The sequence below is a fragment of the Netta rufina genome (genome assembly GCF_964035555.1).
Source record: "Netta rufina genome assembly, chromosome: 11".
Classification (NCBI taxonomy): Eukaryota; Metazoa; Chordata; class Aves; order Anseriformes; family Anatidae; genus Netta; species Netta rufina.
The window spans coordinates 4,493,090-4,565,178 of record NC_140134.1 but is presented as its reverse complement, the minus strand read 5'-3'; the positions used below and the strand labels follow the sequence as shown (position 1 = coordinate 4,565,178).

General features: G+C 36.8%; 1 protein-coding gene across 3 annotated transcripts; it reads left to right on the top strand.

The window, feature by feature from the left end:
* Positions 1–11,510: 11,510 nt before the first annotated feature.
* ZNF280D (zinc finger protein 280D) lies at positions 11,511–63,135 on the top strand. Of its 3 annotated transcripts, XM_084293351.1 has the most exons (17): positions 11,511–11,643; positions 17,149–17,294; positions 21,110–21,175; positions 21,291–21,661; positions 27,152–27,269; positions 34,056–34,165; positions 35,375–35,604; positions 37,457–37,614; positions 38,063–38,163; positions 38,280–38,426; positions 38,995–39,129; positions 39,845–40,083; positions 41,242–41,382; positions 42,380–42,442; positions 42,986–43,104; positions 43,266–43,302; positions 58,737–63,135. In XM_084293351.1, exons 2-17 carry the CDS (start codon positions 17,156–17,158, stop codon positions 59,371–59,373), a joined length of 2,811 nt encoding a protein of 936 aa, XP_084149477.1. In that variant the 5' UTR covers positions 11,511–11,643; positions 17,149–17,155; the 3' UTR covers positions 59,374–63,135. The 3 variants fall into 3 exon arrangements, with proteins under 3 accessions (XP_084149477.1, XP_084149478.1, XP_084149479.1); XM_084293352.1 differs by lacking the exon at positions 21,110–21,175; XM_084293353.1 differs by lacking the exons at positions 11,511–11,643; positions 17,149–17,294 and adding an exon at positions 18,646–20,289.
* The last annotated feature ends 8,954 nt before the right edge of the window (positions 63,136–72,089 follow it).

The window sequence follows — 72,089 nt, the reverse complement described above, 5'->3', positions numbered from 1 at the left end:
GGATTGATACTCAAAAAAATTTGAGTGCAAATGTTACAAAAATATGTAAGAAATACTGGGCGAGAGGAAAAAAGTTAGAAAAGTAGTAGTTTTTCCACTGTGGAAAAAATTTCTGTATGGAATAGAACACTAACTCAATGCTGATATCATCAGCAATACTGCTATTCTGAATCTGCCTTATTTCTAGTTGCTTAATTTAGTTGTTTCTCTTCTTGAGTCAGGATTTTAATTTGTGACCTGGTATAATTTTCTTGGTAAATTCTAAAATTCAAATTTAAAGGAAAAATTAGAGTTTGAATTTGGAAAACAGATTTCTACAATAGATGTCTAAAAAGAGCAGAGCGCAAACAGTCATTTTATCATGTGGTTCATATACCTGCAGGTACTAGGAATATAAACTTCAAGATATGAATATGCAGGGCTACTTTTTAAACTCTGTATTGCTAATGCAGACACTGGCAGACAGTCTGTCCCTCCACGTAGAAAACACTCCCGTTAAAAGCTCTATGGTAAAGGGGATGAATAAGCATGGAGGGTTAGGCTTAGAACTAATTTTCTTCAATCAGATCAACATTTGTTTTAAAAAATATATATATACAGATTGTCCATTAAGCATGGTTTTTTATTAACACTATATAATCTTTAATTTTAGATTTTTTAAATTGTTGAGACAGAAGCTACTAAAAGAGAAAAATTACCAGTCTTAATATGTTTTTCTTCCAAGCTATGTTTTTTCAGCCTTACATACCTCCTGAAACTATATAACTGGAATATAACTGTTTTGCTTTTGGGCAGAATCCCAGATTATCTTCTCAGAACAAGTCACTCTTTACATTTGTCTTACATTCCAGCTCCCAGTTCTCCCACAAAAAGATGAGGACTATATTCTAACAAACTAGGACTTGGATATTTTGGAATGCCTAATTTTAAAAGAATTGCATCTTCTCTTGTATTCTGATCTAAGGCCTATGTTTCTATCAGAGCCTTAGCAACCCACCCACAAGGAAAAAAGCCTGGGAAAGTGTAGGAATGCAAGAATTTCCCTTTTACATTTACATAGTTGTTTTTTTTTTTCTAGGTCTGGATTCTCATATATTGCAGTTCTATAGCTGTAGTCCTTTCATTTCCAAAACATTCTTCACTACTCCCAAAAAGTACAAGAAGATGAAGATCCTGATTGGTACTTTAGCCAAACTGAAAATACTCTAAATGAATTCAATGAATATGTGATTCTGTGGAAGCAGGATCTCATCCCCTATTGTAGATCATTAAGTGGTTAACAATGTGGATGAACATGGCTGCTTTGGCAAATCATTTCCAGTTAGCAGTTGAAACAGAGAACTTATCTGACAAACTGCTCCTGAAATTATTTCACGTTTCCCAAATGAGTACTTTGCTGTTGAACTAAAAGAGCAGTCCTGTAGCTTGAGCTACCAGAGACTGTTTATAATTAATGCCTAATTTTTCACAGGTGCATTTATTACCTATTTTGTTGGGGTACTGATATCTTACAGCTAATGCATATTTTGCCAAATGAAATTGCAGTACTAGTATGCACACCATATCTTGACAGAAACAAAGTGTGTTGTTAAATCCATAAGTCCGTCCCACTTGGTTAACTTCCAGAAGGTATTTTGTTTAAGAATTAACTTTCTGTATGTGCCAGTTGCCTCAGTTGCAGCGCTATGTGAAAGTTCTCCAGCACCATGGTTCTGAACGGAAAGCTGCCTTTAAGTATCACTTCTCCATACATGCCACAGCTTCCTGATGTTTCATCCTTATCTTTCCTGAAAAGTAAAATATTAGCCTGTCTCAAACCTTCAAAGGGATGAGCTGTTTTTCACTGACTTGTACATGGCCTTTTAAAAAACTAATTTTGGGGATTGGCAGATCTGGTGAGTAATCCTGGCTTTTAGTAAAGGATATGCACGGTGTTCACATTAGTTTAGAAAACATGAAAAAAAATTTTTGAATCCTGTCACATGCAGATAGGCATCTGCTTATTGTGTAAGTTTAATATCTGTATTCCACCTGTCTAAATAAAAGCAAGAGCAGTTGACTGATTCATTGTTCATGTTTCCCAGTGAAACCATATACCAGAAGCGGTATGCTAGAGAAAACTACTAGTCTGACATTGTTTGTAACAATGAAATTAATTACAAACCACAAATTGTTTAGGCCTTCAGCGTTTTGCTAGATACTGACGGTCTGGAAAAATAACTTTGTACTGCACATAGATTTGCATTAACATGTCAGGACAGTTAAAGAAATTCTCCTGAAAATGTCTGTTGCAGGCACATTTAAGAAACAGAAACCCCTTGATTGAGAAATCTGTGGGCTACAGAATGTTATGATCAAGATTTTTCACAGAATTTTGTGCAGCCTCAGCTTATCCATATTGTTTTCTAGGATAGATATTATTGTCATAGCATTGCCATACTGCTTGTTAATATAATCTATTTTTAACTGCTGTGGCACCCAGATCACGTTTCTGTTGACCTAAGCCACAGTAATTTTCAGCTGATACCAATGCAATGCTATTAATTGTAATGTCATATGAAAATTCCCGTTTCTCTTGGTACATCAGTCAAGGATCAAAAAGCATGCATCTAACTTCACTCTACAATAACTGTCTATTATTTACAACTCAGTTTTACAGTGCTACTTTGTTCTCCACTGTTAGCCATTAATGTGGGTCCACATTATAGAACTATCATCTTTACTGTAGCTGGCATGAAAAGTAACATTGGCCAGACAGAATCTGAAGAGGAAAATGAAAGTATGTTTTCACTAGTTTTATGCATTTATGCAACACTGGCAGCTGGGGTAAAGTAATAGCAGAGCATAGCGAGAAGAAACAGCGCTGTGGGGCTCAAGAGGAAAAGGAACAACAAGATACCAACTTTCAGTGAGGTTAGTACAGAAATGGCATTTTACCTCCCCCTTCCTTACAATGTGTAAGGCAAGAAAGCTGTAGGTTCCAGTTTGAGACTTGAGATTATTATCTTGTTACGAATCCCTGTAGCATGCAGAAAAGTAACACAAGTCAGCAAGAATAATTGTTTGCGATAAACAGCTAGTAAATGTTAGAGGTGATAAAATGACACAGGCTTTCCCTTAGACTCTGCTGGTTGTGCTTTGGGAGCCACCTCAGACACCAAATGCTCATATGCATCCATGCCTTCATTGTTCAAGAGTTATTGGGATAATAATGGTGCTTTTTCATTCTTAACTCAGCTCTGTGAAATCGCAAGAAATTAAATCTGACTCGTTTGCAAACTTGGGTGGAAGCCACAGTTGTGGCATTTCTCTAATCTCTCTCCTATATAGAATGAGCATCTATTCATTCTAACTTTGGGTATGGGTACTCTTTACCTACCAGTTATTTTTACAAACATCTGAAGTTCTAAATTACTTTAAAGGTATCTATCCTTTTATCAAATTTGTCTCAAATCAGCCTATGTGCTCAAAACCTATTAAAGGTACACAGAGCACACATGCTATGACAGCATAAATCTCCTTTCCTTAATAATGTGGGCTAAGTACCTCTAAGAAGCCAAATGAAAGTTTAATCTTTAAGTAATGATGTTTACAAAAAAAAAATCCACTTCGTATGGAAGTCCCTACCAAATTTCATGTCATTTTAATATTGCTATTCAAATGTACAGGAATAAACTCATATTCTTTGTCAGAATTCTTGACCCCTCCTCCACATTTCTATGTCAAAAACATAATTTTCAGTCAAGCCATTTAGAACACTTTCACCTGAAATGTTACCCAGCAAACAGTTACCTTGTCTGCTTCAGAGCTAAGTCAATATTAACGCCAATGAAGTATGCATTACCATGGTATTCGGGTGGACTTTGCATTTTGATTAGAGTACAAACATATCAGGGCTGCCAGACATGTGCAGTCCAGGTAGGCAGTATACCTGGTAGGCTATAAACATTCTGTTTTGTAATTTGGTGGGGAACCATGAACTGGCTAAATTTTAGTCAACCAAACATTCAAGAATCTGGAGATGACGGAGAGCCCAAACAATATTAACTCTGTTTTAGACTTACTACTCACAGCTTGGTTTCTTAAGTTTTCTTCAAGCAGTAGGGTAATTCCAGCTGAGAATGTTGCACACCCAACATGCAGGAGCCTGAAGGAAAGATAAACAAGTCAACTCTGCTGAATATTCAAAGAGGAAACAGCTGTGTAGATATGAGGGTCGTTGGCCAGTTTCAATCTTTATAAATAGCAGTCAGTGGATCAGAGAAAAATTCCTAAGTCATTTTAAAATAAGTTCTAATTCTTTTAAGCAAGGTATTTATAATGCTATAATGGTATTGTTTTTAAGTTACTGTTTGTTCATATGCTACAGATGAACTTTGTAAAACCAAGGAGAGAATGATCTCAATAGGATGTGGAAAAACGCAATTAAAGGGAAGGCAATGACATGGTATTTGCATGAAATTAAATTTTAGAGAGGCCAATGCTTGACAGTTTTTGAACTTCACAGAGCAGTGTAAATGCAAAATTCTACAACTTGACTGGCTAGATCTGTAGGAAAGGGGAGTGATGGCCGCTTTCACCCAAAAGTGCAAGTACTAGTGCTTTCACTGGGGATACAGGCCACCTCTGCCTATTTCCCTCTACTGTTTGAGAAGATCTGCTCACCCAGACTAGAAGGAATTTTGGAAAAAACACTTTTGTTTCACAGAAGTGTTCACTGAGTCAGAATGACTCAAGCCTGATGTGCAAACCAGGAATTGAGGAGGTGGGGCATCCTGGGCTTTTAATTCCTGCTCATGTGGACATTTAAACTTCTTAAAGTGGAATGGCTAAATCAGAAAAGCACCCCAAATATCCTCTACAGTGCTGATTAGATCACACCTGTGGAAAGTGTCGCTTCTAGGACTACTAAGGCATGTCTCCTTATTGACTGTAACCTAATTGGCTAGTAGATAAGGCAATCCCTGTTTTTTATTTTTTGTTACTCTGGTACTTTTTTCCTTTCAGTTTAACAGCCAACCTGATTAAAAAAAAATCAGCTTTGTCACAGATTTTTTCATAATTCATGGACATGTACTGCAGATGTGGTGACAATAGCAAGAAAGCAGTTCCAGTTCTAGTTTACGAACAGCAACTGCCATGCAAATAAAATTTGTTGTAAAGAACATAAAGAAATCTAACAACTTAAAATAGTGCCGCATTCTCCATTTTCTTACCGTGATTTGTCAGCAGTGCTGATACTTCAGCAGAAATTCTGAGTAACATTATACTAAAACAAATGTTACATATAACAGCTTTTCTTCCTTTATTTCTGTGTTACTAGTTCCTTACTTTCAGATTATAAGAGTGCTTACCACTTAGGAGTTGCTATGTTCCTTCATTTATTCTTCAGCTATTGTTAAAATCTTCCCAATAGCACCTCATTGTGATGCAATGTAAGTTATGGTATCAAAGACGATGCATGATTTATCACCTCCCAGCACTATCTGCTGTAGTTTAAAAAGCTGCACTAGAGTATTGCATTTCTACTAGTTTTAACTCACGTTTTTCTCTTTTGGAATGAATTTATCCTTTTTTTGTCTGCCTACAACAATGTGGTTTGCTCTTGAGATCCTATGGCTAATATTTTGCATAATAAGTTAGCTTTTACAAATAATGGAAAAGGAAGCATCAGAGGGGGGAAAAAATCAAACTAACACACATGCCTCTGAATATGTTCACAATATTCTAATGAAGCCGGATACCTTGGCAAAGCAATGCACTTTTCTCTAAGGAAGGCTGTAAGAACAAGTGAGAGGGAGAGAAACTGATCAAGTAATAGCACTCCTGCATTTCATGTCAGTATGACCTGGCAATTGCTGTCAACAGACAACTTCTGTAATACGTTGACATCAGTCTCACACACCTTTTTTTTTCTTGAGCAGAAAATATGCCTATAAAATTTACCCGGTAGTGTCATTTTTCAACAAGAGTCTCTAGGGCATATGTTGAATTAAGCCACTTTTCATGCTATTTAAGGCTTCTGCCAAGTATTGCAACAATTTCGTCTGGCATCAACACAATGGAACAATGTTCTTTACTACTGAATTACTTAATTGAATAGAAATGGATTGAAAGGTTAAGCCAAATAGTTATCTACCTGGATTTCCTTACTATGTGGAGTATACTCAGTAGCAAACATCCAGGCTTGAATTTGAGGTAAATGATAAAAATGAATCAGACAAGGTGTACGTTCTGTCTCTGATGTGAGAGCTGGACAAGCAGTTGCAATAGATAAACAGGCGTATGTAGTATTCATTTTCTAAATTCAATTTCTTTAAAAAATAAAAGGCTTACTTCATAATGTTCATCTATTAACTCTGTTTTGTTAACCTACTAACTTCGTTTTAACCTCGGTTCACTATGAAAAACATCTGGAAGCTGAACGTTTTCTTTAAGAAATATTCCTTGGACCAGATGATGTTGGAGGTCTTTTCCAACCCTAATGATTCTATGACACTATAGCTCTTTTCCATCCAAATAAACAGAGCAGACTTGTAATAGCAATGGTTCTGTTAGCAGACATTTTTACTGTAATAGAGTTCAGCTGATTCCAACATTTCTTGTAATCTCAGGCAGTTTAGAATGTGTTCTGGCCTGATGAGTTTGAGTAATGTTGACAGGAGAATTACCTGTGCACTAAAGGGACAGTGACTTTCCTAGATGATATATATATTTTTAATCCTGCGTGATGGTGTGTTGAATGTCTTAAAACTATAATTTGTTTTGGATTGGTTCCTTTTTTGTTCATTTAAACTTTTTTCTTCAGGGTTGCATGTCAGACTTTTCATATTGTCTCAAAAAGGAAAAAACAAACAAGTTACATATGCCTAACAAACATTATAAAATCATGTTATAAACAGATCACCCCTTAGTGTTTATACTTGTGCCAAATTCCTGAAGGTATGATACTGTAACAACAAACCACAGCCAGCTAAATGCAACCAACTATACAAGCATACCTTATGGAACACTTGAGTAAATCACACGTGTTGAATAGTGCTTGTTTTGTAGATGTTTCTGTTTGTGCATTCCTAGTTAAAGGCTTCCCGTCTGAACTTATCCATTCTAATAAAATTTTGGCAGCAGCTCCAATAACATCATCATGTGGATTGGTACTTGCTGTATGTGTGCAGTGCCTCTAAGAATAACAAATAATATTGAACAAACCCGTAACTTGAATGCTAATGAGTAAGACTTCCTCAATTTTCTACACTACTTTGCCTACATATAATTGCAACTAGGCGATTGCGCCTGGATTCCCCGACTGCATTCGAACAGTGACAGCAGACACAACATGGACTCCTCACTCAGTAAGTTTTTGTTTTTACAAAAGTTGTCATTAAGTATTGTTTGACAGTAGTTAAGCAGCACTTAATGTACCAAGTCTGCTTCTGACATGCTGAAACTTGATCTAAAAATCTTCAGTGTTGGGGACCTCGCATTCTCCTTAGTGTACTCCATCAAAGTGAACTTTGATGATGTTAATAACAAGGCACGATTATATGTGGCTTGAATTTAACATACATTTTTTTCAGGATTCTGGTCTTCTCGGAACATACTATAAACTTATTCACTCTTCAGTCATTCTCACCAAATGTTGGTTTTGTTCACTAAACTGACAGTGAAGAAAGTATTTGGGCTCATTTTAAAATATGAACCTGAAGCTGACAATTACATAAGAGGTATTTCAGTATCAGCAGAAGGGATGCAAGTGTCTGATGGATGTACTATTGAAGTTCTAATTTTTAAAAGTTCTGTTTTCCTAAGATGGATAAACTTAAGCTCTCCTAGTGCTCTGCTCATATTTCTATGCAGGCAAATTCAGGATCCTTAGTTAAATTCCCTGTAACTTTCTTTGTATGTTGCACTTCAACTGGTAACCTTAAATATTGTTGCTGGTGCTGTGATATTGACCTCTGAGTTCTAGGAAGAGTTATTTGAGTGCTGGTGGTAGTTTAACTGATGCCTGGGTTTATGTAATCTATAAACTTAGAAACTTGTAAGAAGCTTGCACAGTGGCAACTGCTGGCGCTTTAATTAAAAAAGAAATCTGAATTCCCTTTTCTGGATAGTCTCCCATTTACCTCCACTGTTTGTGGAGGGAGTTAGGGAAGTAGTCTCCTTCAGTCAAATGAAATTGGTTAGGTCATCCTAGTAACAAATTGGATTTTCCAGGATGAATATCAATAGCAATAGTTCTAGGAATTTCTTTATACAATCTTAATCCAAATATAATTTGGATTGTATATCTGATTTTGTGAATCTTACCAGCATGGTTAAAGGGTCTCAGAATCAGCCTGTAACTACAGAAGAATAAAAAACGAGCTTGCTTTATGAGTTCATGATAAGAGGTAAGGCTTATATGCCTTAAGCATACATTTTCGTATTCTTGCACAGCGAGGTTTCTAAAGTATCAACTGATATCCCTGTATCTAGCTCTTTGATCTGAGAATACAAAGCAGTTCAACCTAATTGTTTGTGTAGCTTAAAACCCTGATGGAGTCTGTGTGCCTTTTGGTTACATATGGATGGGACGGCTGTGGTTAAAAATTTAAAAAGTATGGTGCTGGAGTGACAAGCAATCATCAAGCTTTTACGCATGTTGATGCACTGTTTAAAGACATGCCAGTTGAAATAGAGTATGAGGATTTTTCCCCTATTTTTTTTTTTTTTTTTACCATAAAAGAAAAATGGATAACTTTCTTGGGAACTCTTATACGGGGCCTTTTGGCTACAGAAATCAATGGCACAGACATGTGCTGTCCCAGTGCTTTTCTAGTCTCTGTGAATCAATATGATGACTTTTTGTTTAACACTTCAGCTGAAGCAGTTGAAAGCGACTGCCACCTTATAAAGAATACCAGAGTAACTCTCTACATTTTTCAATGAGAATCCTATCTACTGTCCATGTCATTCCCCTTATAACCATAACCTGCAAGAAAATGTCTTCAGTTGTGTTTTTCCTAACGAAAAAAAAATGGGGTTGTGCTCCATCCCAGTACAATCATACAAGTTATCTAGTTTTTAATTACCCCTTGATAAGGAATGCTTTGGGCTCCCATTTGCTGCCTGCCTCCCTCCCTTGCAGAATCCTCACGGTTAGCTGATTGACACTCTGGCCTTGAAATTCCTGAACATGATAAGCAGCACTTCTTCATATTATTCTTATTTTGCTTGATAGGCAAAGTGAAGTTGTTAATTGTATTCATCATCTCTCACTTAGTGTACTCCTCCCTTCTATTACCTCCTCCAGCATAAGGTCAGAGGAGTAATAAAACAAGAATTAAGTTATACGCTCTGGTGCTGTTAATAATCCAGCTACCAGTTTCTGCTATTTCTTAACAAACTTGTGTGTGCCTTCTCGAAATGAGACTAACGTAAGGTCAGTGGCTGCTGAAAAGTGATGTGGGGGAACAGACCCCGGGACAGAACAGATGATAGTTTAGTTTACTGATGAACAGAAAGAACTGCAGAGTGGGAGAGGCAGACCGCACTAGCAACATAGGGAATCTACATTTAGGATGAACCTATGAAGCTTTTTTTTTTTTTTCCTGGGGGAAAAGTAAGAGAATGGCAGTGGCAAAGAGAAGTACAAATATCTAGCAGATTTTGGTTTTTGATAGAGCTTGTGGCTCTAACAGTTGCCACAGTTGACTGAATCAATGTCTCCACTTGCCTACATCTACAATACATGTTAGCAATGAAGTTTTTGGCTTTACAAATGCAACTCTATTTGGGGGGGGGAGGAGGGGTTGTTTGTTTTTTAACATGTACCTACCAAGCAACTGAAGCATTTTGGACCACTGAGGGATGTCATCAATTGATCTTTCCAGCACAAATACCTTTGAGACAAAACACAGAAACTGATACTACTGTCAGTAACTCTCAGCTGGGAAAGGAATGTCTCCTTAGTAATTTAGTTACAGGCCAATAGATCTCAGAGATAGTAATTCACAGTAGTTAGATTTCAACTTTACTACCATAGCCAACAGTGTACTGCCCAACTGCATGAAACACATTCACTCCCTGTAATCAGCTTCTGCAATATTTCTCTTTCTCTTCTCTATCATACGTTCACAGTTTTCTAACTTTTCAACCATAGTCCTGCTAAAACCTTGTGTTAGTTTACCAGTACCTCATTTTACATACCATGCAGCCTTCCTCCACAGTAGGTAATTTTGGCTGACATTTCCAGAACTTGCCATTTTTCGACTGTATTTGAAAATACTGAGTGTCTTCCATCATACTGGCTTTGGCAGGATAATACAGTTTAATTTTTTTAGTTACTGAACAGTGATAACCAAATGATTTAGTGACATAATTACTAAGCAGCAATTATTTAATTACTAGATATTGTATTGTTTTTTCTTCCGTTCTCTGAGGTTCCAAAGAACCTTGGAAACATCTCAAAGCTAAACGTAATACTGAAAATGAACACAGTATTTTCCAGGCTAAACACAGCAATTTGATCTTTTCTAGAGCTTAAGTTCACAAAGGACACAATTTTTTCTTCTGAAAAATACCTATAATTGAAAGAACTTACACTAAATGAAGTGGGCATGTCTGAAAGTAGCTATGGCAGAGGTCAGTAAGTTGAGGTAAGTGTGGACTGAAAAGGTTGAGAGATGCAGGTCACGTTTGGTTAAGTATTTTCCCATTATTTACCTTTATGCTTCAGCAGAAATGATTTAATATTTTTCTAAAAAAGAATTGTACTTTATTATTTTATTATTATTTTTTTAACTAAGGTAGAATGGACAGCAAAGCTTTGAGGCAAAAAAATCTAAACTCGGAAGTATTCTTAAAGAGATGTTGAGATTATCGGAACTAATACCTGAGCTGTCCAGGATAGAAGAGCTCTATTGACCAAAAAGCGTGAGGAAAAGCTGAATTTTAGTTACTTTGTGGTTGTGTTCTCCACAGGTAAGTGGTACTGACACGGCTCTTCCTGCACCACCTTCCCAGCCGGCATTTTCCAGTCGTTTGGGCCTCGCTGTCGAGCCAAGGTCTTGCCCAGCAGCTCAGCGCCGTTCCCTTGGCACCGAGGGCAGTTATTGCAGTCAGTGGGGGCCCGGGATGCTGACGCTCGGTGCCGTTATTTAACCCACGGGGCAAACACCCCTCAGGGGCACCCCGGGCGCAGCACCCTTCCCTGTGAGCAGCCCCCAACCCGCCATTTCCTGCCCCCGGGCCGCAGTGACGCCGTTTTAACGCTGTTTTAACGCTGTTTTATCGCCGTTTGTGTCCCGCTCCGCGTGCCAGCACCGCGGAGCGCAGCTCCCCTCAGGGCGGCGGCGGGGCCGTGAGGCGGCGGCACGTGAGGCCCGCCACATGGCGCCCGGCCCCGCCCCGCGGCGCTGCCCCGCGCCCTACCCGGCAGGCCCCGCGCCGGGCGCCCCCCGCCTCCTTCCCCCGGTGGCGGCGGCGCTGAGGTGGGGCGCCGCGCTCCGGCGATGTGAGGCGCGGAGCCGCTGCCAGCGCGGCTGCCTCCATCCCTCCCTCCCTCCCAGCCCCCTCCTTTCCTTTCCCTTCCTTTCCCTTCCCGTCCCTTCCATCCCCGCCCCGCCAGCCCGGGAGCGGCCCCTCCGGAGGCGCAGCACGGTAAGCTGAAGCCGGCCCGCTCCCTGCCCGCCCGCCGTGCCCCTCAGCCCCCGGGGGCGGCCCCGGCGCCGCTCCGCTGCGGGCCGCGGGGGGCGGGGGGCTCGCCGCCTGCCGGGCCGGGCCGGCGCCATCTTAGGTCGCAGCGCGGCCTCGCGGCCCCCTCGCGGTGCCCGGAGCGCGGGGGCCGGGCCGCGACGGCTTTTCCCGGCCGGGTGCCGGGGGTCTGCCCGCGGGGGCGTCGCGGGGAGGGCTCGCTCCGCCCGCACGGGGCCCCCGGGCTGGGCGGCGGGCGCAGGGCCTCCTCCTCCTCCTCCTCCTCCTTCCTGCCGGCTGCGGCCCGCAGGCCTGGGCCCGGCCCTGAGGCGGCTCCCGGGCGGAGCGGAGCGGCCGCCGCTCGGCTGCCCTCGGGCCTCGGCGCCCTCCCGGGCTCCCTCCCGCCGCCTCGCAGCCGGCCCGGCTCGGGGGTGGGAACTGGGGGCTTGGCTGCCGAGGCAGCGGTGCCCTTCCCTAGGCGGAGCTTACGGCAGCTCCCGGCACGCAGGGCAGCGTTGGCTCCTTGGGTTTTGCTCTGTTCTAAACCCCCCCCTTTTTTTTTTCTTCTTTATTTTCTGAGGGGAGTTGGTTTGTGCTTCGGCTTTTTAAAACTTTCCAGGTTCAGCTTCCACTTCGTCATTGTTTCTTCGCTGCTGAAACAAACGCAGCACCCATTGGAAATGCCATTGCTCGCCGGCCTTGCCAAGCTGCAGCTCACACCGAGCACAGTCACGGGCCGGGGGGAGGCTGGCGGAAAAACGCCCTGTAGGTGCCCACCATGAGGTCTGTGTTTTAAACAACACGACTTTCCCGTTAGAACTGGAGGTGCAAAGGACTGATGGGTGAATAATTCCCTGATAGTTGTCAGGAGGAGGTGACAAGCAAGGCTAGTCTGGAAACTTTCTGGCTAATGTAAACACCCTCACTCTTGAAGTATACTACCAACCACACACCAGTGGTTTGGTTTCAGTTACTTTAAGCCAGTCCAAAGTATCAACCATTGGAAACGTTGAGTGTTGACCTTACGTGTGGAACAAGTGAACTGCATCTGAAGAAGTAAATGGGTTTTCAGTAACTTCAAATCTCACCGCAGCTGTATTTGCCATGATTTTCCATAGCATTGATCTGAGTGTCTGTAAGGTGCACTTGGACAGATTGCTTTCTGCTGGTTTTGCTTAGGCTGTCACAGTCTTGTTACATTTAGTAATGTTTGTAGCACTTCTCTTGTTTCCCTGTAAATAAGCAATTGCAAATCCCAATAGTAAAAAGCAGGATATAAATATAACTGGCTTCAGTAAAGCTACGCATGTTTAAATGTAACTAACATGATAAATAAAGATGTCCAACTTTCAAAATACTTATTTTAAAATACTTATTTTATCAGGAGCCTGATTTGTGCAATGAGTTGATGATTTTTTTTTTGTTTTTCTGTCAGATTTTTAGTTCGTTGCTTGCCTGCTAACTGTCTTCTGTGAGCTTTTGCAGGATGTTGATTATCTGCGCTAGCCTAATAAACTTCTATCACTAGCCTTAGTTTTTGCTGGACAGATGCATACAGGTGTCAACCACACGGTCGTGAAAATAGGAAGCCTTTTCATTTTAACTGCTGTTGCTTTTTTAAGCAATCCTTTGATATTATTCTAACGACACTTTAAAAATGTTTTAAAGAATGTGTTCACAGTTTTCATAGAATCACAAAATAGCCCAAGCTGGAAGGGATCAAGTCCAGTTCCTGAGTCCACACAGAACCACCCCGAAATCAGACCATGTGTCTGAGAGCATTGCCCAAACTTTTCTTGAGCTCCTACAGGCTTGGTGCCATGACCGCCGCCCTGGGGAGCCTGTCCCAGTGCCTGGCCACCCACTCAATAAAGAGCCTTTTCCTAACACCCAGCGTGACCCTCCCCTGCAGGGAGACGCTTTCTGACACTTTTTAGGTTAGAATACTGTTTTAAACAGTTTATTTGATTATTTATGTAGCGTTCCATTGGAGTTTTGGACCTGCCTCAGATCTGTGGACTACTTCTGAGTAGATACGTGTGTAAATGTGTATTTGTGTTTATACGCATTAAAAAGAAATAGGGTAAATAAAGGTTGTTGCCAGTGGGTTTACCTTTGTTACAATGGAGTCTGCACCTCCGCTGGAAAATATTTGTGGAGAGTGGGGGAAGAAAAGAAGTCACTGTTGTTGCTGGCTTTTAGAGCAACCGCTAGAAGGATTCCTGGCATGCAGGTTCTGCCTTAATCAAGTTTAAAAAGATGAAAACTTGGAAGCTGATTGTACTCTAAAGATGGATGGAGATGTTGTCAATGATGACAATTTGAGCAGTTCCTGCATGCCTCCTGTAATCAAACCTTTTCCCCTTACTGCAGTTGTAATTCTGTAGGCCACTAATTTTTTTTGACCTCTCAGTCATGCCAGTTCCACTGCTCACAGGCCAGGTTATTTTTAATCTGCATAGGTTCATGTCCTAGTCCTATGAGAAGCTGTGCTATCATGACTGAAGGAGGAGTATAGGAACAAGGCAGGAACTCATTAGGCTCAGTAAAAGCATTGCCTTAAATTCCTGTTGTTGGAATAATAATAGTAGTAAAAGATCTGAAATAACTTGATACTCGCCTTTAAAAAGCGGTCCTACTTTTTAAGTCACCTTTTGAGAAAACCATTTTTATTCATAAAATGGAATTGTTCATAAGAAGCGCTGCTAGGTGGTGTCACCTAAATGTCCGTGCTTATGTTACTAAATTTATTTGGATTAAAAAAAAAATCAGCTGCATTCTGCTGTAACTGAAATTATCACGCATCTTGTTAAAACTGTGCTAATATGTAGATTGTTTGTGCCTATTCTGTTTTCTGTGTAATTTGTATGTGTTCTCACCTTCTCTAGTACATCTTGTATCCGATTACTTTTTTGAGGTCAAATAAAATCAGGTTTCTTAAATAAAAATACCCCCTACACAGTTCGTATCCATGTTAGCAGTTCCGTGAGCCAAGTGTCTGAAAATGATCTTTCATTTTGCCTTGAAGTCTCCCAACCATTGTCTCCCTGTAAGTAAAACAAAGGCCTTCTGTGAAGGAAGAGATTGGGCCTCGACCTTCTGAGACCTGGCACGTGGCCTTTCTTACCTGTGTGAAGTGGACATTGGCTCCATGCTCTTCCTCTTGTCCTGTGACAAGAACCTAGTCTAGTGTCCTGTTCTCTTCTTTTCTAGCAATTTGTTCAACTTCAGCATCCTGATCTGATGAAGGAAGCAAGTAGTGTAGCTCTGCAACTTGGTGTTATCCTCAAGACATGGCACACAGCCGTCCCACCCCGCTCTCACGCACTTCACTGCAAGCAGGTGCAGGATTGTTGTGGCATAAAGACTACACGGACACCAGGGCTCTTTTAGGATCAGTAACTACTGCTACTTTATTCATGCCCTAACTTCGTTATCCGTGTTGCATCCCCATCTCGAGGACAGGCTCCCTTCTTATACTATTCGCCCCACAGCAGTACTTTTCCACCATTCATTGGTCAACAGCTTTGTCCAGCAACCACAAACACCCAGCAACTTCTGTGCCATAATGGCTGGAGAACAAGCAACCTGAGACGGCAGGGAGTCTCCTGAATCACCCTTCTTTTTTCCTTCTAAACTCTAAATTCCTTGATGGCCTCATTAATAAAAGTTCAATTGTATCGCCAGCCATGGGGATTGCAGACACCCATGGCCACATTCCCACAGATTGTGACTGCTCCCCAGTGATTTTTGATAGCAGCTCATTGCTCCTATCCTGAAGTTGTTGACTCTTATTAGACAGTTTCTCACTCTCTGTGCTGAAGACTTCCATTTTAAACACTGTTGAGAGATTATGAGTATTCTTAACTTTGCATAGTTATACTTTGAAAAAAGAAACTTAACCCAATGTTTAATATATATGTTGCGCTTGATATACTTTTGGAAAAGAGAAGATCATGGGAAATTGCACAGAAAACTGTTGACTGAACGCCCTTGATGTGTTAAAGAGGAATCGTTTGGTTTAAGAAGTAGTAGTTTATGAATATAGCCTTGATTTTGTCACCTTGTATATATACAAGTATATATATATAGTCTTTTTTTTTTTTTTTTGGTAGTTATTAATGACATTATCATACATAAGCTTTGTTTCTAAAAGATCTGAGCTTGATTTAGTGTAGACAGTTGATAAGTAGAACAGAATCAAGATTTTAGAGATGAAGTTGAATTTTGACACTAAGAGGTTTGGTGTTAGGGCTGTAGGTATTCAAGGAAAACCGAAGTCAGGGTTTGTGATACGTTTCTGAAATCAACTGTACAAATAGCTCTTGCCTTCAAGAATTCGCAGCTGCCTCTGGGCAAAAATCTGCGTGCAACTGTAGAAAACAGCAAGGCTTTTGAGTGTGTGGAGACTATAGCATCCATTAAAGGATACAAAAAAAAATAGTCCCAGCACACTTCCTTAAAGTCTTTAATTATATTAAAATTGCTATTTTACTACTAGTAATAGGGAAAAGTTGTTCTCGTCAATATATATGTAGTAATGGTAAAAACAGTTTGTTACTTACGGTGTGAACAGGTCAGTTCAACTGCATGTTGCTGCGGAAAGGCAATATGCGTTTTGTCCTTCTTTGCATTGCTATTAGAGCTACAGCCGTGACGTCACACCAGGTGTAGGGAGTTACAGTGTCAGGCAACTGTCACTGTGTAATAGAATGATTTTCAAAGTCCAGCTTCCTTAGCTAGTTTGCTTTGTAAAGTAAATATTCCATAAGCATAAGGGAAGTATTAGTAATGCTTATGTGGCTGGGGCCTGATACAAGACAAGAAATACTCTTGTATTGATTGTGGTCTTCATGAAAGAAGTTCCTTGAGTTCTGTTCTCCAGTTTTTGTCAAAGCAGTCCAGTGATGAATAGAATTTCATGTACGTAACAAAACAATTAATTTCAATCAAATTCTCTCTTAGCTTGAGGTACTGTTGGCGTCATCGAGCAAAACTGAGACATCAAAGTCTGTGAAGCTCCAAGTCTTAGGAAGAGCAAATACAATTTTACTGGCATTCTGATACTGGTTATTGCTGAAGCCATCACTTAGTTTTATGAAAATACTGGTCTTATTGTAATTTATTTTACATATATGTATATTACACTCCAAATAACCTATGTTCTTATTTCCTGTATTGTTAAGAAATGCTTTTAAGATTATCTAACAGGGGTTGTGAAAAGAAAGAGGAAAGCTTTGTTAGATGTCACGGCTTATTTAAAGGCAAACAGAACCATTTGTGATTGGTAGCTCTGATGCTGATCTCTGAAGATCTACATGTATTCTAGATCAGGTCATTTTGAACCGGTATTGAACGTGGTGGGGGGAGACCATAATCTGGGAATTATTGTCAAGTGCAGTCATTTCTGTTCACAGTAAAGCATTTGTCTCACAAAAGTACTGAATATTTGTTGTTGTTTTTTCTGTCTAGTCTCGAGATGGCAGAATTGTTTATGGAATGTGAAGAAGAGGAGCTAGAACCATGGCAGAAGAGAGTGAAAGAAGTGGAAGAGGATGATGATGATGATGAGCCAATCTTTGTTGGAGAAATCTCAAGCTCAAAGCCACCTAGTACATGTAAGATAACATTTTCCATAATTTAAAGAGGTATTTTAAGGTGTAAAACTTCCAACTTATATTGAAAATTGAGATTTTTAAAATCAGCGAGATTTAAGAAATCCTACATCTTAAAGCTGTTCTTTAGTTTGCTGTCTTACACTGAAAACTGGAATTTTTAGGGAATTCTGTCCTAACATCCAGGTAATGCACAGCTGTCTCTACCTGTAACCTTAAATCTCTCAAGGCAAAACAAGAACATTTGAAGGTTTTAGCACTGACAATGCTGAAACCGTGCAACAGCTCTTAATATAGTCAATATTTAAGTAGATACTTGGAAGTGTCTCTGCTAAAGTAACATGCATGAATTCAAGGCTTCATGTGGCAGTCCCTCTTCCACCCCCTGCTCCTCCCCTGCTCATTTCATGTGTTGATAGAATGTGTGGACATCATTTTGATAAAACGATGGTAACTGTCCAAGTGTGTATAATAAAGGCACAAACAGGAACATCATTTAATCTGAAAATAGCACAAGCCTGTCTGCTAAGTAAGAGATTTCTATTAATAAATTCATTACCTCCTTATGAAATCTGAGTTTTTTCATCAAGTTCTGTAGTTCTCTCTGATTACAGGTAGTGCAGGGAATGAGGTTAGGTGGTTGTGATGACAGCAGATGTATCAGAATTCCATGTTTTTCCTGTGCTTGGGCTTTGGCAGGTAAGTGAAGGAGAACATAATTTTTGTTATTAAAATTAATTTCAGTAATGGAAGTTTTGGATCTCTGTGTTTGGCCATCATGTAGTCAAACGTTAGGAGGTTTTACCTAAGTATTCTCTAGTCGTCAAATACAGAAGACAGCCTGGTAAGGAGGTTCACAGCTGCATGGTTTTGTCTTGTCTCTGCTATGCTTGTATCTGAGATTTTCATAGTCATTTTCTGAACGTTTGTTGTTTGCAGTAAAGAATTTCAAGGCAAAATGTTAAACTAGGCTCTTTGCCACACTCTGCTGCATGGACTTTGGAGCTATTCTTAGCTGTTCAGTCATTTTCATTTATAGTACCTTCATCTTGCATCTGAGCTCTGTTTTACTTTGTTACTCGCTGGGATAGTAAGTCTACTTCAATACTTCTTTCACTAGCTTAAAATTGTGGAAAATAACATCTTAAGTATTTGAGAAGCATTAAAGTTGATGTTAAAGCTCTCTCACCTAAAAATAGTTCTCAATGGTTAATGTTTTTGAATACTTGAAAAATAGTCTACATCCTCTTGAACCTTTGGAAGAATGCTTGAAATTTGGTTTAAGAAGTTTTCTGAAGTTACTAATTTCTAAAAAGATTAAAAAAAAAATACCCTAACTGTTTTTTAGGAGGCCTAAAGACCTCTGGATTCTTGTTGGCCATTAGCAGTAGATCATGAAAGTGAACTATTAAAGTGCAAGACATTGGAGCAATAAATATACAAAGGTTCACTGCAGTCAGTATAAAGGTTATTTCCCAGTCAGAAGGATAGAAATACGTGTTTGAAGTGAGAACTATGTGATATAATTCAGCAGCTTCAAGAACTTTGGTAAAAGATACAGACTTGCAATGTATGCCTCTAATTCTGCTGCCCATACTCAGTTCTGACACACATAAAAGCACTTATGATATAACTTGTTACTTTCTCTTTTCCTTCCCTTTCCCCAACTTTTCTCTTTGTAATCTCCTACTTGACTATCAAAAACAGCTATGGAAGAATGACCTCAGTTCTTCTCTGGCTTGTAAGTAGTACGTCCTGGCAGTAGTCAGGCTCCAGTCTGCAGAATCGTTGTTCGTGATAGGCAAGCCACAATGAACTCAGCTTTGCTTACTGCTACTGTTTAGTTTTTGCTTGAGAAAATCCCTGTCTGATCAGATGACAAATGGAGATGTGCATATTGCTCTTAATATTTCTGAAAGGTATGTTTTCTGCAATACATAGCAATCTTTTTAACCTTCTTCTGACAATGCAATTATCGATTTCTATAGACTGATGTTGAAATTGGGAAGGAAATAGGTAAGGGCCCCAGCCTTGACATGCTGGCCCAGTGTTACGTATGGCAAAGTGTCTCTTCTGCCATGCTGGAGGATTAGTTAGAGTGGGAGGAAAAGTAACTCTCACTTTGCTTGCTTTACTGTTTCCTGCAACTGCTTATTTCTCCTACAGTTACCGCTCATTTTTTCTTGCTTACTTTGTCATACACATAAACTTGTAATTTGTTGCTACTTTAAAATGTTATTCTCCATGTTACCTTGTTATTGTTCAGTACTGTTTTACCCAAACTGGAAAAATAATACTTTGAAGGGGGAGGGGAAACAGCACGTCAAGTCTATGAAGAATCAGTTGTCATGTGAATCTAGTTTATTTCAAAACACTGGTTTTCTGAAATGTTTTTATGAATAGTAAACTCTACCTTTATATTTTAGGATTTGAATTGTCTGTGTATCAGACTGCCTGGAGCTGAATATCTTTTGTGAACCATAACTTTTAAGTTTTTAGGGTAGCTGTTTTTTTGTTTGCTTGTCTGTTTTTGATTTGTTCTTTTGTTGTGTTGTGTTTTTTATAGGGGGGAGGGGGAGGTAGACAAAGGTTTTTGTTTTGGCTCTGGAATTAAAATGTGGGGTATAGATTTGTTAATAAACACAAAAATATACATATTTGGGTAAATCCTGAGTTAAGTTAATCCTTGCTCATAGACTGCGTCATTTGAAGTAAAAATAGTATTATTGCAGAAGTAAATTTCTCCTATCTTAAAAAATGCAAACTTGTTAGAATCTGTCGCTTGCAGCTGCTTTTTCATTAGTATGATCTAAATGCAGGTGACAGGTTGAGAGCTGTGATCTGAGCTCTGCTGCTGTTAGATTTATTTATCAACCTGGGGACTGAATACTCATGAGCTGTTGTCTGTGGAAGCAGCCTCGAGGTTATTAAGCACAATTTCCAGAAGTTTTAATACCTCGTTTGAGATCCTGATGTAATTTGACCCCGGTTTGAGAAGGTATTTTCAATCTTACTGATTTGGAACATTTACCTAATTTCATATGCATATTTTCACATGTCAGAGCAAGAAACTTGGCAGTAGCATTAAATGCATTGAGAATCTGGTGGTAGAAGAATATTTTAATTTGATCAATATTGCTGTAATATTCTGGCAAATACATTGTAATCATAGAAAAAGATGTAGATGGTTGGGGAATATTGCTGATACCGGTTAGGGAGTAAGCATTAGATCTAAGAAATTCCACTTCTTTCCAACAAGTTAGAACTCTGGTCATAGACTGCTGTGTGGGATATGTAAGAAAATCAATCTGATTGTAATACACTTCCAATATGGCTCCTGTAATTGCTGCTCTCTTCATTTCCTTTGGCACTGGGAACTTGAGATTGGTAATTGTTTAGTAACTGGTTTAAAGAAAATGATTCCTTTTCTGCGGAGCAGTCGTAGAGTTGGGGAACTTCTTTTCTATGTATGCAACAAACATTAATGAATAAATGCATTTCTTAAAATCAGCAGAGCTAAATCTTTGTGAAGTGTTCTTATTTTGCTTACACTCTTACTTCTGTCTTAATCTCCAAGAAAATAAAACCTGAGATTCTTAAGTGAGCTAGCCAAACTAAGAAAAGCAGAGTAGAAGAGCATGTCTTAACTGGTACAAATGACATTGTGTGTTGTAAGGTTATTTGTTTTAGAAGTAATATTCTAATTCATAAGGCAGATACTAATTGGCTTAATTAGTGGACATGAATGCTGCTTTTAATTTGCAAAGAGCTTAAGCGATTAATTTAACTGCAATTAAGATAAATGTAACTTTTGACAGATATATTGAACAGAGTCAACTTCGGCTCATCACGAAGGGGGATACAGAATGGTGCACCCAGTAGAGGTACTATATTGTCCTAATATGGTAATTAAAAAACAAACACACTCGAAACCACAAAACTTATGAAATGTCTGACCACGAAAGTATATAAAGATAACTTTGGAATCCTTTGCAACAGGTACTGTTACTACATTCAAGCCTGAAAGTCACCATTATCCGACATCTGCCTCCAGCCCCAGTGCCATGCCTGTCTCATCAGTCTTTCAGTCTGTATCCAGACCTACAACTAGCTCTGTAGCAGTCCAGCCATTGTCTAGACCAGTGAATGTTTCAGGAACTTCACAGACACTGCAGAGACCAGTTGCTGGATGTTTATCAACACAGCAGATGCCCCGGCCAAGTTCTGGAATATCACAGCCTGTTAGCAGACCTGTAACCATTCCAGTGACGACACAGCCAGTATCAAGAAATATCACAGTTCCTGTAGTGGCTCAACCTGTATCCAGGCCAGTGACTACTGTAACAACACAGCCTGTAATACTCAATCAGGTAAATTTTTATTCCCTTAAACTGTAAAATACTTAGTTTGCTTTTGAATAAATTAATGTGGAACATATGGACTCACTTAGTAGAGTTATTTGAAGACCTGCACTAAATTATTGACTATCATTATTACGTACATTGTAAGGATTCATTGACCATAACCTTGCTCTGCTTAATTATAATATATATTTAAAATACTGATTTAAAAACTCTTACTATGTTTAAAATGCGTTGCAGGGCTCAAGGATGGTAGCTTTACCTAATAACAGCAGAATTAAATGAAAAATCTTAAGCATAGATTGATGTGGTTTAGGTAATTTGTTTAGCTTATATGGAGAAATGATGCAAAATCCCATTCTGTAAGTTTTACAGAGATGCATTCTTTTCTTAGAGACGGATCCTTCATATTGGTGAATTAATTTCATTTTGCAGTGACTTGCATTTGGTGTTTAGATTTTCCCATGTGATTTTTACAATGGCTCTCTTGGGGTATGGCTGCTTGAGAGAATGCTGTTGTGGTAGCTTCTTGGTTCACTTGGCAGCTGTAGTGAAACTGTGGTATAAGAACGGGGGTGCAAGCAGCCATAAGCTGTAGGGTGAGTAGCTGGAAGGCTCTAACAAGATACTTGCTTTTTCTTAAAAGCCCAAGGGAATTAGGTACACAAGTCATATATTGTAGATCTTCAGGGAGAGCCAGGGAACCTCAGGATTCCCTCAGAACTTGAGGGAGTCAAGTTAGATGCTGGCTTTTTTGCCTTACCTGTTGGATGCTTGTGAGAGAGAGAGAGTGAAGATCGACATTCTATGTTTGTGTGAGGTAAACTATGGTGTGAAAAGGCAATGTCTAGGCAATGTGACTACTATATAACTGCTACTGTCAGGCTAAAATGAAGTGGGCACCATCTCCACAATCCATGCAAATTTACAGACCTGCAGTTGTCCTAGCTGCCAGTCTTTAAGTATAAATGAAAATCTTTCAGTCTTCATGTATTCTGCTTTTACTGAACAAGGAAATCAGTATGAATAAGACTGGTAGAACATGAGAATTACTCTTCTTATGATTTGTGGCTAAATCATTGGTGGTGCTGGATTTTCAGAAAAACTACAATGGAATTGTTGCCTTCATAGCCGGATCTCTGGCAGATTTGTTAGGAAGGAACGCGTACTTTCCAATGTAGAGTCTTCAGGAGTTGATTGACAATTTGCAAAGAGAACTTTTTGGGCACGTCTAGTGAAACATGTTAATTAAATTAGTCTGTCGTGGCATGTATGAAGGCCTAAAACAGTGATATAATTAGAAGGCCAGATGTCAGTAGGACATGCAGGTTGGCTCTAAAGTCCTCTTAAATTTGTCTTTATAAAGCAGCCTGAGTTAATACAGAAAAGTCTGCTATTTCACCTAATGTATACACATATTCCAAGTCTGTGAGTTTTATGAAGGTTTACTCATGATGTAGTATGCTTTTTCAAATCCTTCAAAAGGATGTTAGGATGTCTTGCAGAATCTCTGTTGCATGAGACAGCTTCCTCCCATACTTCTCTCACATATAAATTCTGTGTTTCTGCTCTAATAGATAAAGCTGCTAGTGGCCTCTAAAATGGTTTTATTAGGAAACCTTTGAGTAAGCAGACCTAGGAAAGCTGAGCTGCAAAACGTATATGTAAGTGGGATGTAACTCGCATGATGGTAATGTCTTCTGAAGGTTAAAGATGGTATACACACAGCACTTCTTTTTGTTGAAAGTTCTTTCTCATTTATCAAGTTTGCTTGCAACAGGAACGTCAAAGTTGACTTAGACAATTTCTTTTACTTTGCCAAAACTTGCAGGTTGTTCTTGTTACTGGTAGAGAGAGATACACCTATGTAAAGCAGTCGCGGCTAGAAATGCAGCTTTCAAGGTGCATGATGTAGGAAAGGGTCTGTAACTATGTATTAGGCTGTTCTGTCTTTATTCCAAGTTAGATCAATGTGCTTTACAAAGCAGAGCATCCTTTTGTGGGATGCCCAGTGCATATATGTTCTGTGGTCTCTTAAAACTTACACAATTGAGACCGTCTCATATTGTATGGTTTCTTTTCAGTGTTGGCATTTTGATCATGGCTTTCACAAGCTCTTTAATTTTTTAGGTGTTCTTAAGATGTTATTCTTGAGTACTGTTAGGAAGACTGTTCTGATGGTGGTTTTCTTCCTTGCTTAGAACATACTGAAGGTGACTCTTCCATCTCTTCAACTTAACTCTTCCAGATTCAGATTAATATTTCCACTTTCAGCCTTATTTAGGATAGTTTGCTTCCTTATCCTTGTACTGTTCAGCCACTTGATTAAACCATACTTTGGGGGCAGGGGGGAAGAAGGCTTGATTGTTGTGCTTTTATTTTTAATGAGGTACTGTAGTTCAGGTTCTTGGGCAATGTTCTGTGTTTTTTAATATCACTCCTGACACAACCGTCATCTGCTCTTCTTAGTGTCATATGTATGCTACTTTTATTTTGGTTCGTGTCCTTGGCTAGAATTGTCTTCATTCAAGAGCTCCTTAAGCTTTGGGTATTTTTTTCCCCGTTATCTAGTCTTCCTTCTCTGGGGACCACTGCTTTATATTAATGTTTTTCTACCTTGGGCTTTATATGACACTTTCATTCACACCTTTTCTGTTTCTTCCCAACCTGATTCTTCTGTTTTGTGTTCTTGTTCTATTTTAAATCAGTTCCAGAAATTCTAAATTGAATTTGGCTTTGGTGGTACTGTCTACACCAGTCCTAATTAATTCAGAGCTACTGCTGTTGTATGATACCGTAAGGTTATCTTCTTCTTTAAGGCTCATTCATTCTCAGCGATGAGGATTTTCTATGACTCAGCATTCAGAATGCCTTCCAGTAAGCCCTAGCCACTTCTGTCCATCTTTCCCATAATGGCTAGGCACATTCCTCAGCCTGAGTGTGATTCAGGTTTCAGTTCTTCCTAGTTAAATTTTGAAAGAGCAAAGGTCCAGTACCATGCATCATTCCTGTTCTATGTGGATTTGGTTACAGATTGGCGTGTCGGTTTCTACAGTTAGGAAACCCAGCATGCACATGGAGTCTAAAATTGTTACTGGTCTTCTTCTGAAAAACAGAGTGACAATGTTGTTTTTTTTTTCTTTACTTGAGCCCTCGGAACTTCATTTATAATGTTGTTGGATTTAGACTTTCTACATGTGAGAGCACCTGTATGCGTTAATTTAGTTAATATGTTAATTTAGTTAATTTTGGTTGATTTTTTTTCATTGACATGGTAAAGCTGCTCTATTTAATTATTTAAAATGTTTTTGCTTTCTAAAGCATGATTTTTTTTTTTATTTTATTGTATGTAAAACAACAGAACCAAATTATGTGAAAAGAATAGTTTTAAACAGAAGGGGACATTGAGAAAAAAAAGAGACTGAATTTCCAGGCTTTTACTTTCTTGCTCACCAGATGAGTTTAGTATATACTGGGGAGGTGTACACATGCCATCGAAATACCTAGTGTATTGAAGAAAGCTGAAATGGTATCAGCACTTAAAAACAAACTGCAAAGTAGTAAGAGTGGCAGATTTTGTGTATATGTATTGTATTGGTCATATTTAAAGTGGTGGTGTGCAAAGTCCTCCACCCCAGGAGCCTGCAACAGGCTTACCACCTGAGCATTAGTTGCTTCAGAACTGGGGTTTGCAGGTTAAGGGCTTCACTTGTAATTTCACTGGCTAGTCTGAAGCCATCGTGGATACAGTAAAACCTGCTCTGGGTAGGACTCCTGCTCATAGTTTTTACTTGTAACAAATACGGCAAAGAAATTTAGTAGTTAATGTTTTTAGCATTATCATGATTTCAACAGCTACACCTTTGCTTAACTTACTTAGATTGAATTCGATTGCTCCAGAAGAACAGCTCTGTGTTTTCATTAGGGCCCTGCAGGGTCTTTGTTTCAGAGCTCTACAACAAAAACAGGGTGGGAAGAAAAAGCTCTTGCTTTGTTCCAATCTTTTCTGGTACTTAAGAGTCCTAAAACAAATTATCATACCTGTCTGTGTATTTGTGCACTGCCTTTGGACTTGTCACCATCAAGTTTAGTCACAATGGCGGTAGTTAAAAAGGTAACAGCTTCTACCAGGGTGTTTCTACAATTGTGCTGACTTAGTGGAGTGGGAAGCATATTAAGAGACTTAACTTTACAGCAAAAAGCATTGTGGCCTTTGTCTCATGGATACATTGATGACAAAGTGTGTGTATGAGTGTTAGGTGATCATGTTTTAAGAAAGTGGGGCTAATTCTGTCTAGTCTTTTGTTTCACAGTACAGCTTGACCAAGTTAATGTAACTAATTGCGCTATTTCAGAGTAGAAAGATGAAGTGCCAACATTTTGCCATTTATACCTCAACATGGAGATTTAATGCAATTCTACCATAAGGTTTTTCTTAACTGATTATTGCTATTGCTGAAAATATTTTGTGTTCCAAATTGGTTTAGTTAGTATGAACAGAGATGTGAGCAATATTAATGATCTTGGCAAGTGTGTTTTTCACCTACCACAGCCTCTAAATTTGAATGTTAATAAGAACTAAATTTGATGTTTCCTTCACTCTAAACGTTACCTGTTAGGTGATCAATGAAAGTGTTTAGGTATAAGTTTTCTGTGTTGCAGCTGAGAAATGTAGACTCTGTTTCATTTTTTAGGTTATGGTAGTAGCAAAGGGCAAACCTTTTAAGTTGAAGGGTAAAAGTATACCTGTATTTGGAGATGCTCAAAAGCATCAAGGTGCTGAGAAACACAAACCAACTTTTAGGTTAGCTGTGCTTTGAAAAGGGAGTTAAACTGTATTATTTCAAGAAATCTCTTATAAATTATCCTACATAAAAGAAAAACAAATATCCCTTAGTGATACCATAAGTTTGAGTGCCATTCACAGTCACCATGTTGTAGATACTTCCTTACTTTCATTAAAGCTTGATCACTTCATAGTATTCGACTGGTGTAATCTCATCTTTAAGAGGCTTCTGCTCACAGCAAGTTTGTGCTACTTTCAGTTCTGTTTTCTGTTCTTTTAAAATGCAGGTAGTAGCTGTTACACAAGAGTAACAGGCAAATGTCTAAGCTTGTATTGAAGGAGGAAGGCTCTACAGTTGTCAGAACAATTCAAGTGTAATTTGCAACATCATCAGACTTTTGAACAAAAGTAATTACAATTAGCAATTCACATAGTCCTAGTAATACTTCATAAAATGGGCTTTCTTGGGTCATATGGTTGTTTTTTTTTTTGGATATACAGCTATGACTAAATTAACCACTGATAAGAGTTGCAAACTTCTTAAAATGTCAAAAGAAACTATTTGGGGGAGATTGTAATGAACTTGGTTTAGAGATGAGTACTTATGAGTACTTGTAAGCCGTCGTATGTTTTTAAGATAAACCCTTTGAAGCCTGCAAGTAAAAAAATGTTAAACCTCAAATTTCTTTTCCCTCTTGAAAATATCTTATTAGGATTATATTATGGATTCTCCACCAGCTGCACCAGATAATACATCTGGTATACTGTTTGGTGTGAGAGAGAACTCGGGAGTTCCACAGTACCAGACTGGGCCATCAGTGAATGTAACAGGTGGGTATAACTGTAGTAGTTGATAAGAGAAAGAAACAGCGTAATGTCATTTAACTGTAGTGCAGACCTTTGGGTTATAATTTTAAATAGGATTTTTAGAATATAGTATAGCTACTTTTTTTTCTTCCCCCTGTACATAACACTATATAATGTTTGATGAATTAAACTTCAGAGCCTTGTGTTGTCAGACTTTGCTTTTCATTGCATTAGACTGACTGTAATATCAACTGATGTCTTGTAATGGTCATTTAGATGGAAAAAAAAAAATATTGCCAGATACGCTACAATTTTTTTTGACAGTTAAAGGCTCATTTTCTGTATATCCAGCACTCTTCGACTAGCATGAATAGAAGCGGCTGTTAGCAAGAGAGGGGCTGTGGAACAGTGCCAGAAGAACTTCCTGAGTCTGCTGAGTGGATTCCCAATGATGATGGTCTTGGTTTCCTGACTGCTAAATATAGCAGTTGGAGTAAATGGGATCAAAAGGATCCTGTGCAAAAAGGAGGGGGAAGGAAAAGACTGCAGTTTGACAACTAATTTTTTTTTTCATCTAGCTAAACCATATTTCAACAGAAACTATTTAACCTATCTAAACACAACCAACCAACCAACCCCCTTTTTTCATAGCAGGTGGAATAGAATTGAAGCATGCAGTGTATTCAATCTTAAACAGGCTGTAACTTGAAACTTTCCCTTTTTTTGTGAAGGATTGCACTTCTCTAGTAACTGAACAGAATCCTAGGATTCAGTCTGTAAGTTACAGATGACAAACGCTTCTGATTCTTCCATAAGGTAACAGGCTATCTATAATGAATGGCTTAACAGGTCATACTAAAAGTAAAACAGAATGACTGGTAGCTTCTTCTGTTGCTTGGTATGATGATTTTGCATCTCTAGCTAAGGCATTCACTGCAGCTACTGATCAATGAAGGTAGTGTATTTCTTTGCATGTGTCTATTCTGTGATCTGATTCTTGTCTTAGTGGAATAAATAGCTTTTTGTAAAGCAAACGAGGCTTTTATTTATTGCAAATGGTTCAGTATTCAACCCTAGTTCTCCAAAGCCACAGGTATTTAATTTTATTTTTCTAATTCATGACACCTGCTTGCATATTTAACAATTACTTATATTAGGCTCTTATCAGGAAAAATGATGTACTCAAAGGCATCAAGGACTGTAATTCAAAGTAATATACCATACTTAGTCTGTATATTTCAGTAAGATACACAACAGAGAAAATAGATGAAAAGGTTTATTATTTCTGGTTCAAAGTTGTGTCTCTTTCATTCCTGTGTGACACAGGAGGCTAATGTAATGTTTAACTTAATTTCCCAAGAAGTATCTGTGTGTTTTGTGGTTTGGCTGGCGTGGTAAGGTCACGTAAGGCTCTTACATTTGGTTTGGTTGTATGTGCCGATGCCTACTTGCCTGTGTTGGCGTTGTGCTTCCTCTAATTCACGGGCAGCACTGCTGGCACAAAGCATTCTGGAATATGGTATTTCAAAGTGCAGCCTTAGTGGGAACCAGCCTGTGGTACTCTCTGCAGAGTAGTTTAACCTCTGCATGTGGAGTCACTGAAGAATACACAGCTTTTAGCTCAACATAGCATAAATGTTTGTTTCTGAGGTGTGTGAACCAGGCAAATGAGGAATTGCTGACAGACACTAACCAACCTTTTTGCTAGGCTGCTAAACAGTGGTGAGAAGTTAAACTGTACTGATAGCTCGTACCTGGGTGTTGGATGGGCACTGGGGATGTATGTGAAACTACGCACTTGGAGAAACCAGAAAATGCCATAACCAACAGAAAAACTGTTCTGTGGTATTCAAGAGCTGTCTGAAGTGTATGCATCCATTCATATCACTAGGTTAATGAAAGTGTTGGTGAGGGACAGGTCTGAGAAGGCTTTTATGTCCCGATTCTGTGAATTTGATGTGATTTATCACATTACATAAACCACCTCTATTCAAGGTTACCATTTTTAATATATTTTACCGTATTGTGGCTTCTTTTTGCAGTAATTCTCGATATCATATACAGTGATGCTGTGTGTATGTTAATAGGCAACTGTTTCATAATAACTACAAAATAGTTACAGAAGTATTTACTAGTAGCGTGAAGTGAAGGTAATAGACTTCATAAGCAAACTGCAAAACCAAACAGCAACTGTGTGCTCTGGGCTCCAGTACCTGGAGTCCCTGACAATTTCAGCTTGTGGTATGTTGGGTGGAGCATTGGACAAACTAGCCTGGAGCATCAGTGATCTGAGGAAATTTGGTGTCAATGCACCAGCCTAGAGAGGCAAGTTGAAAAGACAAATCAGTCAGAACAGGGACTGCTTTGCATAGGCTAGATATTAAATAATATTTAAAATAGTTTTGTTTATTTTTCACAATATGTCTTAAAATATTTCTAATGAACAAACAGCGGAATTCAAATGCAAATGTATGTATGTTCTCCTAGTGTTATCACTTTTCTGAAAGAGGAAATTTATTAGATCAGAGGTGTATAAACCAAGGTAAGAATCCTTACCTGTATGAATATAGAAAACGAAATTCAATTTTTTTGTGTGTCACAGATATGTCAAGCTTATTAAATTTCAAATATTACCAATTTTGTTAACCTGTAAAGATTGTCTTTTTTATATATCAGGTTTTCCTTAGTAAAATTAAGTATTTTACTGAAGATTCTTATAAAATCAGACCTTCTGTCTTAACCCAGTCCCTTCTTACACAACACAGATATGTAATTATATTTTATTAAATTGTGCCTGCTGTGGGTTGATGGCCTGGTGCTCGAATGGCCTCAGTGATGCAGAATTCAAAAGTTATACCAGTTGTATGAAAACTTTTTGTGATCAAGGATAAGTAAATGTAAAACAAACAACATCTAGGAAGTAGTGTCATCTAGCACATGACCTGTTTATTTTGTGTATGCGTTGTCTTTGGGAAACAATGCACAGGCTGAGATATTTGAGCTTAGTATCTTCATTTATGTCAGGAAGAAGTGGTTATTATGGAAGGGTATGTTCAGAAGGAGAATACTAGGATCATTAAATGCATATATAACAAGTGAATTACGTTTTCCTGTATATGAGGCATAATGTGGTAAATGTCCAAATGCTCAAATGCCAGCATTCCCTGCTGAGATTCTTTGGATTGAACAGGGAGACTGTTTGCTAGCTGTAGATAGCTAATACAGGATAAACACGACTTGGAGGTGAACCAGTGGCTTGGTTTTTATTTTTTCATAGTAGTTTGAATAATTTTATGTAACACAAGTTATCTCTGATCATTGGAAAGGCTTTTAAAGATAGTAGTTCATTTTTTATTACACCCAAAGAAGTCATTGGAGCAGTTAGATGGCTGGGAGGGAAATGTACAAGAATGTCCTTTCTTGATATCATTGTGTTTGGGAGTTATTTTCTGCAAGTCTTGGCCTCCTCATAGATCATCATACTGTAAAAGCTGTCTGCCATCTGTGCTGTCACCTCAGAATTACTGGTATGCAGCTGTGCTTCAGGTCTAGTTGAAGATTGAGCTCTGTATCAAGATTGTATCAGTTGAATGATTCTCCAATCGAAGGATAATTTTACAGTAACAGAGATGTTGGTTTCAGGACAAGAGAGAGACAAATACTGAAGGACCAGTTTATTAGGCACTGAAACTCTGAATTTCAGAGTTGTTTATAGTGTTTTATTTATTTTTAGAAGTACTGCAAACAATTAGTGAATCAGCGTCTTCATCAGAATAGAGCAAAATAGGCATACCATGATTGCTTATTAGAAATTACAACACCATTTTAATTTTGGGTAGTGTTTCGCATACAAACTGAAGTCTCAAAATGTTTTACAGAGTTAAGAATCTGTTTGAGATGAGTCTGGGTCAAGATATGAAAAGCAGGCCAAAAAATTCAGTTGGTCACAGTATATTTTACTTGGTTTTACAGATGGGGCTGTGTATCTTTCACCTTTACCCTTTTCTTCTCCACTGTCTGAGAAAATTCTGAGTCGGATATAGTTTTCTTAACTTCTGCATGGATTATGATGTTAGGGAAATCTTAACTGCTGTATTTGGACTTGCCCATCTTTTAAAGTATAGGCATCAGTAATGTGTTTGTAATCTACTATGGAAAAAAACTGAGGTTTTTTAATTTAAACCACTAGGTCTGAATGAGAGTGTTTTTGTATCTAAGCGTCCTGCTACTTCTGAAGGCAACAGTGTAACTCCAAAAAAGGCCAAGCCTAATGAGGTTGGTGCTGGAAGCAATTCAGATGTTTCACCTACAGTTAACTCTCCAACAGTAACACCATCACAAAATGTATCTTCAAAAGGTAGGGTAGATCCAATGGTCTAGCTGTCCATCCATGCGTCTGGCTCATGGAGAAAGCTAGCACTCTTGCAATGTTTAAGTTGATCATTATTCTTAATGCTGTTAAGGCAATGTAAATAAGTAATTGTTCTGCCTTACAATAAATAAAAAATAAAGACAAACCTTTCAGTGCAAGAATTTATATACCTTTACAAATTAATTCAACCTAAGTTACTGCATATTCAAACTTCTGGCCTTCCTTGTTCGGATGTTTGACTTCAGTGAAGTGGAGACTAGTTGAGTTGTTCAGTAGCTGTGAAAACGGACATTCAAAACAAATGCCCCTGAACTCATCTGATTTTTTTAGCTCAAACAACTTAATGGGGTTGAAACTTAACCAACTAAAGATCAAGTTTGAAAGAATTTTGTGACTGCTGAATTTATCAAGTATTTAAAAGATTAGTTAAAAGGATGAAAACAATTAACTTTAGGAATGCAAGATGAGGGACTTGGACTATGGAATCTCTGTCCTTGGAGTTACTGAGAAATCAACTGGATGGCTCTGAGCATGCTGATGGGGTTGCATGTGCTTTGAGTGGGAGGCTGGAGAAAAACACCTCTACACATCCCTCCTAAATTCTGTGATGCCGGTATTTGGAATAACTATTGCAAAGTGGTTTTTGCAGTTCCGACCTTTCTTTTGCAGTGGTGATTTTGATACGGTTTAAAATAGTAGTAGGAAAGGAGCAGGGGAATTTAAGTTTCAGGTTGCTCTGAATGAACTTCCCCTCCCTACAAGTAGAAAGGTAGTCTGGCTGTTTCAGCATATTAGTAATCAGGCACGTTTCCTCCTGAGCCAAAAGGTGCTTTCCAGCTGATTATAATAGACCGGAACTTCTTATTGACTTTGAGATATTTCCAGCCACATACTCTTTCCTATAATATTAAAAAGAGAAGCTACCCACATTATGATTAAATTGCTTAGAATACTTTTTTTTTGACGTCCCATTTGCAGCTGTTCTCTTCCTTAGCAACCAGCAGGAAGTAGCTATAACCCAGAATATTGCTGGGAAAAAAGAATTCCTACACCCTGTGGTGGGTAAAACAGATACTGTGCTGCAAAACAGATACTGTGCTGCAGCTTGCAGCGTACAAAAGATAACCAGAGGATATTACTAAATTCAGTAACAAAGGAATAGATGATCATAGTTACTGAGAACCCATTTTTTTGAGTTTGTCTCTAGGCAGTTCCATGATCCCATACAAATTTCAAATGTCACAAAATCCAGCAATGAGGCACCACAGAACATTACATTTTGCTGCAGAACATTCCAAAATTAATTTGCCCTCAGCAAACTTGTCAAAATGTTTTACAAACTTTAATGCTGAAGACTTGCAACACTGTTTTGTGGTAAATCTCTTGCATGGTCATCCACTCATTTGAAGGACTTTCTGCTTAATTACGATTCTTAGCAGTAGTGTTATCCTCATGGAAAAATACTGCTTGATCTCTGTCTAGCTTGTGGATTATGCAAGATCATTTTAATGACAAAATGTATTAGGCAGTTGCATGGTCATCTCTTAACCCAAACTTTTCCTTGTTACAAGGTGGATGTATTTGTGCGTATATTTTTTATTACATTTTTTCATAGCCCTGGCACAGTACATTTGACCCTGAAGTGAAGATATTAACACTTCTCCTGTGTTTAATCTGTTCTAAACTGCTTATTCTGCATGGAGTCCTCCAGATCTGTGAATGACTTGTAAATGCAAGAGAACTTGACCTGGAAAAGTAGCTCTCACTGTCTTTTGGCAGTTAGGAGAAAACTGGAAGCTTGGCTTTATTCATTGAAGTTTAAGATAACGCAAAGGTTTTTGTTTTTAATTTGCTTGAAAAGTATTAATTTGTACTGATAAGAGAGTAATTATTTAGAGGATTTATTGTCCAGGTTTTCCAAAGACACCTTTGCTCAACAGGAATGATGCATCTGAATAGGCTCAGGGTTACAACTACTGCCAGAGAACTATAGTCTTACTATTGAGAATGAGATGGTGAAATTCCTTTCAAAAACAGGTATCTGAACCCTATGTGATGGTGATCAGGTCATGGCATAAAAAGTTTTGTACAATTCTTTAAAATTAAACCTCTTTAAAAAAGAAATCACGTAATCTGTTTCGTCTGGGGGCTTAGGGGAACAGAATTAATGTTTTGTCTCTGTTGTGCTCCTATTACCCTCTCCCATTTTTTCCTTGTTATTTGCTAAGATTTTATATATGTTTATATCAAACTGAATAAAATGATTTTGGAAATTAAGAACAGTATTTAAAAGATGGTTGTAAAACCTTGCGTATGTTCACTACAGCCACATCGGTTGAAATAGTTTTTATTTCAAATAGCATGTTTTGCTAGAATAATAAACAATAATAAATTAGTCACTCTTGATTGTGAATTCTGAATCTTAATATGTTTTCCAGGTACTAATGCTACATCAAGCAATATTAAAAATGGAGGACCTTTTCCACGAGCTTGTCCAAAGTGCAATATTCATTTCAATCTTATGGATCCTTTAAAAAATCATATGAAGGTAAAGTATTTTGGGGCTGATAAACTTTGTAATAAGTTTATGTGGTCTTCTGGTTGGTTATGAAAAAGAGTGCTATGTTTTGATGTGAAGATAGTGTGGCTGCTGGCTATAATCAGCCAGGGCCCTCGTAGTCACAGAGATAAAGAATGGAGATGGGAAGCTCCAAATGTTGCCGCTTTTGACCATATTTTCCCAATGAAATGAGGCACATGTGCTGCCTGTCTTCTTCAGCTTCAAAATACAATTAAGAAGCATACATAATAATAATAGTTAAAAAAAAAAAAAAAGTTTTATCGTTTTATCTTTATCTAATCACTGTTTGTAGAAATTGCTTTTGTACTTACTATACTAGCTGAATTAAAGAACTGTGAATTAAATAAAGTGACTTTACTTTTTTTTTTAATTGCATGTCAATTTACAGTATATGGGGATAAGTGTACTGACTTACATTTCTACACTAGAAGATGAACTCTGTATCAGTAGGCTTATAGAAAGTAATAATGCATAATAAGAACTGTTGTCCAGCTGGAGAGAGATCTGTTCAGAAACATTCTGATTTTGTTCACTGTTGGAAATTTCATATCATTTTCTATATGAAGTAGTTCATACTTTTTAAGTTTATTATTACAGCTTCTGGGTTAAGCAATTCATTATCTATGCTTTTAGGTAGAAACACATAAATAATGTGTCTTGTGTGATGTAGGATTTCTGAATTTTTCACAATGCTGGAAATAAAAATAATGCTGTTTTTAATAAATGTCCTCCCCAAAGAGGTAAAAGATAAAACATTCCATGAGGTGCTCTGTAAACTTACACTTGTCAACAAAGTAGTTGCATAAAAGCTGATTTTTTTTTCTTGTTAGATTTAAATTAAGTAGACAGTTTTCTAATGAGTAAGGAACCACTAGGCAACGTTTGTATTCTGATTTGAATCTTAAACTCATTTTACATGAAACTATGAGAATAATCCCTCTTCGGTGTTAAAAATGCACTGTATTTTATCTAAACACTACCAAAAGATCATTTCAGAGTTAAAAAAGCGTATGTGAATTTGCATGGAGTTAGCGTGACACAGAATGGAAATGGAGCTTCGCACGTAGCTCTAGTTAGCAGGTGGCTTCAGTTTTTAAAATGCTGTTGTCGTTGATGCAGTTTGTTCGGAGCAACTGATACCTTTGTCTGTCTCTTCATCTCCCCTTTTCTATTCAGTATTGTTGTCCAGATATGATAGATAATTTCTTCCCTGGAGTGGCCAAAACAGAATGTTCAAGTACAACAAGCAAAATCAATGAATCTGAGAAAGGAAAATTGATTATGTTAGTTAACGACTTCTATTATGGGAAACATGAAGGTGATACCCAGCAGGTACAACAGGAGCAGAAGACTCATACAACATTTAAGTGCTTCAGCTGTCTGAAAGTTCTTAAAAATAACATAAGGTATTTGAATTCACTTTCTACACGTTTTAATAATTTACAGCCTATAGCAATTAATTTCGTACATTCACAATTTGTCTCTTTGGCATAGAAAGATTTTTGGCTCCTTGAAAACTGATAATACTGGGTAATTGAACAGAAATTGAATTAGTTTTTACTGTGCATGTCCATCCATATTTTAAACTGATTCACTGATCAGAGTACGAGTTTTAATGGTGTCTAAAGGAAATGGTTTAGTTTTAATGAGAGCAGCTGTAGGATTTGGGGTTGAAAAGGGCAAGCAAAGTATTGTACAACTTGCCATCCTGATTGATGGTGATATCAGTAGATGTGAGTGTTAATTTTCTTTAGGGATTTCCAGTGACTAATAGTTTGTGGTTTACTTATGTAACAACTGTTATTTTGATGGAATAATTTTTCTTCCAAATGCCACAGAAAGCTTCAGTAAGCTGTTTTAATGGGTAGACCAACTCATGTCATTGTTCATTTGGAAGTTAAGGTCATTGTACTTTTTTACATGCATTCTTCAAGGGAAGCTGAAGTAGCAGAATGTAAAACTGAAGAAAAATGAACTATTCTTTCAAAAGACACAGTCTGCAGATTAAAATGAACAGCGTTATGTTAACATTAAACCCATATTATTAAACAAAACAAATGTTTCTTGTAATTACAAACATTAGACTTGCTGTAAATCTTTAAGTATGTGTCTGAGTAAAACTGCCAATATTTCATCTTAAGTAGTTAGGAAATTTGATGTTGTCAGACGTTCAAGAGAGTTTACTGCCATGACTTAATGGTGTCAATTCCTTTCTTCTGCTAAGTATCTGGATATTTTCAGTTCTTTTTTTTTTTTTTTTTGGGTCTTTTTAAGCAACTATGTTATATTAGAAATCTGAACTCAAGTAACTATTCTCTTTATCACAGTAAGGAACTGTACTTTTTTTTTTTTAAATTCCAAGGTCACCACTTTGAGAAATGTATTCCTTTTGTGAATGTGACCTACATTTAATAGCTCTTTTGGCTGTACTGAAATTAAGCCCATTCAAAATAGAACAGTTTATGAAGTTAACAGTGGTGGGTTATGCAACTAGCATGTCCTTTTGGCAATTCATTGCTCCACAGATAACTGACCTGCCAACAATGTGCGAAGTGCTTAGTCTTCTCAGGTAGGTCCTCCTGCAGATAGTTGGACATATTAATAAGGAAAAGGTGGTGACTTTCAGTAGTGATGTACCACCAAGTTTCTGATAACCTGGTTATCAGCTGCACAGTGGCATTCTTTGATAACTGCCCTTCGTAACGTATCTTCAGACCTAAATAATTTATAAAAAGGCAGGTCTTGGAATGCTGTCAGTTCTGGATGGAGGTAATTTCAGATAAAGCTGTGAAGGTCCTAGTTGCACATGAGTCTTCCTGCTTAATAGCTTTTAGCAGAGCTACAGTTCTGCTTGCTCCAGAATGTGGATTTGAGCCTCTAGTGGTGGTGAGGTCTGAATGTTTTGTTGCTGTTGCCTTTGACAGTTTGTGTATTTCAAGACTGGAATTTTGGCTAAACAAACATGAAAGATGCAATAGATTGCTTAGTTTTAGAGCGTGTTTCAGACATGTTGCATATTCCTTGTAATAGTCAAGATACCTTTTTTAGCTTTGAGACGTGATTTCCAGCATAGTCAGTTTGCTTAACTTCATTGATTTTTGTTTGTTTGTTTTAGATGAACACTTCCTGCTCTAACTTCTTGAAATTGAGAAGTGCTTTCCGAGCAGTTTTTCTAAGGGTTCTTGTGCATTTTGCATGGGATATGTCATGGATAGTGTTAAAATGTGGCTTTTTGCACCTGTTCACTATCATTCAAAGGTTTATGAACCACATGAAGCATCACTTAGAGCTTGAGAAGCAGAGCAGTGAAAGCTGGGAAAGCCATACCACCTGCCAGCACTGTTACCGTCAGTTTCCCACCCCATTTCAGCTGCAGTGCCACATTGAAAGTACACACACGCCTTATGAGTCGTCTAGTAAGTTGACTTATATATCACATTGAACCTTTTTGTGACCTAGAATTTTCAGATATTTTCTGACTTTTGATGGTTAATAACCTCAGAATAAAGGTATTGTACGTTAAGAGCAATAATCATGAGGTTTAATATAGAATCTGGGCAGTCATTCAACTTATGTCATAACAATGTATCTGGAAAAAATATTTCTAAAAGCTGGGGGATGGGGAGTGGAGGCAGGCTCTTTTTTTATGATTGAAAGCCCCTGATTTCAAGAGTTCATATTGTTTAGGGGCCTTGCACTATGGGCTTCCTGAAGTTGTGCAGAGTGTTTAACCTAAAAAATAGAAAGATTGTTAGATTCTTTTACCTTTATAGAGTTCACTGTTCACATATATGTATGTATTGATTTACTTTTGATCCCAGGCTAATTTTCTAATGTATTTTTCTTGCTTTTCACTTTTTCTAGCTATTTGTAAAATCTGTGAATTATCCTTTGAAACAGAGCAAGTTCTTTTGCAACATATGAAGGACAATCATAAGCCAGGTGAAATGCCGTATGTTTGCCAGGTATTTCAGAGTGACTGTTTTGTATTTAGATTACACCGCCCCCCCCCCCCCCCCCCCCAAACACTGTCTCTACTGTCAATAAACTTCTAACATGAAAGTCGAACTTCTTATTTTAGGTATGCAACTACAGATCCTCAGCTTTTTCTGATGTAGAAACACATTTCAGGACAGTTCATGAAAATACAAAACATTTGCTGTGCCCATTTTGCCTCAAAGTAATAAAAATTGGAGCACCGTATATGCATCATTATATGAGGCATCAGGTAAACAGATATTTTTCTATCCTTAATTGAAAAATGCTAAATAATTATAAAATGAGTCTCTCCCTAAAATAAACAACAACAACAAATAGAACTGATTTGTATAGTCCTTAGTGGATAAGAATAGTTAATAAAGGATGAAGCCTTATAACTTCTTCTTTTGAGAAGTCTTTGAGTGAATTGTTAGACTTTGTCATGTTTTTATATGACAGAAGTTCCCTGTTTAAAAATCTCTGAATATTCTTGAAAGAATCTCTCTGCTACTTGGTTTCTTCACCAAGTCATAGTGATATGTTCTGCTTTTCTTGAAGTTAATAGCAAGGCTGTCAGTGATTTAACTAGAGAAAAGATTGTGACGTACTGCATTGACTTAGTTTAACTGTCAATCTCTGATTCCCTCTTATAATAATATTACATGTGTACACAGTTGTCTTGTCTTTGTACAATATTATTAAGAGTTTATCAGGTTGATTTTTAAAAATCAGATGACCATTCCTTGAGAAATTCTAGGGCTATAGTTTTGTTTATCATAACATTCCTGCTTACTATATATTTATTTTTTTGCTTTAAGAAAAAAGGAATATACCGTTGCACTAAGTGCAGACTGCAATTTTTGACTTGCAAAGAAAAAATGGATCACAAGACTCAGCATCACCGAACATTTAGAAAACCTAAACAGTTAGAAGGATTGCCTCCTGGAACAAAGGTAAGTGTTTGTAAAGGAGAAGTAGAGGGGCAAATGAAGAAAATGCCTTGGTAGGGAAAGGGGCGAAATTAGAAGGAGATGCTTTTCTCCTTTCTTGTCCAAAGCAAAGAAATTTCTGCTGCCTCTAAAACTAAAACATCACTTCCTTTTGGAAGAATTGTTAGGAACAGTTCATGGTTTCCTCCTGGTGATACGTATTCTGTTCTGTTTCATTCTTCAGAAAGTTATCTGGAATAAATAGATTGGCTAATCATGAGGTAATAAGACACATTTTTTTTTTTTTTAAATCCAGGAATTGATAGGTTCTTTTGATATTCTTCCTAACAGGTCTTATTATTCAGACCTTTCTGTTTCTTTTCTGCTACTTCTTCTTCTTGTTGTTTGGTTTTTGGTTTTGTTTTGTTTTGTTTTGTTTTGAGAACAGGATGTAGATAGTTGCAGGTCTGAAGAGAGAGCAGTGTTCTTTGTCATGGCTAATTATTTCCAGAAAAACAAACTTTTTAAGCATCCAGTTGATTAAGTTTAGCATCCAGTTGAGATTAAGTTTACTCTAGTCAGCAGTATTTACCTTTTTTTGAGACAACCTTTGCTGAGGGGAATTTCATATGCTATGTTAAATTGTTAGTTCTCTTCTAAAATAGCTCAAACTTTGATGTAAACAGAAATGGGAACTTGAATAGTTTAAATGGAAAAACTTTTAATTTCATACTTCTAGGTCACTATTCGAGCATCTCTTGGATCTCTTCAGTCAGGATCTTCTGTTAGTACGAGTACATCCACATTTCAGCTATCGCCTAAAGCTAAAAATACAACCACTAGAAATCATAACAGATCTAATACAAATAAGTCAAAAGCAAAATCAAAACCATCAGCTACATCGAAGAAGCAAAATGCATGGACCAACAGCAGCAGCAAAAAAAAAAAAGTTACAAATACAGCACTGCATAATCTAAGGTAAAATATTAGCATTAAAATATATGTAAGTATGCTTTGAATATAAGTGGTCATTTCATTAATTTTTTAGTAACTCACGATATAGCAATATAGAACATTCAACCACTCCATTTTGTAGAAAGCACATACTCATGAACTTTCCAGGTGTTGGTATTGTGATTATAATTTGAAACCTTCATTCTTCATAATTTTTTGGCTGGCATGTATTCTGTGTGGCTCTGACATGTATTCTGTTCTAAATTTAGAATCTTTCTCTGCACAGAGCCCCAAATGATTTAAATACTGGTACACCAGGCAGATTTACATTAAAAGTGGCCTTTGGAGGGGGAATACATCTGTTGGGGTGTTCTTTGCAAGCTTTCTTATGGAGGGAAAACTGTTTTCCTCCTTCAGCTTCTGAAGGGATTTATTTGAACCCATTATTCAAAAGGTGAAGTCTTGTCTGTCCTAGGAGGTACCTTAATTTGGGGAACTAACAAAAGAGTCAAAGTAAATGCAGACTGTGGAGAGAATGCTCTCTTTATATTTACAGTGTAATGTTTTTTGCAGTCCTTGTTAATAATTTAATGGGTGTTTTGTGGACTTGAATATAATTTCATTGCCTAGCATGAATTCGTAGTTGTCTTTGACAAAGGTTATGGATGCCTCCATTTCAGTAAGATGCCAATACTCACAAAACATAGCTCTTTAAGACATCCAAAAATAGCCAGCAAAACTGGGGAAGAGCAGGATTACATTCTTGATCTATAGATATTTCAAAGCTTGCAGAGGATTTTGGGTGACAGGAAAACCACATGCTCTTGTGCTCATAGCGGCAAATGAAGCATTTCTTTGAAATCCTTCTGAAGTATGGAAAGATAATGCTAGCAGCTGAAATTGGAGGTTCTCACCTGCAGGATCTTGTTTACAGAAATGCCCAATAACAGATGTTTATATTAACTTGCACTTTTTTATTAAGGACGTTAAGTTAATAATTAAAGAAAAAAAAACATTTTCTTCATAAGTACTAACATATCCCATAATAAATATTTAACTAATACATTTTTTGAATTCTTCTTTCTTTGTTTCTTACTGTTAAAAGACTTAAAGCAAAAAGTTTGAACTAGTTATGTTCTAAAGTGTTGATGTTAACTATCAACTTTTTCATGTTACTGTTAGGTATCGTTTGGGAGCTCACAAATGCATTGAGTGTTACTCAGAAATAAAGGATTTTGCAAACCACTTTCCTACATATGTCCACTGTAGCTTATGCAGATATAATACTAGCTGTAGCAAAGCCTACGTGAATCACATGATGAGGTGAGAACTCTGCGCAGTTTTTATTGGGTTATCAAATACTTTCAAAATTCGTATAAAGTGTGTTATGTGTGTGTATTAACTGAATTTTTAATTGTGTCATAGGACCAACAGGGGCATGTGTAAGGTTGGATTTTCACTTTTTGTTGAGGGCCTACATCCAGTGTTCTTGTTCATTGTTTTTGCTTCGAGTTTCTGTGAGATCTTTCATAATTATTTCGGTCAAACTTAACAAATAATGATTGATTGTTGTATGTTTTCTGGGAAGCCAGTCTCCTGTCATTTCTCTCCTTGATGCAGTCTTGATTGTTGCCCCCCTACTTTACCTCTTGCAGCCCCTAGCACCTAAGGAACAAGGGGTGATGAGAAAGAAGGCAGTTACAGGGAGGATGTTTCTGCAGCAGCCTTTGTACTCAGCTGCTTGCTTTTTGTTTCATGTGGGAGTACAGTGTTGGCACATACTTAAACTGCATGTGAAATAACTTAAGGTTTTCTGAAGATGTGATTTTTATCTCATTTAAATCTATCTCTTCAGGGAGCTTGAATTCAGTAAAGCTTCTTCACCATATAGCTTTGCTGTGTAGCTTCAGCTATGGTGCTTCCAGACCTAAAATGTGAACGGAAGTAATGTAACTACGTACAGGCAGTACTATGCCAAAAAGCTAAGTCTTGTCCCTCCCAAACTAATTATTTACTAAATAACTCAGAAGGAGTAGAGATGCTAGATGTTCTTGAGGTTGTTTGTCTCTTCTGCTCTTGAACACAGCCATGTGGGCTTTTTGTTTGTTTTTGATTTTACCAGTTTTGAGCTGGAGGTGAGATTCAGAAGCCTACAAAATTTCATTAATTTATTTTTTTAGAGTAATTCAGGTCAGTAGTTGAGTATTCTATTTTTATGCCTTGTCATAAAGAAATTGCAGTACTGTGTACAGTACGTACGGGATATGTGGAGATGTACTCCAGAAAGCTAGTTTAAGTGGTAATGTGTTCTTACATTTAGTTTTCACAGTGCTCGTCCAAGTAAAAGATTTTGGATCTACAAGAAGCATTCAGAAGAGCTACGGTAATTCAGCTTTTTTCAGTTACAGAACATTATGTTTTTAGTTTTTAATAGTAAGTTAATTGATTAAATGAGATTAGACCCTCTTGAATTTCTACACTTACACAAATTAGAGCAGAAAAGGGAAAATACTAGCTCTTTTACTAGCCAGGTTCTCTTTTGTAACAAAAATTTGTCCAAATTTGTTGACCTCTTTCTCAACGCAAGGCAGTTCGAAAAAAGTATTTCCAACTCTGTTTTCCAATTATTCACAATGTGCAAAGTCTGAAAGGAGAGGGAGGTGGGAAAACCAATAAACTCAAACTTTACAGATAAAGTTCTGTCAAAAGTGGTATTCTTTGTACTACATCAAGCATGGAGATGTCCTAGTCAATGACTGAAAATTCCAGGTGCTAGTTGCAGTATAAAAAGTAAGAATACTTCTGCGAGTCGCCTCATCTATAGTTGCAAAATCAATTTTTTCTGTATAGTCTATCCAGTAGCTGTAAGCTAAGAAAGCCAGAAGTATGTTATGTTTATATGTACTTTTTACTTTGTCTTCTCTAGAGGTGTGACTGTAGTATGTCTTAACTGCGATTTTCTGACCGATGGTTCTGGCTTAGATAGCATGGCCACACATCTGAGTGAAAGCCACACTCATACTTGTCAAGTTATTATAGAGAATGGTGAGTACACGTAAATATAAATACTTACATGAGGATGTCTTTGTTACAGCAGTCCTTTTTCCAGTTCTGTTATCTTTATGTGCTTAGATTTGAAAATGAGTACTTGTGTATTTCCACATTTTAAAATGTTTTTAACTACATTTTTTCATTTTTATTTTCAGTTTCTGTAGATTTGCCAACTGCTGAACAAGTATCTGAGTAAGTTTTGTTTTACCACTCAATGTTTCTTTTTTTTTTTCCTATTAATTCAGTGACAGATGGCCAAAATTTGCACTTTGAACTTGGGTTTCTTCTGAATTCATTAGAATAGAAAATGTACGGGAGGCCCATGCTTTTACTTAATGATTTTTGCTCTTGAACACATCCAGAATTGCAAGAATGAGGAGATAGTGATTAGTGAACTCATGAAAAATAAACAGTTCTTGCAGTATTAGTACTTCTCAATCCTGACTTCTGAGTCTAGGCCTAGTGGGACTGTAAATTCAACTTACTTTTATTGCTAACTATATTAAATAAGTGTTTGTTCTTCACATAATATTGTTATAAATATTAAAAAAAGAAAGTTGTGGCCTTTGTGGAAGTAGGATAAATTATTTAGAAATTATTTTCTAAATGATATAATCATTAAATGATAAAAGATGTGCTGTCTCATTAATTTTTAATGATTTGCAAAGAAAAATTAATCTGGTGATTTTGGCTTTCAATTTTTTAAGGATTTGGAAAAGAACCTGCAGTATTGTGGAGCTTGTGTTTGTCGGGTTTGGGATTTTTTTAACCTTAGAAGGATCAGGCATGCTAAGCCCTTCCTTGGTTATACTGGGACAGTACCTGAGGATTTACAATGTATCTTGTGAAACTGTTTTTGCCTTAATGGAAAGTTCAGAGGTGTGTCAGCTGAAACAAACAGGAGTTCTCTCTAAACTCTTTCTAAATGCAGGAATAAAGATGTTGATTAGACTACAAAGAAAGAAACTTTAAAGGTGAAAGAAAACAGTTTAACCCAGATTTAACAACAAGGTGTCATTGACTCCATATAGCCTATAGCAGGCTCTCTCTAAGGGGATTAGAGATTCTCATGCATGAGGACTTTACCAACAAAGAGAATTTCTTATGCCTCTGAGCATAAATCAACCTTCAGTGAGTAGTGTAAATATCCCCAGTAAGTTATATCTGATCTAAGGAAAGATGTCCCTGCCCATGACAGGGAGGTACTAGAGTACTAGATGACCCTTTAGGTCTCTTCCAAACCAAACCATTCTATGATTTCATACCAGTACATTAAATATTTTCTTTCTTATTTTCCATAAAGTGGCCAGTAAGAGGAGATACAGGAAAACTCTCTCATCTGATCCAAGCATAGAAATATTTTCTTCAGTTACGAATAATAGTGGAGCAAAATCTATGCTGCGAACTTCAAATCTCTAGTAGTAACTGCTTAACATGTGCTGTAATTGAATAAAAATGATGTTCTGATGGAATGAATAATAGACATTATTTAAAAGAATAGATGTTCTGGGAGGAATGGACAGGAGAAGGAAGTTAATTTAGGAAACCGTTCCAAAAAGCCATTTAAGAAGAAAATGAAACTTCTGATTTTGGAGCACTGCTTATTGAAATCGGGCAAAACACTGGGAAGAGTCATTTAAGAGGGTGAGCTATAATCCCCTGATTAATCCGGGGTGGCTTGTGTTCTTAAACAGTTTGGATTTTGGTGAAAGTCAAACGCAGGAAAAATAAGAAGTGTTGAGCTGTGATCCAACCTTAGTTTTTTCTACGTGGAGCTGTTAATAGGTATTTGGAATTAATGTATGCTGGACTACGTGTAAGGAAAGATTCTAGGTGTATTGAACGGTGGGGAAAGGGGTACGTCTGTGGCAAGCTGTCAGTACTGCACAAGAACCTTACTCTCTTAAAAATACAGTTGAAGTGTCTGAAAATATTTTAAGGATGTTAAATATGTGAAGTATATTTATATAATATTAGGCAGAAACAGGTGGGTGAGCACCAAAGGAAGAGATTGAAGCAGAGTTGAAAACATGTACAGGTTTGTTTCTGCAAGCTGTTAGTGTGTTAGATTAGGGTAGATGCAGATAGTTGTTTTTTTTTTGAGAGCTCTGATGTTGCTGTAAGATTAGTTAATGGTTGTACATGAGGTGATATCTGTGGTTTTTAAAACTGGCATGTTGATAGACGTTAATCTCAGGAAATCTTGTCCTTTTCTATATGTCTGATATTTTGGACAAGAATGTATCATTGCTGAACCTAAAAGCATGAGCATATCTCTGTAGCAGATTTTTGTATTCATTATTTGCAGTACAGAGTAAACACAAATAAATGTTTGTGGTGCTCTGCATTTAGCTTCGGAAGAGGAACCTGTAAACAGTACTCATAATGTTTGCCATGTATTTTCTCAGTGATCTACGAATGTTTCTTCCCATTCCTTGACCTATACTGTGATGAGGTATAACTTGTTTGTGGGACTCTGCAGAATAACCATCATTGGACACAATAACACACATAGTACATTCTTGGAAGCTTTTGGATCTTCTCTTGCATCTTTCAGACCTTGATATCTTCTGTGACATATGAGACTATCAGTATGTGTTGTAAAACTCATCTCTATTGCTAATGACTAAACTTGTTCTACAAGCTCTGTTTAGTGTTGATGACACCTGTCTTTGGACCAGAGTCCTGTCATTAGTAGTACAGATAACCTAGCTGGAGATGTTCCAGCAGGATTTTCTTTTTAAGTTGTTACTCTACATAAGTTGTTTTGTTGTTTAGTGATCTACCTTGTGCTGAGGGAATAAGGCGTAATAACTGTGCGAGCACTCTTCTTTCTTTTCTCAACTCTCTGCTTTGCGCAACATTAACATATTTTTAAATGAACTGACAGTAGACATTTTTGTTGCAGGGGAGTTGAAAGTGAGCAGGTATCCTATACTGCCTTGGCTCACTGATACATCATTGTGGAGCATCAAATTGAACCCAGTCGAGCTTGGGATTATTTTGGTATGTAAGCGAACAAGCATCTGGCCAGACCTTTTCTTTTTTCTTCATGCATTGAAGCTGTGGTATTTTTCTTTTTCTTTTTCTTTTTTTTTTTTTTCCTTTTTTTTTTTTAATGTCTTTTAGGCAGCAGGTCTGGTCTTTTCTCCCAGTACTGTAGTCTGGCAAAGGCTCTTCTGTGTTGTTACTCTGCTTTGCAGCATTAACTTACAGCTTTGGGGGGCAATACTCCTTGGAAGAGAGGCTTAGCAGTGGTTTCCTTTATGTGATGTAGTGTTTCTTTGCTGCTCATTGTCTCCTCAAGTCTGTCGGTAACATCCCAAGCTAGAGTAGTGTATAAATGAGGATGTATACCTGCTAGCACCAAAGCCCATTTTGTTCTGAACTTGATCCTAGATTTTTAAAGTAAAGGGATTTGTCATTCTCTTTGGGTATTCACTAAAACATGCAAGTCCTGATCTGTTTAATATTCAAATAAGTTGCATTTTGTCTGCCAATGACTTTGCCATATACAGTAGTAAATATGCTTTCTATCACACATAACTGCATAAACTGAATCTTGGCCAAAGGAATTTATTAGCTTTACTCTAGTGGCTAAACTTCTTTTTGCTCCTAAATGGTATCGGAGGAAAGCATGTGATGGAAGCAGATATATTTATTGAGGGTGGAGCAGCCACAGTTCATTCACACCTTGTTCTTTTGGTATCATCTCTCATCTTCAAGGATGCTCTACTCAAGCTGCTAAGACATCTGCTGATTTTGATTTCACTGCTTCTGACTTCATCTGTAGTTGTAGATAATCTGTGGCAAGTTTATCCATCAACAAGTTGTCTGAATATATGATGAGCTTTCATTTTGTCATGATGAACATCTAGCATTCCTACAAATTTAACCTTGTGCTTACAGCGAACTTTTTTCTTGGTTGAATTTCTCATTTAGTGGCTTCCAGGGAACTTAGCAGATAATCTTACTCTGGCATCAGTCATTGTTACTACCTCCTAGTTGTAAGAGATTTCTAATGAGTGCAAGTTGGTCTTGATTTGCAGCACTTTCTTTTTCCGCATAATCGAACTCCATGAGATTAATCTGTTTTGACTGATATTTTTGTCCTCTTCACTTTTCGTATAGAAACAACAACAGTTTGGGAGATAGTGAGCTTCTGCAGCCACTGTGTTATTGCTAGTAACAGCAAAGATCTCATCATCAGTTTGTCTTTTATGCATACGTTGTGATTAAACATCCACGCAGTCAATTAGTACTCCTAAGTCTTGTTCTTTTTGCTGCTTTTTCTTTTTATTCTGACAGAAGGTATGTTCTGTCTTGCATGCTGTTGTTCAATTTCAACCATCAGTTACATAGCACAAGTTTTTCTTGCAGGACTTGTTTCTGTTTTGTCACAATAGCATTCAAAAAAGCGTAGTGGGATCATTATTTCATTGTGAACATGCTGTTGTAACTCAGAGGAAGTTAAATCTGTGATATCACACTTTCATTCAGGTTTTTGTCAGCAACCAAAACAGGAGTATGACTACAGATTTTTGTGGCTTTCAGAAATGTTCTCTAAGAATTTCCTGCAAATTACGGAAGATTGGTACTCTGTTTTGACATTTATGTATATTGTTTTCACAAGCAATTTATGTTTATAATCCTTGTGTATAGTTGAGCTGGGTGGCTGGAAGGTACCATGAGCCACTTAGATAACACAAAGTTGTTAGCTCCAGCTGGGACTACTGATTTCCTAGGAAAAGTTCGTTTTGGTTAGGGATAGACAGGAAGGGTGTGTTTGGTGAACGATTCAAGCTGTTTTTTCAGTGCTGCTTACCCAAAAGAGCTGTGGGAACAACTATGTGACTGTAGGAAAACATGACAGATCACTGGGAAGACAGTGGTTCATGATGTGAGCTCTGTATGTGCACAAATATAGATACATTTTATTATGTGAAGGCAGGCAAAGCTATGAGACTACATGAATTTCAGAAATAATGACAATACCCTTAGCTATGTTTGGATTATGCATTTTACAGTCTGCTTTTTTCAATGACTCTAAATTTGTTCCATTAGCCCAAGCTGATTCCTTGCATATCAAACAAAGTTTCAGATCAACCTGCCTTCAGATTTAAAGCATCTAAAGGAATGTTCTTAATTACCTGTCTTTTATTCTATAGTCAAAGCCTGAACCTCTTTAGTTTTGTGGCCATTACTTCCTCTTAACTATCTCAGTCAAGCTGAAATTTTGTCGTCAGCTGTTAACATCTTGGGGGAATTTTTATTTGAGGGATTGATAATCAGGAGTCACTTCTCATTGTTCTTAAATTAAAGTTTATTTCAATGTACGATAATATTTGGGGAGTTTTAGAGAGGTTTCAAAATTGCTCAAAATTGTGGACCAACAGGCTGTATTTACCACAGATGGTCAGAGACTTTGTTTTACTTTCATAAGGTTCTTCCCAGAAGTATGGCAGCTCCAGATACATAAGAAAGGACATTGCCTTTGTTGCTTTTTGAGAACTACGGGAGACGGAACTCTTCAGAAACCAAACTGTTAGGCCCCAAACATCTAAGATTTTTTGTAAAAGTGTTAGGGACATCACAGGATGTTAGTCTTCTGTGGTTCAGTATCCACTTAGGAAACTTGTTAATTAGAAATTAGAAGGAACTAAATTCTAAAACCTATTCCTAAACAGAAGTAAGGTTGAGAATATCAGTAATCCAAGGTGAACCGTATTAACAAAGATGTAGTTGTCACAAAATGCTATAAGCTTTGTTCACTTTAAAAGCAGTGTAAACTATCCAGTTTAAATCTGTTTTCTAAGCTATAGAAAGATAGCCACAGAAATCTATCATAATTTGATCATGTAAACTATTTTTAAAAATATATTTACAACAGTATATGGTTATTAGATTCAGTTCATACCTGTTTATTGTGGTGGCAAAACTTAATTTTCTCATACAACAAGAACAAATACTTCTCTTGCCCAGCGGAGCTGTGGAAGCCCATCCCTGCAGGTGTTCAAGACCAGGTTGGACGAGGCCTTGGGCAACTTGCTTTAGTGGGTAACATCCCTGTCCATAGCAGGGGGTTGGAACTAAATGGCCTTTAAGGTCCCTTCCAACCCAAGTTGTTCTGTTATTCTATGCACAGCATGTCCTGTGGTGTCTGATTTCTTTGCATATAAATTGTTCTTCCTTTTCAGAAGTGAATAGTGTTTGTTTTTAGACAAATTACAGTTTCCAACCTACTTGTTTAAATTCTTGCACAGAAATCATTAAAGCAGTAAAGCCAAGTTAAATATCTGGTGTTGCACCATCTTTTACCAGTATTGATGGTCATGATTCAGAGCATTTCAAGTCTCTGACCCAATAAATGTGTTACTTGATTTACCCTGATCATTGTTCTTACTGGTAATTAGATGAACATTGTTACAGTGCTAAAATAGGAGTTATTGTAAAACAGACTTTTTTCCTAGTTATTTTTGCAATGGTTTATTGCAAATTACGATGTAAATAGTTGTTTATACCACAATCCAAGTAGTTGCCTACCTGCTAGACCTTTAATGTTAATCTAAGGCGTACATGGTGTGCTGAAAGTGTGTGTTAAATTCTTTAAAGGGTCTGCTTTTAGCACTGCTTTTTCTTGGATTAATGTAGCAAAATAGATGTGGTACCTAGTATTAGTATACGTTTTTCATAAAATTTGAGTTGATAAAGGTGTTTCTTCTGTCAGGCATGTTGTACTTTGCACACAGCCATTAACACTCAGTGAGGTCATGAATAATTTAAGTTATGATTTATAACAGTATTTAAATATAACAGAGGCAGCACCATACTGCAGCAGAGTGTTTGTCTTTAATGCAGCAATAACAAAGATGATACAGGCATTGCCAGTTTTGAGGGGATTGTTCAGTTTTTTTTGTAGGAAACATTTGAAAGGTTAGATTTTATACTAGAAGTGATGACTTAACAAGGTTTTGTAGGAGACACACATCTTGCTATCTCTGCAGTAGCATTTACTTATATAAACACAGAAAATCAATTTTAGTGATGTTGTGATAAGTTTAATTAATGTGGTTTTAGAAGTCAATAGATTTAAATAATTAATAGCTCATCTAATATATGGACTGTACCCGTGAAGGTATTTTGAAGGAAGCATCTCCTCCAAGTTGCAGTTGGAGGTCAGTTGCAATGTTTTACAGTTGCCCTGTAAGTAAACTACAACTTTGTTCTGGGTATTTGGGTTGTGGTAGATGTTTAATAATTAAATAATCTTGCTTAGAATGTAGCTTTATACACTTCTTAAAGAGTACATTTCAACAAATTTATCACTTCAGATCTTAAATCTTCAGTTCTTGTTTAAAAGGCCTTTATGGGAAGGAGGTTATTCCTCACATATAATTGCAGTAAATTCTGCCATAGAAGTACCAGTAACTTTCTTAAGACTGCTGATATTCATGAGGTGATACAACTGGAGCAGGTTACGTGAAACAAATTTATCTCATAATTTTTGTATAACCAATAATAATACATATTGAAATCTTGAAACACTCTTGTGGAGCTCTGAAGTACATTTAAGCTCAAAAAGAAGTATGAGCTTCATAAACTGATTTCAGGTTACCAAGTTGCTTTCATACTGTAAGCATCTTCATCCGTTTTATCTGTGTTTTAACCAGACACTATTGAAGATGTTGAATCTTAATTCATTATCCACTAGGTTAAAGAACGAAATCTGCGTTCTAGAGAGAGAAGCTAAGTTGGAGGTAATGTCTATTCTTTTCTCCACACAGTCTAAACAGTATCTCTGAACTTTGTAACTAGTTTGAAGACACAAGGCAATTCTGTTTTAACTATACATACAGTACTACTTCACGGAGTTCTGAAGATACACGTAGTGCAAAGAGCTAGCTTTCTGTGTTTTACCACAAAAAGGTATCGCAGTGGTGGAGGGATGTCTTTATTATGTCTGCGACACAACAATTTCAAAATTTTAGTCAGTCCAATTCGGTTGATTTGTACGCCAGATTCCAGTGAAGGAATGGCTTAGTTGTCTTATGTATGTATCTTCAGTGAACCCAGAAATTCACCTGAAATATAACCTGAGAAATGTGTAAATGTTGATTCTGAACTGTGACTTTTTGACTTTTTTTTTTTTTTTTTTTTGCATTTCTTTAAAGAGGAAAATCTCTGGAAATGCCTCTTTAGGCCTGAATTACTTTCCTTCTAGGCATGTGTACAAATTTCCTCATGCTTTCTGCCTAACATAAAGCTAAATGATCTCACAGTATATACACAACTTTTTGCAAAAACATCATCTTTGGATTTAGATTTTACAGAATTTTCTTGTGTAACAAGTTGTCTTTTCTGTTGGCTTTCTAAAAGGGCAATTTGTTATGGATATTCCATCCAGTTAGAGAGCGAGAGAAGTCCTCAGACCTAGTAAAGATTGCACTTCTAATGTCGCTTGCTTATTCTCTAAAGTGGAAAAGGTTTGTATCAGTTTTGTATCCGAAGCAAAGATTATGTAGCAGTGTGATAAGCCTGTCCATCTTTATTCAGTGCTGTTAAGCAAAAGGATTCTGAAACACAAACAGTAGCATCGTTTCTGTCCACAGATTCCATTACCACTTTAAATGTGTTTTGCCTTTACTTTCCATCTTTCATACTTTTGCATCACATACAATGTTTGGAATGCATTTCCTGCAGGCTCAATGGGGACCACGTGTTTATGAAATCTGTATTTTTTCTTCCACAATATGATGGTCTATAATTTTGGTTTGCATTAAAAAATACAATAAAAAAGGATGAAAAAAAGGCATGGAAAACCACCATAGTCCTTCTGGTTGGAGAAGGTGGAGAATACAGACAAAACAGGCACTTTGCTGTTAGCTCTCAGGTTGGACATGAAGTCTGAACCAGGACCTCTCAGAAAGGTGAGCTGCCTTTCACTGGGGAACTTTTGGTTATTTTTTTCCAAGATCCCGTGGAGTGCTTGCTGTTTTGTTGCATGCTGGTGCTTGACATTTTATTCACCAACCCCGTCAGGATCTGCCAGTAACTGCATTAACTATGGTCGTCATTTTTTCCTCTGTCATGTGGAGTCAGCGGAAGTGCAATGTGCACCCTGGCCTGTGGGAATAGGTAGCAGGAGGTCAAAGAACAAGCAGGGTGCTGAAGAACCAAAAATATAAATCGATGATTCGGGTTGTTTAGAATATAGTGTATAAAATTCAGAGAGTTAAGCCAAGAAATCTTCCTTTCTTCAGAGTTTCTTGGGCAGAGCAGAGGAGGATGATGTGCAGAGAAGGAGGTTCTGTGGTAGGCCAGCTAGAGGAATACAGATCAATAATCTCCAAGATGTAGGGAAGGGCACAGAGAGTACAATAATTTGAAGTTGAAAAGTGTTTCTTATTATGGATCGTATGAGTTTTGTAGGACAGGAATGTAACAAAGTATGATAGAAGTATTGTAAAGGGTATTTTAGAAGACAGAATAAGATTAGGTTTAACATACAACTTCAAAAAATTAGCTGAATAATTTATCTTCATTGAAATAAAATACACCATCTCTGTGGGGAGAAGTATACTAATAATATATAAAACTAATTATGCATTTTTTAAATATATAAGAATTTACATATAGGAACCTCTTATTGTAAAACCAGAATTCACTTAATAGTTAAAAAGTTAGACCAAAAAAATTAACAACTTAATTTTGTCACTTAAGTATTTTTTTCTGTAATGAGAGTAAGAAAATATGAGCAGAATGCCCTGTTGTATTGAAGTTTCTATAAAACTGCTTTGACCTTTTCCCAGTGGCAGTCTTCAGTCACTTTTACCTTCTGTCATTTTAAAAATTAATTTAAAAAAGCAACAACACAACTTTGTCCATGTTGTTCAGAGCTGAGAAAGTATTTCATTCAGTAACTTACATTAGGCTCAAAAGTCTCTTCCATTATAAGAGTTTTGATAAGAATCTTCCTTTTAAAATTAATGTATCAGCATCTGTAGGGTAAAACACTGCCTAAAGCTTATAAAAATATACTAACCTCAACTTTCTCTTTCTTGCTTTTCCCTTGGCTTTTTAGCAACACAAATTTAGTGGGATTTTTTTGTTTGTTTGTTTTTGTTTTTTTAACCACCAAATAAAGCACTGTTAGGACTTAACTCTCCAGATCTTATTCAGTAAGGTGTAATTGAAATGATGTACATGAAGAAAGGCTACAAGAGTTGCTTTAAAGTTCTTTTTTATGCTTTTTTTTTTTTTTTAACTTGGAAGACTGTTTGCAAACAACTTTGTTATGATCCATGCTCAATCTCTACTACCTAGGAGATGTATGAGAAAGTTGGTGTAAATTTGTTTCTACAACTTTATTGTAATCAACTGGTCATGGATGTAAAATAAAAGAAGTATCATTAATTATTACAGAAAAATTCAAGACCTAGTTTATCTGAAGGAAAAACAGAAACACCAACATTTAAAAGGTAAATATAATGATCAGCTACATCTTGAAATTCAAGTACACAAAATAACACATGCTGTGTTATTTCTCAGGTAATTGGGTGGAAGTATTTTAAATGATATTTTCATAATGTATATTTTCTGCAGTAAAGATTTTTGAACAGCGGTCATAATGTATTTACTCAACAAGGCATTTAGAATTTAGGTTCTAAATGTCAAAATGTGTTCTTAGTAATGCTTAAACTGCAAATTAGTCAAAATTCATAAAACAAGACGTAAATTGTATCAAGTGTTAAAAGAAGCATTTTGTGTAGTACTGTGTATGAATTAACAGTATCTCCAGGAAAACTGGAAGCAATTTTAGCATACAGCCCAACATGTTAGTTCATGGGGATTCATTCAGTGTCATGACCCATGTCATTTGTAGAAAGCACACTCAACAAAATTATTAACTTTAATTTGTTGGGTAACTGTATCAATTACCGATCTATGTAAAATAATTGAAATTGTGGATTTTTAACGTTAGTCTGGGAAAATAACTGAGATCTAATACATTGCTTTGGGCATGCAGTGCGGGCAGACTTATACATCATGTAATCAATCTAAATTACTACTTCAGGTCCTGTGGCCTGAAATCTCTTCTGCCAATTAGTAGTCTTTCACAGTTGTTGATGCAAATTTAACCTCGGAAAGCATAGTCAAAACACAACTACGGTTATTTTTTATAGGTGCACTTAGAGTGCTTTAAAAATAAAAAGGAAAACTGTCTGCTTTCAGAGTCTCTGTAGGTTACTTCTCTTTTTAGAAAGGGTTGTATTTTTTTTTCTTTGTTATAGTCTCACGCAGTGAGGCAAATCATTTGAAATTTTACTTTCATTTAAAATGCATACTGAAGAATTGAGGCTATAAAAAGGTTCAGGTATTAGAACATAACTTCATCTTTAATCTACAGATCGGTCAACAGTCGTTGTAATTCTAATTGAATATTATGTGCTACATTCTCCTATCCTTGTGTTTAGGTAGATAAAAGTCACTTTAATTTATAAACCTGTTCTGTGTTTCCTGCTAAAACTATTCATTTGATACGTTTGTTGATTTTTATGACCTCTGAGACAGACATCTAGAGTATTGTAGCTCTAGTGCCAGAGGTGTTCAGTCCTCAAACACTTTTTTTCAATTTTTAAGCCAACATAGCTATGTTGGTATTAACAAGTAATCAGTCTTGTAGGAGCAGATGAGTAGATCAAAGCAGTTGGTTCTGAGAAACCTACATCTTTGCCTTGTGGTCTGAAGGCATTATGTGTGGTTTGAAGGACCAGTCTTGTGTTCCCGGGACAGAATGCCCGTGCTGTGCACATACTTTAGAGCTGTGTGAAGCAGCCGCTCTTGGGTGGGTTCTTGAGGACTCCACTAGGAGCTGGAGCATGGTTGGTGCTCTCATGGATCAGAGCTTCCAATTCAGTTTCCTCACCTTCCATACACCAGAGCAGTTCTGTAAACCAAGCCGGTATGTGGGAGCAGTCAAGGAATTTGCCTCAAAACCATGCTGTTGTTTCATAGCAATATGTTAATGTGAATGTAACCACGGTACTGATTTTGTTACCTCTAAGTACAGCCCACACACTGAGGGTCTGCATGCAACTACCATGTATGCAGATGTGTGTCACTTCATACTGCTGTTCTGAAGTTGTATGATTTTCTTTATTGCAATATTTTTTCCTGAATGTTTTAAAAGCTTAATATAAAAAAATACTAATAATCTAAGTAATATGAAGTTAATATGCGTAGCAAATTGCAGCAAAAAACTTCAAGCTTAGTAGGATTTCAAAACAAAACACACACACATGCAGAGCTGAACTTCCCTCAGCCTCACTTGACCCCCAGATCTTACATTTTCTATACAATGAGAAAAAAAGAAAAAAAATCCTCTTCATTTCTAGCCATCTCTAGCTTGGCATGTGTGTGCGTTTTCACTTAGTAGGTTCATCTCTTGTTCTTAAAGCTGTCTCTTCCACTAGTCCCCACTAGTCTTATTCTAAAGCCATGCTTCATACAGGCATATACCAGCTAATTCCTTAGTATGGCCCAGAATTGATACTCTCTAGCCATGGTTGATGTAATGCTTTAGAAACTTCAATTCACTGATTTATTAAAGAACAGTCAAATTTTGTATTCTAATCACTGAAATTCTTGTTTCTATATACTGTGTATAGTTTCTATATACAGTTCTCACATTTTCCAGGTATTCTTGATTTCTGAAATTCTAGTGTTCTTATACTGTAACCAGTGTTTGCAGGTACAGTAGAGCATTTCATTCAAATATTAGTTAGAAAGCTGTTCTTTTTCAGCTACTAACAGAATGTTCTCTTGAAATCCCATATAATTTTTTTTTATTGCGGGTTTTAGTGCGTCACAGCTGCTGAGTTTTGCTTATTCATCAGCAGTTCTCAGCAGAGGTAAATCATTTCGTTGAAGAACTGGTCAATTTAAATGAGCTTACTGATGTGTCTAGCAGTAAAATATCACTCTTTTCTGGATATTTGTTTCCGTGATGGTTATTGCTGTGCAAAAATTTGTTCAATTGGTTTTTATACTCTGTTTTATTGGTAAGAGACGGCTTTTTTTCTGCATGAGAAATAAATATATAAAGATTTTTCTTCCTCCCCATCCCCCCACCTCCCATGCTTCACCAAAAATGAGTTGTAGTGAGAAGACTTGGTTTGGTCAAAGCTGGGGGTTGATTACTAGAAGGTGAGGGAGTTTGTGATGGGTTCCCTTCAGACATTAAGGGAGGTTTGTGCTTCTGAGCAATTTCTCAGTGTGAAACGTGTGTGTACATACATGTAAGCCATATAGGATTCACAGTGTGGAAACACTGTTGTGTGTGCTGATGAGGTATTAGTCATCCCTTTATTTAAAACCTTTTTTTTTTTTTTTTTCATACCTGTGTTCAAAACTGGCCAGGTAAAGCATAATATTGTGCTTAATTAACTCTGCAACTACTCCTTGCCCTCAGGCTGCTCGCTGAAAAGTAGTAGCTAAAGTAGCTCATGTATATGAGCTACATACACTCCCATAAACAGTTGACTGGATTTTCATATGAATGCATTTCTAAATATTTACTAGAATTTAAGGCTCTGTATAGCTAAGTGTTTTGCTGGAATAGGTACAGTAATTAGGAACAGGTGAAGTAAGGCTAATTATGTTAGCCATGGATGTTATGTGGTTCTGAGTGGTGATGCCTGTGCTTGAACCTAGGCTTGTGTTTTCTCTCAAATATTACGCTTTTTCCACTTTTTCTAGGAGTTTGGGAGGGAGGACAAGAATTTGGCTATGAAAGTCTATTGGCAATTGTTGTTTATTGTTTTAGTACAATAAATGAAAAGAAAAAAACACACCTTTGTCTGGCAGTGGTAGCAAATATGTAATTGCAAATTGTAATTTAATAAAGGTTGACCTGTCCCTTGAGTTAGTTCCTTATTATGAAGAAAAACTGGTGAAACGGTGAAAATTATTATTTTGTGGCCAATGAGATTTCACAGTTCAACAGTATTTCTGTAGTCTCCTATCCCTGCTCAAAATATTCCCGTGTTATAAATTCTAAGTAGGAAATAGAATATTTCCGAATTACCCTCCTTAAGTGACAGTAAAGCTTGAAAACAGACTTATGGATGTTTGCAGTATGTAGCACCTGGACCAGACTAACCATTTTCTGTGCAGCTCAGCATCACCTGGCATCTAGGTGAACCACATGAATTGTTTCAACTTCCTACATCAGTAGGAAAACATGGTTAGACTTCTCAGTGTGAAAATACATTGCAAAAACTTAATAACAGGTAGTTGGTTATTCCTTGTAAAAGTCTTTGAACTGTCTGTTGCTCATCCAGTGTTAAAGGTGGGTTTAGTCAGAAGTGACTTCAAATCATGTTTAAAACTACGTGAAGAAATAAAGTACGAATTATTTTTTGATTAATAAGATACTTGATGATACTATCTGTTGCATCTCTTATCTGCGTGTCACTGTTCAGAGGCTATTTTCAAGTTTCAGATTCAAAAGTTAAACTGGGAGATGTGCTTGCTCCTAATTTCACTTCCTATGTAGAATTTATATCTGAAATCAAACTCATTCTTTCATCTCCCCTCCAATTCTTCTCTTTTTTGTTTGTTTGTGTTTTTTTGTCTATCAACATCACTATTTAAGGTAATTAGAACTACTTCTCATTCAGAAAAAAAAAATTGAATGGGTTTAGAATGATGTTTTTACCAAACTTAAATCTTCACAGCAAAAATAGAGCTCCTCATTAAAATAATGAGAGAAGCCAGTGGTTCCTGTAACAAATAAAAAGAAATATCAGAGTAGAATTTAGGATTTTGGCTCTTATAATATAAACACATAAGCAAATTGTGTATAGCATGTGACTAGATGCTTTCTTTTATGGGTAGAGGTGGCATCTGAAATACACAGTTCAGTCTCTTTGGAGAATTTTATTCTCTCCCCTCCCTAATAACCTTAGAGGACTGCATGTGGCTTTATTAAGATAATACGAGACTTAAACTGCAGCTACTTTGTATAAAAGTTCATACACTGTGTTTTAGATCTTATTGTATAATAAGATTCTCATTCTTACTTGTATGTCAGTACTGTTCCTTCCTATTTTTAATCAACATGCAGTTTTACTCTGAAAAATGGTCCTCACAGATTTACTTTTTCAATGAATTCTCAAATTTCTAGCTGCTCCACTAAATTTTAGATTTAAATTAATGTTGATTTCCAACTATTCCTTTTTCTCCTGACTGCCATTAGTACTGCAGAGTTAATTTGGCAATATAAAGGTCCGAACTGGCTTCTTTTATTTGTACATCATCAACAGAAATTCCCAAATAGCTGTATCGACATCTGCATCAAAGGGGAACTTAATGGTGTATTTTGAAAAGTTCTACATCATAGAAGGGGAACAACTTTCATTTCTGGAGATGAAATGCAAGAATTGAAGAGTCCTAAGGCTGAGTTTGTAAATGGTTAAGAAAAATGCACTTGTTAAATTCAGCCCATCTTGCTATGGAAATACCAAATAGGAAATCTGCAGTACCACTGAGTGTCACTTTGCAGAGCACAGCCATGTGTTGCTTTATTTTAGCTGTTATAAAAATAACATGTTTTGTTTTTTCAGCAAACAAGAGCATGAGTCTTCAGAGGAAACAAAAGAATGCAATAGAAATCAAGCTAAAAAAGTTGCATCGGTTGAAAAGAATGAAGACAACTCATCATTCTCAGATACAAAAAATGTTCCCGATTTGGAACTCCATGACAATAGCTCCAAGAATTCTTTGCATGAGAAAGGAGCATGTTGTGATTCAGATAGTAACAAACAATTAGTAGACAAAGAACAAAAATGTATTCATGGTGAAAGCGAGTTGAAAACTTGCCAAAGTTCAGATGATGGTGTCTTGACTGACCAGACTAAAGTACAAAACTTGGATGAAACTACACTTTCAGCAATGAACGCAAAGGACTTAAAACTAACGTTGGGCGAAGATGTTAGTTTTGAGCAGTTCTTGAGAAAAAGAAATGAACCTGAATCCGTTAGTTCAGACATTAGTGAACAAGGCAGTATTCATTTGGAGCCTTTGACTCCATCAGAGGTGCTAGAGCATGAAGCGACTGAAATTCTTCAGAAAGGTAATGTTGCACCTTCATCAAAGAAAGCTGAACGACCCTCTGAACGAACAGACGAGACTTCTAAAGAAAGCAGTCCCAGCAGAATGGAAACAACTGTAAACAAGACAGACGAAAATGAAACAAGCTGAAATTGTGTTCATTTTATTGTTTATTATAACTAATGGTAGGAACACCATGGACCATTCCTGACAAGTGTGCTCATGGTTGCTTGTAGGGTTTTTTGAGAGAGAGAAAGAGGCACAGCAGGGAAACTTTGCATATGAAGGTAGCATGTACATGTATGTACAACTGATTTAACTAAGTTTATGAAAGGTAACACATTTCAATTTGTCTGCCTGTCTCTTCTGTGTGGTATATCTTAATAAACCAACATTTGAAAGGAGGAATAAATTCTATTTTTTTAATCTCACATAAAGTGATTTGCTAGTCAAGACAAGATTTTTAAAAATCCTTAAGTGAAACGGTGGGATTCAGTATGAATTCAGTTCTGATGCTGAAGTGGAGCACACTTGTAGCAATGGTTGTTGGTCTACTGATAAATTGGGTAAACGTAAACCTTTGGATTTGGTGTCACATTCCTGTCTGTAAAAGCATGTAAACAGAATTATATGAATCTATGCACCTCTGTACAGGTGTAATCCTGCCAGACTGTAAGCTTACCTTAATAAACTTTCAGTGAAAGTGGAAATATTATGACAAAATATATATATTTGTGGGGTTTTCAATGTGCAGGCTGTGCAGAAATACCGAGCATAATTGTATAAAGTAGGACATACTGCTGAAAGTACTGTAGCTGTTAGGCTTTTACCATTGTTTTAAATATTCTTAGTAGTAGACCCATAGGAATGGTCTGTAAGTCAAACCAAAGTATGGTTTAATGTAAAAATTGTTTTAAGCAGAAAGAAGGAGAACCCCAAACTGGAAATACCAGCTGGCATACGTTCTGCCATTTTGCAGCTGCTACTTGCTAACTGTTACAAAAAGGACACGAGAGCATAGGAGTGTACAGTTCGATTTCAGGACTTTTGTAGTTTGTTATGTACAGAAAGATAGCTGCTGGTTTTGGGTTGTTTTTTTTTTTTTCTTTATAGCTAGCAGCTAGGTATAGGAATGCAACTGACTAACAGTAGCTTGCTCTTAGGACTTCATTGCTCCATTTGAAATATTCAGAATGTGCTTTTGACTTAGTCTTATTTCTAATGAATGTTAAATGTTTTGAACAGCTGTTAAAGCACTGCTGTAAATTATTACTTTTTGAGTAAATATTTGCAACAAAATTTTGTCTTTGTGAATAATTTTATTGCTCAGCTTGAAACTTTGGGCATAGTCTTCCCACCTTTTTAAAAAAAAAAAAAAAAAAAAAAAGATTTATTAGCAGATTCCAGAAATTATTTCATTTCAAAATTGTGAATTTGACACTTAAGTAAATTTTTGAAATAAGCAAGTGCCTATGCATAAGCATATTTTTGTAGCCGTATATTGTGGTTAGATGCGCCAACTTTTCCAGATTATATAAAGATATTTTTCTGGGCCATCAGCATGCTACTGAAGTCTGCTCTGTCCTTTTAGGTTAACTAGCTTAGCTGCTAAATGGGTCTAATTAGCAACAGTATTAAAATTTAGAGACCATTCAGCTCGTTGTTGGAACTTCTAAATAAACCACATCTCATCATCTCAAAAATCGCTTCAAACTCTTAAAAAGCTATATGAATCAGATGTTAAAGTGCTTCTTAATTTTCCTCCATGCAGGTTTAGAAGCTTTTTAGAAAGAAAAGTGGAACGGCTTACATAGTCACAGCTCTCCAAGATCTGCTGCTTAAAGAACTCCAAATAAGAAACAAGTGAAAAAGCTGAGAACAATAAGTTGCAGTATTCTTCTGATCTTTAAGTGTTGTAGTGAATTTTTTAATTTGAGGTAGTATGAACAGGTCTAGTGTCTTCATGCTTGTAGGCATGAATGATTATAAAACACAGCATCCCAAAAAGCGTATTGCAGAGTTCTAAACCAGCTGTAGAACTTGGTGTATATGTTACTGAAGGAGTTCCTGTGTTCATATAAACCAAGAGAAACCTGTACTATTTTTAATCTGAATATTAATTTTTACATGCCAATTGATTATTTTGAATAACAATCTGATATGTGGTGTTGGAAAGCATTACCTTCAGGTGGAGCCAGTTGTATGGTACTTGCTCGGAATGTCCTCACATTTGTCTTTTATTATGCAATTAAATTTTTAAAATGTTTACCATTTTAATAATACAAATGTGGATGAAAAATGTATAGTTTGAAAGCTACTGTTGAGAAAGTTTGGAAAATCAAAAATTAAAAAACCTGAGTATTTGACAAAAGTACATATGTATTCTTAGATATTTAATATGTAAACTCTTATTTATTTCAATCCATGTAGAGAATCCATATCCCTTAAAACAGTAATGTTAGGCCATAGACCCACAAATGAAATATCACCCACATATGAAATATCAGCGCTTCCAAAGGGAGAGATTAGAGAGAACTAGGTTGTTCTAGCAAGACCATGGGACAACTTTAAATAGGCAAATAAAATGTATCGTGAAAGCAGTGGCATGTTATTCTGTGAAGGAGAAAATCTAAGAATCCATTGTGGTTTTCCTATCTGAAGTAATTTGCTGTTTGAACGCTGCAGGTGGTTGCATAACGATGAAAATTACTGTCGTGTATTCAGTGGGTTTCCTAGAGCTAAGTTAAATTGGTGCTTTTGACTGATGTCACTCCAGAAGATCAATTAACACTGACTGCATTCTGAGCTATTTGAATGTGATCAGTGTACATAATTCATTATTTTGCTTTCTGAGTGATGTAAAAGGGTTTTGTTTTGTTTTGTTTCCCATCCAGCCATTGGTAGTTATTCTGTGCCACCATTCTTTGAATTTAGAAAGACATTTTACCTGAAGTTTGCCTTACCAAAAAAAGTAACTTAAGGTTGGTTCTTGGTATCCACACCAGAATCACTGTTTCCCTTCTGAAGACATTTACAATATGTGCTTGAATAACAACTTCACCTTTGTTTATATAACTTTGTATTTTGAAGGAAGTCACATGCCACACGTGTTCTTTATTTGCATTTAATGAAAAGCTCATGTAATTAATAGAATATGCTCGGTGATTATACAGTCACTTGGCACTTCCTCAAGTACGGCAAATGCCTCAGTTTGTCTTGTGCGGTTTGTGAAAGAAACTTTGGCTTACCTAGAATTCAGTTCTTTCAAAGAATGTATGAATAAACCCAGGAAAATAATCAGAATGAATCATAGTTCACAGTGAGTTCCAAGAATAGGCTGATGGATTTCAAATTGCCATTTTAAGCAAAACCTAGAAGAAGCAAAACATCAAAAACATTTTTATAACAAAAGTCCATTTTTACTTATTGGAAGTGGAGAGAGAAGAACCCCGGGCAATAGGTGTTAAGTCACGTTCTCTGGTGCTTTAGTGACAGAAGGCATTAGAAACTGAAGGGCTGAGTTAAGAATCCCGAGTAACACTTTTTATTCTGCAAAACCTTACATAAAAAACAAAAACCAACCAAAAAAAAAAAACAAAACTCAAAGCTTTTCTGCAAGTGTAAGCATTGTTATTTATATGCTAGCATGTAGAAAGCAATGAATTATTTTTTTAATGCTCTAAGGTATACTAATATTCCACCAAAGACTGTGGCCGGATGCTGTCACAGTAGAGTTTTGTAAGAGACTGTTCAAAAATTTGTGTAGAGCAGATTTTATACCTGATTGTTCTCTTGTTCTCTTTAGTGTTTTATTTTTGAGGCTTGTGAGCTGAGCTTATTTTGTGTAGTTGCACCCTGTATTTTTGATGTATGCTTAATATAATATGCCTCTAATAAAAAATTTGGTAAGTATGTTTTATGATTACTCGGATGATTTTTGCTTTTAATAAAACTTTTGCTCTAATTTTAATGTAGCTCTAAGGAACAGTGGTGATGAAGACCAGCACGTTATCTCCTTTGAGCATTAAGTATCGAAGTATAATTTTGACTACATATTATTTCTGTTGGTTCACCGCTTTATAAAAATGAAAATATGCTGACTGGTATTTCATATTAGTTTTCAGAGGTTGCACAGAGTTTTGTGCAGTGTTCTTTTAGGTCTCAGATCACTGTTCTTGCTTTAAAGCACTCGACTGAAATTTTGTATTTAGTCATTTTATTGACTAAAGCATGCGAATTTGTTTTCTTCTGTACTGCACCAGATACATATTAATAAAAAAGAAAAAGGAGCAGGGGGGAGAAGAAAATTTGGAAAATGTTTAGCTGTGAAACACTTCTTTTTGAGGGAGATTAATGTAGTTGTTATGCCTGCAAGGCATTATAAAGTGTGTTTATGGATGTAAAAATGAGCTGGTTTTGTTGAAGTTTATTTACTGTTTGAACCGTTATTTCAGAGAGGCTGAGGTTTTTATAACTACCACAAGAATAACTGTGATGTTGATCTGTGTATCTGCATTTAAAGTGGGGGAATTTTTTTTTTTAGAATGACCATTGCTGAACAAATGCCTTGTGTTATGAAGTTAATGTAAATAAACCTAGGGTTTTTTATTTTAGTTCACTAAATTCTCAATATTAAACATTTAATTTAAAAGAGCTGTTTTCTTTGGAACAAAACCTTTGGTGAAAGGCACAGCATACACGGGTATCTTTATAAAGGAGATTGTCTTCTCATATTGATGATGCAGCAGCCTTGGAAAATGTAGCTTTCATTCCTCAGTCAATATGTTTTATGTCTATTTATTCTTATGCATGGAGTACTGGGCTTCTTTCTGCCTGTGACCATCCTTTTGTATCTTGGAATGTATCTTTCTTGATGGTTGATGTATAATCAACTTTTAGGTTGTTGGATGGAGATGGAAAGCAACAGACACAGAAGAGAAGCAAAAGTAAGTTCAAAATTTTAATCATGAGCGTGTTACACGCAGGACAGGTGGTTTAACCTGCTTTATCTGATAAAGTGATGTGTTTTTTTTTAATGTTCCTAAAATTGTAGCTTGAGGAAGTAGTGCAGTTGATTTGAATGGCTCTGAAAGATAGCAAAAAAACTTGAGATATGCCTATCAGATCAGAATTCACAAAAGGATCCTGATGTGGGGAAGCTTTTCTTGTGGTTGTGTGACTGTCCTCTCTTTTCTTTCCCAGATAACATACTGGATGCTCTCAGTTGTCCTAGAGGAGACAAGTGCTTTTATGATCTTCCTTGATGGAACCAAAAAGAAGTTAGCAAGTGGCATGTATGCAGTTTTATATTAATATATTAAGAAGTGACTTGACATTAAGATGTGAATAGTAGCATTTTATTCATCTGTGCTACATGATGAAGTTCTGCCAATTCTTCCTAAGAGTGTCTTAGCACTAATACTTAATATAAACATCCTTTAAACTATAGTTTGCAACTTTTTTTGTGACCTTTCCCTGAAATAGCAAGCTAATAAGTACCCCAGCAGTGAAGTGTAAAGACAGACTGTCAGCCTCTGTTTTAAGGCTGATAAAGACTTACCTTTTCTTGAGGTTTACCTATGAAATTTCTCCAGGTTTGCTTCAATGCACTGAACCTGTATTGTTTATATACCTGCTTGGCACTTAGTATTGATTCAATTTAAAGTCGTAAGATAAAATTCTTAAAGCAGAACATACTTTTTAATAACCTAAAACTTCTGTCCATTCAACAAAAGAAACCATTTACCACCAGGCTCCTCAGAAGGCAATCTTGTTGATGAAAAGGAAAATTGAAGTACAACCTATATTTAAAATACAGCAAACATACCTTTTTTTTTCTTTTTTCTTTTCTTTCCCCAGCAGACATTATGCAAGTTACTTGTGGATGGGAATGTATAATAATCCACTCTGCCTAGATCTCTTCTTCTCAGCTTTATTCAGTGAAATGCTTTCCCTTTGCAGCTGTTAATCTTTGCATATTTAACATACTAGTGAGAGTGTAGTGCTGGTATCAAACCAGACATAACAATGGTACCGTCTTTAAATATCCGAAGCAAGGTTTTCATTTGAGGTGTTTGAAAGATGAGTGTGGAAGTAAAATTAAAACTCTTAATAGATACTAACAACAGTGGACTGAGTACAGCATAAATTTAAAATAAATATTGCAGTAAGAATTTTGTCATCATTCCACTTTTAGTTTATCCGTGGCTATTTCATAAGTGATTTCTTTTCCCTTCTGTAGATGTTAGGACCTTCCTGGTTTCTCCCCTAGCTGGTGCCTATTTGTGGTCTTCACCTGCCTTCTCTTTCAAACTGTGGAACTGATGAACATAACAGAATTCAAAATAATTATTTCCAGCTTGTACTTCGTGGTTTGTTGCTTCAGTTTCACAACCCCAAGAAGGGCTGTGTACCTTAAAGCTTACCTTTCTCTTAGAGCCACAGATACAGTTGAGGTGAAAAAGATGATTCTCTTCCCTTCTAAGCCTGCATCTTGACACACTTTGGGCTATTATACTGTGGGAAACTACAGCCTAAAAAAATAACGCTTTTGGAGTAATTTGCAGGGGATTGTATACAAATTCCTATCGTGACAAGGGAAAGCATTGCCAGAAGAGGAATAAGCACAGTGAGCTTTCAGTATACCAAACAGCTGCAAGTAATGAAGCTATTGGGTCTGTGAGACTGTCTGCTTATTAGGGCTGGGTCTCCAGAGACGTTATTAGTTTTGATCAACTGCTGTCACTAACGGTGGAAACCTTTTTTTGGAGTAAGACCTATACATCTTTCAGTGTAGTCTTTAAAGGTCATAATAAAGCTTCTGTTATTTGCATGCAAGTAATATGTTTTTAGATGTATGCAAATTCAATATATTTGGTTTATCCAAACAAGCATGTTGCAATATCCTATTGTAATTACAGAACATTCATTTTAAATGTGGATTCTGAATTCAAATGTTATTTGCATAGGATTTTGTTAAATAAAATCTAGTCTGCCACGCAGGAAGGTACTAATCACTCATACTTTAATTTTTATTTACTGTATAAATGAAATGTTATTACTAAATAAATCTGGGACAGAATGGAGGGACTCAACATGATTCCCCGTAGTATAAGTAATTACAAGATTTCAGCTTGGAAGGAAACTCAGAAAAAGCTGGACTTGGTGGAGGGTAAGTGGTTGTCGTATAGGAAGTCAAGTGAAGTCTTAACCACACTGAACTGTTACTGCATTCCCACAGGTTTGCCTTGTACACGCACACACACATCTTGTTTATGTGCAACCACATTGCAAATATAATTGGGTTTTATTTTCCCTGATGTAGATGGAGAGTTTAAAACAAACAAACAAACAAAAAACACAACACAGCAACTTATTTTTGATCATGTTAAAAAGAGGGTGGAGTTTAGCAACAATCCTTACACTCTTCTGAGCACAAACTTACCTAAACAGATTGTTGTACAATTGCCACTATACTTGATTTAGAGGATTCTGCTAATCAAAGTATGCTCCTGGCCAGATGAGCTACCCATTGGAAGGAAATAGGATTTCATCTTCACTCTCCATAAAATAATTCATATGATAAAGCAGGTTGTGCTACTGAGGTGGGGGCTACCTAAGGGCTCTGAGAAACATTGTTCCTCACCAAGACAGCTTTGCTCTCAAAATATTTGCTAGACTTGTGCACTTCCACCACGCTAAAGCTGGCCCTTCCTAGCATAGTTGTCTATAGATGCTATTATATATATATATGGGAAAGGTTATTGTTGAAATCAAACCAAAACAGAGTTCCATATAAAAGGGGATGCCTTTCTTTTTCCTGACTGTGAGTTAGCACTGAGTGATTTAACTGCACTAGGGATCTGTGGCTTAGCAGTGTTTTAACATGCTGTGACCTCTAACTGCCACTTGTATTTTGGCTGTAATAAAAATATGTTTTTTGTCTTCTCACATCATATGTGGTTTAGATTAATGTACTCATTATTTAATGTGTTAACACACTCCTTACAAATGCATTGGTTCTTTCCACAATAACAAAATATATTGTTTGAGAGAGCTTACAATCCACTTAAACTGTGAGAGTTTCTTGATTGCATCTCTTTTATATCATTTTGTATGTGACCTTCAACTCTGTAAAATAAACTGAAAAAAATGCTTAAAAAGTTGTTCTCCTGCTTATCCAAATGAGAATGGGTAAAATATATCCACCCTAAACTTCTGTCTCACTACAATAACAGGTATATCCTCTTTATTTATAGGTCATGCTAAAGCTGGTAGGAATTCTGCTGAAGATAATCTCCAGAGAAGATACAAATCAGCAAATGAAGAGTGTCATCGGTTTGTCTAGATGCATCATTGCAATAAAAGATCATTAAGAAGCAGCAGCAAATGGGAACTTTACTGTGAGTGGTACAAAGAATGTACAGGCAAAATGTTTCTGCTTTTAGTTAATGAGAGTAGAGGACTCTGTCAAGAAATATTAGATTCTGTTCAGCTTCAGACCAAACTGTCTGTTACCTGTGGCCTCACAGCAAAAAGAAATTTGACCTGACTGTAATCTGATATTCTTGAATATAATGTACACCAATTAGGTAAAGGTCAATAATTGACAAGGTCACTCATTCTGAACTCGGGAAATTCCTGTCCATCAAGCTAAATACATTTCACTGCCAAATCTTGTTCTGGGTAGGTGAAAAGTGCTTTCTACACATCAACCACTATTGTATCTATCTTTTATTTAATCTGCTGGAAAAAAATAAGCACAGAGTAGAAAAACTTTGTTTGCTGGAGTCAGTCAGTAATGTCTTTTTATTTGTGCAGCGCATCAAATTCTGAGGATGCTGTAAAAAACAGTTTAACTATCCTGGTGTTCATTCTAGCATAGAAAATGGACTTACTCTACTACATTGTTTACTGAACCATATCTTTATTTTTTGCGATCAGTTTAAGAGTATATATTTTAGTTATGCATAGTGAAGTTAGTAAAGCAGAGGTATAAAACCAAGGAGACTTAGAAAGAAGAAATAGGTCTGTGTATTTATAGACCTAACACTCACCAATTTCATGGCACCTCTTCTATAACCCTAAACTTTTGAATACTGTGCCAAATCAGTTCCAAGATCAGGAACATTCTGAGCCTCACTGGGGGAAGAATTGTGTTTATTTTGGTGACAACTGGAATACTAGAGAACCAAAAACAAAAATGAAGATATCAAGAAAGAAAGAAAAAAAAAAAAAAAGCCCAGCAGTCTACCTTTCCCACAGCAACAGTAGGCAGGTAGGCAGAACACTGTGACTATACAGTAATGTCACAGAGCAGCTGTTCAGGCTTTTCCATTAACTGCCCAGTAGAAGCTCTAGAGGAAGTTACTGAAGCTGAAAACAGGTAAAAGAAACGCAGATCTAATCATTTAAGTCTCACAACAGCATCCTTTAAAATTTCACTGGATTCTGCTTCAGGTGGTTATATTTTTTACCATTACCATCTCCAGCAAGGTCTGTGTTACAAATTGTGCATGACTAGAAAAGTTACAATGTAAATGCTGATCAAAAAAATTGCAAAAAGAACTGTTTTGTTCTGCACATAATTGTGCTAATAAACTTATTTGACTAGGAACATGTATATGTAAGGAAAGATTCCTAATGCACGTGCTGAGCTTGAACAAAGAAGTTAGCAGCCACTCTATTTATTGCAGAAAGATTCTGTGTCTGCACATGCTGTTTAGGTGAAGCAGACAAGCCATTATGGCATGTGTATGGATAGCTACAGTAGTTGCTATAAAACAATAGCTTATTCATCTTTGCAGCCTTTTATAGACTGCTTGAATATGTGATGGAGTAAATGAATTTGCAAGGTTAACCAGCTGCATTTGTGAAACGTAGACATGTTGAACTAGATGTGATTTGAGATGTAAGAACTAAGGTCTCTACAGGCAATCCAGGCAAGGATTGCTTCTATTTCTGTAGAAGCAAGAGGGTAATTTTTTTTAACGATACAGTATGTTTTCCAAAGTATGGCTGAGAATCTGGATCAAGCTCTTTAAGGTTCAACTAATTCAGTAATGAATTAAGACAGCTTGGTGTGCAGTAGCTTTACTTATAATGGAGTCTGTAACCACTACAAGATATTAGCAAAATTGGAAATAGGAGTAATTGGACCACCTTCAGACTTCAAAAAGCTCTTTGCAAAAGAATAGAGACAGCAACTGTAGAATATGCTGGTTTTCCTAAACTTATATTCAAGAGTGTTGTTGTCAAAAAAAACATGATAGGCTTATTAAATATGCTATAAAATACCATATGAGATGGTTGGTTTTTATCTAATCTATTTTTTCTCCTTAATTTCAGCTGTATGTATGCTAAGGCAGCTTCAAAACATCTGGGTACAGCAATTTTTTTCTTTTCTGCACCTGCAAGTGTAAGTACACACATAAACAAAAAAGAAATTAAATCTTTCACAGAGCCAGAGAGGAAAAACAACAACAACAACAAAAAACAGTGAGCCATGAAGCTCAGGGGAGCAGTATGACAAGTACTGAGCTGTAAACAAGCTTGAGAGGGATTTAATTCTTATGACAAGCGCCAGTGGTAGAATCTCACATGGACTCAGCATATGCACACATTTCAGAGGAGGAATCACAGAGGACTTAATGCAAATGTAAAAAAGCTTAGAGCACATCAGCCTATACTGTTCTAAAAATAGCTTCACAAATCAGGATGAGCTAGGGTTGCAATTATCTTGATTTTTCAGAATTTTGCCACTTGTAAGGAGGTTTCTGGTTTCACAGTAATTAGACTTTATAACACAACCTGCAAACTCTTTGGGGCAGGGATTTTGACATTTGTAGGACAAGTATAGAACCTCATTTGGTAGTATTTTCAGGGTGATAGTACAATATAAAGGCTGAGTAATAGCTACATTCAGATTTAAACAGGCTTATTTTAGGTCATAAGCTTTTTTGGTTGCTGTTGTTTGTGAAGGAAAGAGAACTGAGATATAATTTGGTACCCTAATTAAATTTTAAAAGCCTCTAATGCACACTTATTCCCTAATGGCAGTCATGTCCTTTCATATACGCTTATTACTTCCTTGTTAGTCTAGCAGCATTCTGAGAAGTACATACTGCAAACCATACCCTGCAGCCTGTACTCAAGCACATTTCCCCATGGTATTTGATGAGTTCATGCTGCAAGGTGTAGCCAGTTTTCACATAACCTTCAGGCAGGTTTGAGATGAGTGGCGTGCTCCCTGTGCTCTAGCTGCTACACAGGTTTGACTTATTTAAGAAGCCAGAGCAGTGCTCTCTTCACCTTACATCTTCAGTCAAGCTGCTTTCTTTTCTGCTTTCCTCAGTCTGCAATAAATTGCTTTAAAGGTTAAATTTACTAGCAAAGGATTAATAGTCCTGGGATGCATGGGTTTGGATTGTCTGTAGGCTGGTCCAAATTCTGCCATGCTTGGCTGTAGCTAGCTAAAAAATTTTTTTAACCATACTTTAGATTTCATAGCAAAAGGAGGCAGTCTCTATGAAAAGGGAGTCTCTTAAACCCCGTCATTCTTGCTCGATTCCAGTTGACAATTAGAAGGAGATAAACTGTCGATTGCTGAAGTTCTATTATGTTTTTAATTGGATTTTAAATAGTTTCGTAATACCACTATTTGCGTTTTTAAATAAGAGATTTTTTTTCATGACTCTGCAAGTTTGTTGTGCAAATTACCTTTCATTTGCATAATGTAAATACCCAGTTTTTTTACCTTGTTTCTGGATATACGTTTTGGACATCCCATGTACTACAAATGATTGAAAAAGGCTTTGTATTTGCAGTTGGTATGAATAACCTTCAAAATAAAAATTAAGAGGCGTGTCTTTACAAGCAGAACTTTTAGCAAGAAAAGTTAAAGCTGTTCTTTCCTTTGTCTCTCACAAACACAATAATATATTTTTCTGTTTTAAAAATACTTTTTTAATTCTGATTTTCATTTTTATTACTTTTCTCTTAAGACGTAAGTATAAAAGAAGCTAATTTTGTTTTGAAGTAAATATTCTAATATTTTGCAAAACTGTAACCTGTAATTATTTGCTTTACTGATCTAAAATTACCTGGGTAGATCAATATATGGGAGAAGAGCAGAATATCAAAATCCCCCCCCCCTTTTTTTTTTTAACCAGGGGACTAAAAAGAGAATTTTCTAGCTACCTGTTTGTTACCAGAAAAAAAATGAAAGACCTGGCTTGAACTGTCCAGTATTTGCAGAACTTTTAGGTCTAAGTAAAGGTTTGAATATTGATGTAAACCTGACAAACATAAATATCCAAGCATCTATGAATCTTGAAATTAGATCCCAATGTACTTTGGATACTGTAATATTTATTTTCTTTTTAAATTTTGAGCATAGTGCTGCATACTGTAGAAATCCATGTAGCTATTTCCCCATAATTTGGGGTCTTTCAGGAATTCTCAAGTGAAGTAAAGACAACAGTTTTCACACTCAAAATGCAGTTCAAGATTTAATATCTGATCTAAACGAGCGAGTTATGGTGACTACATTTATACTGCAATCCTTTTAAAGGAGCATTTTGCCCCTTTCAGCAACTTGTTCTTTATTTCTGGCAAGATAAAATTATATTATTTTTCTGAAGAGCGTCTAAAGTGCTACATGATATGTAATGGCCTAAAGGGTCTTGCATTAAAGTAGGCTGAACTGTTACTTTACATGCTTTATGGATTCCTGATTCTCCAATATCATAACTTCCCCACGAAGAGAAGGTCTGGGTTATGCTAAGTATCTCCTATTAATTTTCAGAATTAGAACGGATTCTAATGTTCTACTTGTCTTGCACAAGTAGACGGAAGATAGAGGAGGG

Excerpts from the sequence above, each read along its gene's own strand:
- ZNF280D (XM_084293351.1), top strand. The coding sequence starts at position 17,156 with ATGGCAGAATTGTTTATGGAATGTGAAGAAGAGGAGCTAGAACCATGG. Across the intron at positions 17,295-21,109 it reads CTCAAAGCCACCTAGTACAT|ATATATTGAACAGAGTCAAC; the intron begins GTAAGATAACAT and ends AACTTTTGACAG. Across the intron at positions 40,084-41,241 it reads ACAGCACTGCATAATCTAAG|GTATCGTTTGGGAGCTCACA; the intron begins GTAAAATATTAG and ends TGTTACTGTTAG.